This window comes from Amphiura filiformis, chromosome 20 (assembly GCF_039555335.1).
Source record: "Amphiura filiformis chromosome 20, Afil_fr2py, whole genome shotgun sequence".
Classification (NCBI taxonomy): Eukaryota; Metazoa; Echinodermata; class Ophiuroidea; order Amphilepidida; family Amphiuridae; genus Amphiura; species Amphiura filiformis.
In genome coordinates this window covers 31961941-32034029 of record NC_092647.1, presented here as the reverse complement: position 1 = coordinate 32034029, position 72089 = coordinate 31961941, and the positions used below count along the sequence as shown (strand labels likewise).

The 72089-nt window shown below is 35.5% G+C and overlaps 2 protein-coding genes and 1 long non-coding RNA gene across 5 annotated transcripts in view; all 3 read right to left on the bottom strand.

Moving 5' to 3' along the window:
* Window positions 1–31263: 31263 nt before the first annotated feature.
* Window positions 31264–33913, bottom strand: LOC140142584 (uncharacterized). The gene is made up of 2 exons (XR_011857541.1): window positions 33835–33913; window positions 31264–33413 (listed from the first exon to the last, which is right to left on the bottom strand). It is a non-coding gene; the product is annotated as an uncharacterized lncRNA (long non-coding RNA).
* Window positions 33914–33979: 66 nt separating this feature from the next.
* Window positions 33980–56774, bottom strand: LOC140141790 (uncharacterized). Of its 2 annotated transcripts, none has more exons than XM_072163653.1 (5): window positions 56672–56774; window positions 43006–43198; window positions 41039–41101; window positions 36205–36411; window positions 33980–35354 (listed from the first exon to the last, which is right to left on the bottom strand). In XM_072163653.1, the coding sequence occupies exons 1-5, from the start codon at window positions 56680–56682 to the stop codon at window positions 34089–34091; spliced, it is 1740 nt and encodes a 579-aa protein (XP_072019754.1). In that variant the 5' UTR covers window positions 56683–56774; the 3' UTR covers window positions 33980–34088. The 2 variants fall into 2 exon arrangements, with proteins under 2 accessions (XP_072019754.1, XP_072019755.1); XM_072163654.1 differs by having other exon boundaries at window positions 43015–43198.
* Window positions 56775–66590: 9816 nt separating this feature from the next.
* The window catches only part of LOC140142582 (putative methyltransferase DDB_G0268948), a 17224-nt gene continuing 11725 nt past the window's right edge, over window positions 66591–72089 (bottom strand). For both annotated transcript variants that reach the window (XM_072164577.1, XM_072164576.1), the window contains exons 6-7: window positions 71591–71719; window positions 66591–69465 (exon numbers count right to left, since the gene is read on the bottom strand). In XM_072164577.1, the coding sequence (XP_072020678.1) occupies window positions 69327–69465; window positions 71591–71719 (268 nt within the window). In that variant the 3' untranslated portion in view covers window positions 66591–69326. The remainder of the gene's footprint in view (window positions 69466–71590; window positions 71720–72089) is intronic.

The following is a 72089-nucleotide window of genomic DNA, read 5'->3' as shown; positions in this document are numbered from 1 at the left end:
CATAATTCTAAATTAAAAGTCTGCACGGTATATATATCTGTTTATGTTTTCACTTACATTTTAATACAATGAAAAATCACCCCTTTCGCCCTTTTTTCGACACAAAAACTTGTTCATTCTGGTTGTAGAAAGAACATAACCTGCACGGTACTTTTATGCTTCATGTTCATAACCTGTACGGTACATTAATGCTTCAAGTTCTAGTTTTCACCACGTTTCTCCATTTGGATTCTTCCAATAGAGGCTGTAAGTTTCCCTGATGACCTGTTGAGGCAGAGTTATGACATCACATTTTGGATAAACCACTGGTATGGAAGTAAATAAACCAAAAGAAACAAAAATAAAAGAAAGAGAGAGAAAAAAAAAAAAAGAAAGAAAGAAAGAAAGAAAGAAAGAAAGAAAGAAAGAAAGAAAGAAAGAAAGAAAGAAAGAAAGAAAGAAAGAAAGAAAGAAAGAAAGAAAGAAAGAAAGAAAGAAAGAAAGAAAGAAAGAAAGAAAGAAAGAAAGAAAGAAAGAAAGAAAGAAAGAAAGAAAGAAAGGAAGAAAGAAAGAAAGAAAGAAAGAAAGAAAGAAAGAAAGAAAGAAAGAAAGAAAGAAAGAAAGAAAGACAGAAAGAAGAGAGAAAGAAAGAAAAAAGAAAGAAAAAAAAAAAGAAAAAAGAAAAAAAGAAAGAAAGAAAGAAAGAAAGAAAGCGAGCGAGCTCTATAAGGCTCAATTTTGGTTTTTCAAGTTCGACGTTTCACAACGTCTCTCCATTTGGATTCTCCCCATGGAACCCATAAGTTTCCATATAAACGAGGCAGACTCATCACATTTTGGATAAATTACTGGTACTGAAATCACGTTGTAAGCTCGTAATCGTCGTATACTCTTTCACTTTATCAGGATAAAATTTGTTCACTTTATCAGGATAAGTTTGCGAAAAATTTTGGTTTCTAGTGGGTCTTCTTTAATGTTAAACAGCCATATTGGGTGGTGCGTTTTATCTGCTGCTGGTTGTGTAAGTTTTCCCGATAGCTGTGGAGGCACTGACCATATTCCTGGTGCTGTATTAAAAATAAAAGACAAACATCATTAATCTAATTTAAATCTAAATCTCCACACATAATGCTCAGTACAATCAGTGTACTAACTCTGAGACCTGAAACTGCTTTATTTCCTGAGAAACGATCCGCCATTGGTTTTAAAGGGACTGATTTAAATCGTAGGGATTAATGACGTCATTTTTCGTTTTTGCCCGTTTTTGAAGTGTGTCAACACCTCCAAAGTTTCATTTATGGATTTTCAGATTCCGAGTACGAAACCCTTTTTTTTCATCCAATAAGCAAGATTTTCAAAGGTTTCACTGGGTTTCATTTGTTTGTACTGCGCTCTCTGTCGTTGCTATCAGCTGGCAGAGGACAAAAGGCTATTCACGGTACAATATTAATAATAATAATAATAATGTTTATTTCTTTTATAGCGCAATTACATCAAAAGAACTCAAGGCGCTTTACGAAACATGGTATTAAGGTTATTAATTATTTTAAACTGTTGTGATTTGGTAGTTCACAGCATCTTACGAATGGTAGTGAGCTTTGTCGAAAACTGCATTGCTCAATTCATAGCGAGTGTGTAGAAGAATTAAAATATCCCAGATATACTTTGATAGGTGCTGCGGTTCTTTAGTTACGTTGTAAAGGGGGCTGAAACAACAACACCTTTGTAAAACGTACATAACTCATTAACAACAATAAATTTAGCAAGTTTGCAATCTATACGATTTGTAGAATGAACTTTTGCAAAACATCAAGGTGTTATTTTTCGATATCATATTGATCTAGATAATGAAAATCGATTTTTAGGTTGCTTCGACCAACAATACCTCGTCTATCCTTAAAAGCACATACATTTGTAAAATATGAGAACAATATTTGAATTTACCATTTTAAAACATACAAAAAAGTTCGAGGAAACCCCTTCGATATAAGCAAGCAAACAATTTACTGTGAAATATACATTATAAAACACGCAAAATAGCAAACAATGCACACAATACATATTACACAACATAAATGCAACAGTATTTCGAGATCAAAAAAGCAAGAAGACCAAATTTTCAGCCAAACCAGATCATTGAGAAGTGTTTGGACCAACAGCTACCCTGCCTCATTAATTTCATTGACTGCAAGGCTGCTTTGACTCAGTGCACAGGCCCTCCCTGTGGGAAATTCTCCGCATCTATGGAATACCTCCCAAGATAATTAACATCATAAGGAGTTCATATCAGGACACAACATGTGCAGTGAAAGCAGAAGGGACCCTTTCTAGCTGGTTCAAGATCATCACCGGAGTCAGACAGGGTGACATCTGGTCTCCATTACTCTTTGGCTTAGCCATTGACTTCATCATAAAGAGGGCTGTTGATGAAAACAACAGAGGATTATTCCTATTGCCAAGGAGGAGTTCAAGATATCCAGAAGAAAAGTTAGCTGATCTGGATTATGCTGATGATATAGCTCTCCTTGAAGAGACTGATGTCAAGATGGCAGACACAACAGAAGCCATCCGTATTACTGCCGGTAAACTAGGACTCCAGATGAGCTATAAGAAGACAGAGATCATGTCCATCAGCCGATCCAATGTTACAAAACCAGCTGTCCACCTAGGCAATGAAGGTCTCATCAAAGTAGTTGACCATTTCAAGTAACTTGGTGCCTACTGCAGTGCTGACGGGTCTAATGTCAAAGAACTGAACAACAGAATTGGTAAAGCCACAGGAGCCTTCAGAGAGCTGGACAATGTGTGGAAGGATCGTAACATCAACCTGGAGACCAAGCTGAACTCTCCACACTCCTTTATGCCGCTGAGTGCTGGACACTCACTGAGAGGGACGAGGCTAGACTTGATGCCTTTGACATGCGCTGCCAACGCAAAATTCTTCGAGTGATATGGTCACAACATATATCAAATAACTGTATTCGATCGAAGACCAAACAGCCCCAACTCACATCAGTTATCAGAAAGCGCCGCCTACAGTGGTTTGGCCATCTGCAACGAATGGATGAAGACCGCACCCCCAAGAGGCTCTATCTTTGGAAGCCAACCCATGGGAAACGCAAACCTGGTCGTCCAAAGACTTCATGGAGAGACGTCATCCACAGAGACATCTCAAGGCTGGACTTAGGGTGGACTGTAAAGGAAGCTGAGGTTGCAGCTTTGGACCGTAGGACTTGGAAGCATCTCTTGAGCCAGGCAGCATGTGCAGAAATGCATGAAGCTGACTGGTAGGTAGGTAGGTAGACTATATAATTTCTGAATTTCATATGGCTAAACATACTGTATATGCCACAAAAAGTACTGCTATCGTACAGGTAAATAAACTTTAGTTTCAAGGCAAATCTGTAGTCCAACATTGGCCAACATTTTTGTACTGCTACAAAACTAACCACATCTACTGTGATTCAAGAGTCAAAAATACAGGCGATGGATTTTGATTGACCTCATTTGACCAAATCGGACAAAGTTCAACATTTGGCTCCATCGACCTTTGACGACCTCAAGTTGATTTTTGTTCATGATACTCGCATATAAAGGGTTATTTGTACTAAGATGTTTAAAAGATACGATACACGATTTACCGACAAGTGACTCATTTCGGAATGCGATCATGAATTTTGAAGAAAAAAAATCCCGCCGTGTTCGATGGGACTCGAACCAGCGATTCGAAACTTCCTTTGATTACGCGTCTAGCGCTTTACCGCTCGGCCACGGTTGCAGTTAAGCGTAGGAGTGTAATAATAAAACATAAATATGATAATGCCATCTTTAGCCTTTTGTTTACTAAACAATGACGCGTTTTGTAAAGATAGCTTGGCCGTTTTATGCATAAATAGCACGAACGTTTGGGAAAGGTTCCAAACAAATAATAAAGACACTGATATGATGATGAAATTGCGCAAGTCGGGAAATATCTGCGTCGCAATGTTTTGGTTTTGGTTTTAGGAAGATATTTCAACAGTATATTGCCCGATTCTTTTGCTAGAGTGCTTTGTACATGCATGTGAAATAGCTCCAACAATGGATATCTGCATAACGGGTAAAAACAGCCTTGACCCAAAAAAATGGGCGAGAGGTGCCATATTTAAGGATTCAGGCTAAATTTAAAATTGGTATAAAACGTTTGTTTTTTGATCGATTACAAAAATGTATTTCTGTCATAAACAGAAACTGTGTCTGACGTGAATGACACTGCAGTTTTTATTCCTTGGGGTAGTCCGTTCCTGAGTCTTCGCCACCGGCTCTTCTTGTCTCCAAGCTGAGCAAAAACATCCTGTTGTTAAGCATGCATTCGATGAGCCCCATCAGGTGGATATCTTTGGTTAGTTCCAGGAGGCATCTATGATTGACGGTATCGTAAGCTGCTGAGAGGTCGACGAAAACAACTCCGGTTTCCAATCCTTCCTCAAATCCATCCTCGATGTGCTGGGTAAGGTTGGGACATTGGCTTGTTGTTGACTTGCCAGGACGGACACCTGCTTGTTCTGGAATGAGTTGTTCATCTACCACAGGTGCCAGTCTGTTGAGCATGATGCGTTCGAATAGCTTGTATGTATGGCTGAGAAGTGATATTGGTCGATAACTCTTTGGGATGGATGGATCTTTCCCTGGCTTCAGCAGACCGATGATATGAGACTTCTTCCCGATCTTAGGGAGTCTGTGGCTGCGACGACAGGTGTTGTAGAGCTGTAAGAGCCATTTCTTTGCCTCTGGACCAAAGTTCTTTAGCTGCTCAGTTGCGATGTTGTCAAGGACAATTGCTTTCCCTGGTTGGAGTTTGGCGATTCCTGCTTCCAGCTCTTGCATAGTAAAGGGCTTGGTGAAGCCAAGGTCTCCGCTGTATTTCTTGCGGTCTAATTTGGTCTTCATATGGTTCTTGCCACTTCCTCCATTCAGGAGCAGTTGGTGGGCAACCTGGTTGGGTGTTACTTTGGGCTGCTGTGGGGTTGTTGTAGGATCACCTTGAAGTTTGCGGATGGTGGACAATGCTTTCTTGCTGTTACGGGTCATGTCAGTTGACTCTATGAGGGTATGCCAGGTCTTACTACGCTCATCATGGGAGATGGATTCCATAACTGTCTCACCCTTTGCTGTTGTTTCCTCGGCGAAGGGGTCAGCTTCAAACTTGGTTACATAGTCTTGGTATTCTTCTGCACATTCCTTGGAAAGACCTGTATTTTATGTATTCCATCCTGCAGCCTCTTGGTTTATATATCTACGAGCAGTCTTGGAAACTAGTTGGGCAAAGGTGTCATTGTTGTCTGGAGTTGGAGGAATCCTCTTCACCTTCTGGTCTAGCTGAATCCGTTCCAATCTGCTTTCTTGTAATTGAAGCGCCGCTGAAAAGGCACTATGTTTGGTGAGATTACGGTGTTAACATGAATACCAATTGGCCGGTGTTGTGTTTGGGGAACTGGATCCAGTACAATCATGTCAAAGATGTTGTTGGTGACAATAGCTAGATCAGGGTTGTATACCTTATGCTAAAATAATTATATTTATGTTTTATAAAGCTTTGTTTATGTCTTTATATTATTTTAAACTGGTAAGAAGTCAGTATATACAGTACATGAGAAAATTACGGGTATTTTTTTAAAATTAATTATAATAGTTTTCTAGCCACACTTATTATAAATCTGACATATTTCTAGCGAGTTTTACATATTTTTAATTTTTTTGATTTAATTTTTAATGCTATACAGCAATGATACTGTTATATAAACCGTTACAATTTGTTACAAAGATCTGACTCAATATTTACGTGCGTGCCTTTTGACAATAAATAACACACAACATATGTTGATCATTAATTTTGTTTAAATGATGCTGTATAGACAACAAAGATCATTTCAAACAACTGTTACAATTAAATAAATACTCAGTTGATAATGTCTATTTTATGGATAAATTTGATATCTAAAGTAAGATCCGTGTTGTTGAGTGTGTATTGTCGACTATGCTTACAATGTAAAGTTCATTTTGCAGCTGATTTGAAGCAAAAGGGTCATTTTCATACACTTGTTCGTAAAATTGAAAAATGGCGCGCTTTATTCACCAATCACAAGTATAAACCATCGTAGTTTCATTAATCAATTCAATTAATTTACGAATCCCAGTTTCATTATCTCGTTTGGCGCACATTACATTAGATGACATAAATTATACGATGCATACAACCGCAGGTGCCGTGCCATCATAAAGGGGTATGCCTATAATTATTAGAAATATTGTTCGCGTTTAAGGGAAGTGGAATGTACCCATCCGCCGGTAGATTCCAGAGGGAGGTTCTTTTAAAAGGTACATCCACAAAAAAATATGAACCAAAAATGAGCTTGTTATCATTGCAAATAATACATGGTTAATTATTTAGAATTAGCCCGAGGTGGGACTCGAACCCATAAACTTCTGATGCAGGATTCTTCATTACACCACTACACCTTAATCATGGTGTGATACACGTAACCATGGCAAAATAAACCAATACTGCTCTATGAAATAATACCAGCTATATACCATGCCAAATTAAATAGAAGTACCGTATGATAATAAATATTAACTATTGTGCACATAAATTATGATTATAATTTACGAAGTAAAATATCATAAGTAATAAATGAAAAAATGCAGATGAGGACAGCAGACAAATGCATGTTCATAGATCTCACTCGATCGCCAATGACACCCATCCCTAACGACGGCGGCTGTAGGTGCAGAACATGGAGATTTTTGGCCAGATGACCGAAGTTACTAGAAGAGATACCCTTCAACGCGCACATGTCTGAAAAGAAAGACTCGAACGTTTGCGTAATTCCCAAAATTGTAGCAGTTTCGACTTCACTACGCGCACTGCGAAGTTGGTGGTCTGACATATTAGTTTGCAGACTTGTACCCGAGTCCAGCTTGTCCGAGTCCGAGCCGAGCCGAGTCCATTTGTATCCGAGTCCGTGCCAAGTCCGAGTCCTTTTGTGTCCGAGTCCGGACTCGAGTCCAAGTCCCGGGGTGCCGAGTCCGAGCCAAGTCCGAGTCCAACAAAAATAAGACTCAAGTCCGGACTCGAGTCCGGCTCGAGTCCGGACTCGGTCAGAGTCCATGACCGGAGGTGGGGTGGGGGGGGGGGTCATTCAACTTGAATGTGACATGTATTTGCCTACTGGCATTGCTTAGTAGGAATTTGTACACAAATGGGTCATTGGGTATAACAAAATGAAAAAGCTAGGGTAATTGGGTATAACATTTTGAAAGAACGTGGTCATTTTGTATAAAAATAAAAAAAATGGGTCATTATTCCAAATAATGGAGCAAAATTTTATATTTTGTTTCTAATTTGAAAATTTACAATACAAATTTGCTGAAAAAAGACAATTTCAAAGTTTCCGCATAATTTTAAGGCATTTTGATGATAAAATTGCAGAAAGAGAAGGTCATTGGTCAAAGGTCACTCACTACACCACACCACACACCGCTCTCCCTATACACACCCACCCACCCTACCAAACCCCACCCCACCCCACACAGTTGACATTTCAAAGACTCAACCCAGGTCAACCAACCAACCAACCGTACACATGGTACACACAATACTTCAAAGACCCATACCCATGAGCAGCTACATGTAACTCCTGAAGGTAAAAACTACATGTATCAGACCACCTGTATCAGACAGCAGTCTTGTGGGGGTATTTGTGTGTGTGTGGCACACTACATGTAAACTCAGGACTAGAGAAATGTCACTAGGCTGTGTGAAGCATAAAGATGTGTAAATGAATTGCAATGTATTCAAATACATTTTAGAGGAGGCTCCATATTATTGTAAACATTGTTATCCATTTTGACACCCAAATTTGGCAACCTCCCTATTTCTGGCAAATTTTGTGCCCTTGAAGTTGCATGTAATTTTGAAAGTCTCCCTATTTTTTGTTTGAATCATCTCTATTTTCTGGATGTTAATGTTGGCATCTCTGCATCATCATCGTCATCATCTTTATCATCATCATCATAATAATAATCATACTAACAGAAATTCACCTTTAATTCTAAACATCTTTTCAAAATTGTCCCACACAAATGTGCTGTGAGTAGTGAGCACACACAAACTACAGACACCGTAGCCCTGTCATGGACCTACCAATTTACTGAGTGGGAGCTGAGATGTAGGGTCCAGTGCATGTGCATGTTTCTCTCTTAAATTTTAATGGATTGGAAAGTTCCATGAAAAAACTCTTAGATATTTTTATAGTCCAAATATTCAAATTATGCATTTAATTAATTATCAATTATTTCATTACTAAATTAATGATAACAATAATAATTATGATTCTGCTAAGTGACAGATAAATCTAAATAATTTGCTGGATATGTAGGATATATGACAGATCACAGATTTGACAGCCCCCAATTAATTTGGAAAATGTTCAAATAAGTAAAATCAACAAATTTGATATCTATTTTGACATTTTTAGATTTATCATTTCACATTTTACATGGATTTAATTGGACTGGACTCGGACCGGACTCGGCTTCGAGTCCGAGTCCTTTTGTGTCCGAGTCAGAGCCTAGCCGAGTCTTTTCGTGTCCGAGTCCGAGCCAAGTCCGAGTCCAACAAAAAGTGGACTCGAGTCCGGACTCGAGTCCGAGTCCGGACTCGAACGATACATCTCTGTTAGTTTGTTTATTTATTTAAAGAGAGCTCGTCACTAATTCCAGGTCATAGCCAGCACACCATTCAACTTGAATGTGACATGTATTTGCCTACTGGCATTGCTTAGTAGGAATTTGTACACAAATGGGTCATTGGGTATAACAAAATGAAAAAGCTAGGGTAATTGGGTATAACATTTTGAAAGAACGTGGTCATTTTGTATAAAATTTGAAAAAATGGGTCATTATTCCAAATAATGGAGCAAAATTTTATATTTTGTTTCTAATTTGAAAATTTACAATACAAATTTGCTGAAAAAAAGACAATTTCAAAGTTTCCGCATAATTTTAAGGCATTTTGATGATAAAATTGCAGAAAGAGAAGGTCATTGGTCAAAGGTCACTCACTACACCACACACACACCGCTCTCCCTATACACACCCACCCACCCTACCAAACCCCACCCCACCCCACACAGTTGACATTTCAAAGACTCAACCCAGGTCAACCAACCAACCAACCGTACACATGGTACACACAATACTTCAAAGACCCATACCCATGAGCAGCTACATGTAACTCCTGAAGGTAAAAACTACATGTATCAGACCACCTGTATCAGACAGCAGTCTTGTGGGGGTATTTGTGTGTGTATGTGGCACACTACATGTAAACTCAGGACTAGAGAAATGTCACTAGGCTGTGTGAAGCATAAAGATGTGTAAATGAATTGCAATGTATTCAAATACATTTTAGAGGGAGACTCCCTATTATTGTAAACATTTTTATCCATTTTGACACCCAAATTTGGCAACCTCCCTATTTCTGGCAAATTTTGTGCCCTTGAAGTTGCATGTAATTTTGAAAGTCTCCCTATTTTTTGTTTGAATCATCTCTATTTTCTGGATGTTAATGTTGGCATCTCTGCATCATCATCGTCATCATCTTTATCATCATCATCATAATAATAATCATACTAACAGAAATTCACCTTTAATTCTAAACATCTTTTCAAAATTGTCCCACACAAATGTGCTGTGAGTAGTGAGCACACACAAACTACAGACACCGTAGCCCTGTCATGGACCTACCAATTTACTGAGTGGGAGCTGAGATGTAGGGTCCAGTGCATGTGCATGTTTCTCTCTTAAATTTTAATGGATTGGAAAGTTCCATGAAAAAACTCTTAGATATTTTTATAGTCCAAATATTCAAATTATGCATTTAATTAATTATCAATTATTTCATTACTAAATTAATGATAACAATAATAATTATGATTCTGCTAAGTGACAGATAAATCTAAATAATTTGCTGGATATGTAGGATATATGACAGATCACAGATTTGACAGCCCCCAATTAATTTGGAAAATGTTCAAATAAGTAAAAATCAACAAATTTGAGATCTATTTTGACATTTTTAGATTTATCATTTCACATTTTACATGGATTTAATTGGACTGGACTCGGACCGGACTCGGCTTCGAGTCCGAGTCCTTTTGTGTCCGAGTCAGAGCCTAGCCGAGTCTTTTCGTGTCCGAGTCCGAGCCAAGTCCGAGTCCAACAAAAGTGGACTCGAGTCGGACTCGAGTCCGAGTCCGGACTCGAACGATACATCTCTGTTAGTTTGTTTATTTATTTAAAGAGAGCTCGTCACTAATTCCAGGTCATAGCCAGCACACCATCAAATCCTTCCGCGAAAAAATAGCACATATGCGAAATATAATTGATCAGCGCCTGAATGAATGTTTTGACCAAAACGATCATAGAATAGACGCCCAACGTACAAATCTGTTCAGAAAATGTTCCGAATCGAATATGCATGGGCGATAGGCTCTCGGAACAATATCATTGCCGGATCCGGTAAAGAGGTGCGAGTGTCGGCTGAAATTCGGAATGCCGCTATTCAGGAGCTCGTATCTTAACAGTTAGTCTCAACTTGTTTCAAAAAAACAGTTTTAAATTAGATTTTAATCTTTATTGAATACACTGATGCCACCAAATAAGAGATGGCAGAGACACGTGAGCATTTCCTTCAACAATTAATAAAGAGGTTCTGTGTACTTTTATGGAATTACCAAAAATGACAATTCAATTGAAAAGAATGACATTTTAAATGAAACCTACCCTTCTAAGTAAATCAAAAGGATTTTTTATTATTATTACATTTTACAGATATTAATTTCGTGCAATTGTAGGCATCTGTGTGCATTTTATGCATTTTGCAGAGTTTGTATTCGTTTTTTGCATATCAATACCATCAATACCATAAACTTAATGACATTAATGATCCTAGTGTGTACTTTCATGGAGCTGTAGGTAATTAAGAATAATGACAAGTCAATTTAACCAATTAGTGAAATACATTATTGAACGAAACATGTATCAATTTTCAACTTTAAAGGTCCGTAACCCGATCAACAGCATCATCCCCCCCCCCCGATTTTCCCATTGTTGACGAGTTTTTGATATCATAAAATGAGTCGTATTTTCTCATTAGGGACCATCCCGCAATTTGACGCTTCAAATCGATGTATTTCCGACGGAATTAATCTTGAAAAAAACTACCTAGTTAGAGGCAACCACTTGATCGATATTTTACACGACATGAGAGTTTTGGGTAGTCATAGAATGAAATCGGAATAGATTCGGAAGACTTCACCCTAGTAGTAATTCGTCCGCAAAAAAACCATCAAATAGGCCCCCAATGTCAAACTATAGATGGCGCTTTAATAATATAAAACAAAAAAACAAAAATAAAGAAATACATAAGGGGCGAAATAAATAAGACAACATGACCTATATTGTCAAGCATGTTACGAGGAATATGAAAAAAATTATGAGAGCACCCCCCACCCCCACCCCCACCCCATTAAATAAATTAGTTAAAAAATATAACAAAGACAAATCATAAATATCTGAAAATGTGCATGATATAGCTAAAAATAAAGAAATAATTAAACGAAATAAATACAGCATGGCTATCTTGTCAAGAATGATAATGAGCGCAATGGTTTTTTTTTTAGATTAATCAGTATGAATGAAGGTATAAAAGTGTACAGAGGCGAGCCGGTTTTCAGTACCACGGCGAACACTTCCTGTTTCCACCGGGACATGCACTCGGTCGTTGTTTCAGGGTGCCTGACCAGAATGCAATTCACACGTACGTGTATTGGCTTGGTAATTCTGAAATTGTTCCCGTTTTCTCACATAGATGCATAAAGGGGACGATATTTGACATTGTATGTAAGTTTGAAGAGAATCAATATCCTAAACCGATAGGGTCCCCCCCCCCCTTTAAGTGCATATCATTAGATTGATAAACTTTACTTCGAGGACTGTTCAATGTCAAAAATATAATTTTTTTTATAATTTGTCATAAAATTTGTATTATGAGTAGTGAGCACACACAAACTACAGACACCGTAGCCCTGTCATGGACCTACCAATTTACTGAGTGGGAGCTGAGATGTAGGGTCCAGTGCATGTGCATGTGTCTCTCTTAAATTTTAATGGATTGGAAAGTTCCATGAAAAAACTCTTAGATATTTTTATAGTCCAAATATTCAAATTATGCATTTAATTAATTATCAATTATTTCATTACTAAATTAATGATAACAATAATAATTATGATTCTGCTAAGTGACAGATAAATCTAAATAATTTGCTGGATATGTAGGATATATGACAGATCACAGATTTGACAAAATAATTTTTTTTATAATTTGTCATAAAATTTGTATTATATCGCAAATTTCACAAATTCAAAATTATTTGATATCAGTTAAGGCTACTCCTCGTACTCAGAATGCAATTTGTTATGTCTGAGTGATGTGCTATCAGCTCTCGGCCTTTAACGTCAAAACTGGGTCAGTGAAATGTGTTATTTTTGTCTTGTAATGTAATGGGATTATCATTCACCTATGACGTAGATGAAATTTTTGCATTACATTAATTACACGCCTATGGTGAAAATGGTGGGCCCTAATCATATCATTCCACCATAAATGTTTGTGGCCGAACTGAAAAGCTGACAAATAAAAAAGCAAATTACCGAACGGACTACTCATGCTGAACTGTTATAACCCATTTTAAACATGTTATAACTTTTAACAACATTTCAAAGTCAGGTTATACAAAATTCATGAGAACATTTTAAGAATATTATATATGAAAAAATACCACCACATTTTTTTATACACGTCAAAATGTTATTGCAAAATATTTGTTGGCAAAAACTTTATTAAAATATTTTTTCACCACTTAAATAACACTATGTTTTCAAAAATGTTTTCTGAAAGTTTTCTGAGTGTTATTAAAACATTTTATGCTACCTTTATATGACATGTAAGCGTAATTATTGAAAACATTCTATATATGTTTGCTGAGTTAGGAAATGCTGTGCAATGGCTAAGGAAGGAGAAATGAGGTACTGAACAATGACATTTTTAAAAGCCATAATAAGAATTGAATTTTTCCTTATTTTTAAATAAGCTTGGTTCAGTGATAAGAACAATAATTGGAGTCATACAATAAGCAGAGAGAAGAATTCTTGCAAGTTTATTGTGATTTGATTGATATTTAGAGTAAGATGGTTTCTTTCAGACCGCTGACAATGACTTAGCAATCTCATTTAAGTAACTATTAATTCATGAATCAAATGAACTACATAAAAGTATGATGTCATTAGCATAAATAACAGATTTACCTGTTACACAATCAAGACAATTAACATTAACCCTAGAACTATGAAGGCGTGTATCCGCCAGTCATAAAAAAAGCGTTTGTTTACGCCCAAACGACCTAAACTTATCGTAGATCCATCCTTTGCGCTCATTTAAGGGTATACGATGTATTGTTGGTCGAAGCAGCAACAAAAAGAATGTAGTTCACAGCATCTTGCGAATGGTAGTGAGCTTTAGCAAAAAATTGCTAAGGGTTATTTTGTAAAGACGGCTGAAACAACAACACTTTTGTAAAACGTACATAACAACAATAAATTAAGCAAGTTTTCAAAGTATATGATTTGTAGAATGAACTTTTGCAAAATACCAAAGTGTTATTTTTCAATAATATATTGATTCAAATAATGAAAATCGTTTTTTTTTTTTTTTGGCTGCTTCGACCAACAATGGGCTCTTCCAGAAAATAAGTGCACACCCCCTATAGAGGAGTGAATTTGAAATGAGAGAAAAACTCGGATTTCCAAGCTTATCACTGTACAAAAGTCTGGATTTCCGGTCACAAATAATCAAAGAAAAAACCCGGATTTCCATATTCTTCATTAAAAAGTGAAAATAACCCGGAAATTTTAACCACTTTCATGTTGAAGTTTCGGAATTCCAACTTCATATTGTACAGAAGGGTATAGAGGAGTGGCATTAAATATGAGGAAAAATCCGGATTTTTTAGTGACAAGTGGGTAAAAGTCCGGATTTCCAAGGGGTATAGAGGAGTGACATCAAATATGTTGAAAAAATCCGGATTTCCAAGGGGTATAGAGGAGTGACATCAAATATGTTGAAAAAATCCGGATTTTTAAGGGCAAATGTAAAAAAGTCCGGATTTCCAAGGGGTATAGAGGAATGACATTAAATATGTTGAAAAAGTCCGGATTTTTTAATGACAAATGTCAAAAATTCCGGATTTCCAAGGAGTATAATGGATGGCCTTAGATACGATGAAATGTCCTGATTTTTTAGCGACAAGTAGGAAATGTTCAGATTTCCAAGGGTTGTAGAGGAGTGGCATTCAATTTGATCAATAGTCTATTAGAAAAAAAATATTTTGAGGTGATAGACATTAATTATGATAAAAGCAACAAAAATTAAAAAATTAAAAAATTTTGACTGTGAGTGTATCTGTGTATGGGGGGAACAATTTGAATACAGTATTTGTATTTTTTAGCCACAGCCTACATGGTTGATTTTTTACTGGTTTAAAAGTTTAGGACTTATAATTTCTCTTTTATATTTTTACATATTAAATAAATGTCATTTTTATTTTTGACATGATTGTGAATTTAATTTACAGCTGTACAAATGTGTATGTTGTTTATTATTGAAGTTAATGGGCTACTAAAGTACTATTGAAAACTTTTGAAATTCCTTTCTTTTCAAGACAAATAAACCAACTGCATGATTTTTGAATCACACTGCTGATAGTAATCTGATATGCGTGTATCAGACTATGCTTTATCACAGACACAGGCAGAGCAGGGTTCAGGGTCGGATCCAGGAATTTTTGATAAAGGGGGCGCCTTTTGGTCGACGACGAAAAAAATGTGTTAAAGGGGGTTACCCCCTCGAAAACTCGACGGTTTTGGCCCATTGTTTGCTGTTAATGGCCGAATTTGTTCCTTTTTTTAATTTCTTACAATTTTGTATTTTTAAGTTACCGGCGCCCTTTGCTAGTCAAAAATAGAGGGGCGCGCCGGCTGCGCCCCCTAAATCCGCCCCTGGGGTTGTATATCTGATCTTTAACCTTGAGCCAACCACTATTTAACCTCTAGCTCTTTGATACTGTATGTAGCGGGGAAATTTGATTTTTTAAGGTGGAGTATTTGCACTGACATACAAATTGCATGTATACTAAGTATACTAGTACATGTACTTTCTATGGCATTGGCATTAAATGCTTTTGGCATTTTGCATATATATAATACTTATTTACACCTATTAAATATGTCATATAATTAAATACACAAATTTGTTTGTAACAATTTCCATGAGGAGGTTTTTTTTGCAAAAAGGGGTTTATGGAAGTTCCCGAGGGAAGTTTATTGCTTGAAGGATAGGAGTCATAGGACTACTTCCAATTCCAGAATTTGGGATCATATTATCCTGTTTTGCCAACTTGCTAGTAACACAAACTATTATACTGAAAAGTCATATTTAATGTTTTATTGGTTATAGGTCTATATACCAAAAACATGTTTTATAGGGTGTTTTTGTATGCTGTGACAATCAACACTATAGTAAATTGTACATATTCAGTAAATACCAGTCTATCATGAATCAGGATATCAATATGTGACCCGCACTGACAAAACCAGGAACAAGTCGCATTTTTGACATTTCATAATTTGAATAAAAATGTAAACACAAGACAATAAGCTTTAAAATGATACCAAAATTATAAAATAGCATCAATACTTTTCAAGATGAATAATTTTGTAAATGATACCTTGATATTTTTGTCAAATTGCTATTCTGAGTAATGGGCCAATTAGTTTCATAGCATCAATACTTTTCAAGATATGGATAATTTTGTAAATGATACCTTGATATTTTTGCCAAATTGCAATTCTGAGTAATGGGCTAATTAGTTTTCTGCCTATTGAATAGGGATTATCATATTTCAACTGTTATTTATTGATTAAATAAACCTCTTTTTAATAAGTACTTTCAATGATTTGAAAGTCCACTTAGTCCCACAGGTTTATACCATGAAATTAAAAATTCCACAATTTAATTTCTTTATGGGAATGTAATCTTTAAAGGCCTATAACTCAAAAAAACATGTCTGGCGACTTGTTCCGGGTTTTGTTGGAGCTGGTCACATATGCAAAGGAGTGTTCAGAAATGGGGGTTTGAAAATAATATTTTGTAATGAGTCGAAATGGAACGTAATGGAAATGGGTCCAACTATTTACCAATAATGGAAATAGGTCCAAAATGACCCAAAATAATAATATTAATAATAATTATGATGATGATGATGATTAAGTTTTGTAACCTTAGGCCAAGTAAAATTGTTCATTTGTGGTAGGTAGGCCCCTCTAATGATCACAAAACCTTCCAAAAGTGTTTCTTATATAAAGCATTTCAACTTCCTAGACATCTTTCAAAAAATGTTATAACTCAATTTCAAAAAACTTTGAAATTGAAGTTACCTAAAAAAAGGAAGCGGTAGGGGATGAGAAACATGTTTTTTTTACTTGGCCTTATACCGGTACTGACTGGTATAAAATGAACATTTTATTTTAAAAGTTGATTAGTTGAATATGAACCGACCACAGAGAAAAGGTCCATTGTCTACCCCGGGTGTTCCGGGGAGAGGAGGCACTCCCACTTTTGAGGTGACTTTTTGCATGCTTTGCGTGCATTTTGGACTATTTTCATATTTTTAGCTTAAAGTTATTTTTCAGGGTCACTGACAGCCAATTTTTTGCACATGTGCATAATGAACCCAATTTTCTTGATGCCCTCTTTTTTCGACAAAAACTGCCATAGACCCCTAGTGTTGTAAGGCACAGGTCACTTTCATATTCGAGTCCCCCCGGCTAAATCCTAATCCTTTAGTTAGTTTTAACTGGCAATAAAAGTCAAATTTCAATAGTTTTGCAATTTGAGGAAAATTGGCTAAAAACATGCAATTTTGCATGATTTATTACAATTGCAGTCACAATATTCAAAGCTCAATTCTATGTATTCAAAATTTTGAGTATAGGCTATGAGTTTGTTCATAAATTTAATATTTTATGTTAATTTTGAAAATTGAGAATAAAAGATATAATTTTTATTTAGAAATTGTGTTTTCTGAAAATTAGAATCCATAACCTGAAATTGGTTTTAGTACAAGGCTGGTCTTGATTGTCACGGCCAGGATTTAGCTAAGCCTATATTTCATTTGCCAAAACAGGATAATATTTATTTTATTACAAAAATTAGTATTGTATTTTTCTGGAGCCGGTGTAGTGTGAGCATCGGTATTATTGGGATTTTAGATGCAAAAATTTAACATGGACTGCGAAAAAGGTCTAGTGTATGGCAATTAAAGCCACAAGACGTTCTGAGAATTACTTGGGCAAAAAATGCAAATTTAAATGAATATAAACAGACTTATAGTATTGGGACTCGCCATAAGTACAGGTACGGGTTTTGGACCATGAGTACGGGTACGGGTCCCAGGCCATGGGTACGGGTATGGGTCCCAGTTCATGAGTACAGATACGGGTCCAAAGTCAAAATAGGGCATGAGTACGGGTACGGGCCCGAAGCCGTGGGTACGAGTACGGGTACGGGTACAGAAATTGGGACTTGAGTATGGGTACGGCTCCCAATATGGGTACGGGTACGGGCCATGGGTAAAGGTGATGTAGCTTTCGAGTGTGGACTCGGACTCAAGATCACTTTTTGCTATCGGTCGGATTCTGCAAAAAAGTACTTGGGTTCGAAGTCGACCCCCGAGTCCGATTCCAGTCCAATCAATCCATGTACAATGTGGAAAAATTATTTATCACAAAACATCAATTGGAATTACATTAATTGTCCACAATTTTCCAAGTAAGTGGAATCATTCATGCAGTTGACATGCACATCTACATCCTCCAGATTATCCATTAGCTTAATCATAATTATTATCATTAATTATGCACATCCAGTTTATTATATCCGTGTTTTATTAATACCGGTATTTAAAACCCCCTATAAATCTCCTATTAACCCCAAATTTCTGTATATACTAAGGACCTCTGTATTCATTGACTCAGATCACAGACCCTCCTTCTAGGGTCTGTGCAAGGGGGTGACACTAAATTCACGGTTGTTCTATTAGCAACGCAAAATCTATGAAAAATTCAGCTGGTTTACTAGCTAGAAAGTGAGGCCAGTTATCGATCCGTTATAGCTCGTTATGAATAATTCATGTTCGACCCCTTGGATCATGTTAATTGAGTTTGGCAAATAACAACGTTGTTAGTTTTGCGAACTTTGCCTGTGGCCTGTTCAATGAGAGTATAGCGCGCCCCCAATACATCTGGGCACAAAACAGGCGAAAACGATCCAGTTTAATGAAATGGCGGACGGGTATTCCCATCAGGCACCAGTGATATGTTTTTTCAAAGAAAGTCTACTAATTTGATATGAAATGACATTTTGCAATAGCAAAGTCAAAATTAGGACTTGCTGTCAATAATATGAAGGAAATATGTGACAGAGGCAAGGTGGGAAATACAAGTAGTATTTAAGTTATAATAACCTTTGATACCCGACCTGACCTTCCATCATGGCGCATTATTCGTCTTTATGTATTTCTATTATGCTCTCAAGTAAAATAAAATACCACTCTGCTCTGAGCAGACAACGTTACTTGGCTCCCAGCATGAATTATTGATTTTATACGGAGTAAAGAAATGCACAGTGTATGTGCATGATGTGCAAGCATACTCCAAATATTTACGGTAAATCTGAATAGTGGTCACATGTTAACATATCATGTGCTCGGGAAATCACGTGGCAACATTTTAAGATTTCAGGCTTGTTTACTAGTTAATTGCCATTTGTACTCTTTATTATTTATCTTTGTTAATTAACATATATTTTAAATGCTGATAAATCGTGGTTGGCTACCCATGATATCTGTTAAATTCAATGTTTTATGAATATAATTCTACCACGCAGAGGGGGTCACGCAGCAGAATTTCACATCACCTGACTTAGCTACATTTCGAAGCTCTGCTCTTCAAATTCATGTAAATTTCAAAGTTTATACATTTAATATATTTAATATGATACTAATTTTTTGTTATAACCAACTGGTACACGAAATATACTAGCTTATTACCTATAGAAAGGTGATTATCAGCCTTCACTCAGCAAATTGACATGCCCGGCATATGCACCCATTCTTCGTCTGGATAACATGACTGTCGCCCTCAATACGTCTGGGCGCAAATTTAAATAACAATACGCTATTTACATATCAATACGGCCTCATGCTAATTAAAGCTGCCCCATCCAGGAGTTCATCTATGGTCTGTGCTCAGATGCACTAGTCCAAGCCTGGGCACAAAAAATACATGTGATGTGGCTAGCTGGCAGAAAATCTCACACCAGTCACATTATCATGTAGTTCCACATGTGTGCAGCATACAAGTAGTGGAGTGTATTTGGATGGGGAATATCAAAATGATTAATAAACATAAAAGCTATATAATAATGATATTTTAACATGATAACTTGAAATTCCCCACAAAAGAACAACTCTTTTTGCTGGTTTTTTTTCTGTATTAATTGATCAGTCATTGTGTGAATGAGACATGTAGCATATATGATACATGAATATGGGTGGCAAATGTGCACAGGCTGTTACAGTGTAGCAGCATTCATGACCATTTTGTGGAGCCAGGGCTGGGTTTATCTTTTTCAGGGCCAGCATGGACCAAGCTTAAATAAAATTATTAAGGGCACTTGCTATAGCTTTCTATCGGGATCCATGTGTTACTCCCCAGTCCCCACCCAACACTGACACTCCTAGTCAGGACTTATGTCTGGCCTTGGAGGAATCTGCCATGGTGTGAATTCACATACATTTGCACCAAAACTACATGATTTGGATGCATTTCTGTGTTATTAAGTTCACAATTACACCCACTTGGCACCACCAAGGGACTAAATTCTGTAATTGTAACTAATTATTATAATCATGATAATGTCAATTTTACCAATACATATACCGTATTCGTTCCAATAAGCGCCCGTGCCCTAATAAGCGCCCACCCAGGAAATTTCCAATTTGCTATTGGGTACCATCAATGTTGAAGTGACAAATAGACGTCGATACGGTGACATGGCTGGAGGACTACAAGTCCTGTGTAAACTTGCAATACATTTTCTACATCAGAAAAGCTACTAGCTAGAACGTCTCAGGACTCTTTTAAAACATACGTAAATTTGTCTCTATTCAACACCTCTTACGAAAAAATTATGTAAACTAGGTAAAAAATAAGCGCCCACCCAAAATGACTTTGTTAAGCGCCCACGCTTATTGGAATGAATACGGTAGGTCCTATTGAAATTCAATTACAAAATTTGACCAAGCTGTATTACATTTCAATACTAGGCCTACATGCAGTAAGTTACACGGCAAATGAAATAAAGTGTCCAGCTTGTCCGAGTCCGAGCCGAGTCCTATTGTGTCCGAGTCTAGACTCGAGTCCAACTCGATCCGGGGGTGCCCCAAGTCCGAGTCCAACAAAAATAAGACCCGAGTCCGGTGGACTCTGTCAGAGTCCATGCCGGGGTTTGGTGTTGGGAGTCATTTAACTTTATGTGACAGGTATCTGTCTACTGGCATTGCTTAGTAGGGGCCTATTTGTATAAAATGATGCTCTAAAAAGGGGTCACAGGGTATAACAAAATGAAAAAGGAGTAATTTGGTATAACATCTTGAAAAAATGGGTCATTTGGTAGAACATTTCCAAACAATGGAGAACAATTCTAGATTTTGCTGAAATAAGAGAATTTGAAAGTTTCCTCTTTATATTTTATGGCATTTTGAAAATTATAGAAAGATAGCCAACCTCAAATGGAGCCTATAGTGACAGACTCATAGTAGGGGAGACCGGGGCAAGTCCGCCCTCGGGGCAAGTCCGCCCACCCCATGTTTCTGATCTCGTGACTGCTGCAGTGGAAAAGTACAATGATGATGTAATAAGCTGGCACACGTCATAGCTAAGTACCCAAGAAAACAAGACAGTCCGACACATTTCGCCAGAGTAATATTATTATTATCGTCAAAAAACATTTTTGAGTCGAGGAAGTTTACATTTTAAAAATTAGTAATATTGCAATAATCTCAAGACCTTACAGAGACGGTTTTGGTTCTTAAATTCAGTTGGAAGGTGAACGTTTTGCCAACATATTATGCAATTAAAAGATCAACATATTGTGTTTAGTCATGTTAGTAGGCGTACACATGGTAAAGAAAAAAAAGTACCGTTGGGGCAAGTCCGCCCTGTATGTGAAGGGGCAAGTCCGACCTGTGTTTTCCGCAGGCGGACTCCCGGGGCGGATTTGCCCCATCGGCGTATTATGCACAATATTGATAATAATACCTTTAAGAACGGTAAAACTACATGCAAGCATATTTTTTTAAGTTAAGTGGTATCAGTATTACTCATACCACCGTTTATGCTCTAAAACCATAAATGTCGAAGTTGTAAATAAAGGTTTGTTCATTTTGGTCCCCTACATTTATTAGCTTACATTATACCCCTCCATTAAATTTAGTAGACTCTTTGGAAGAGAGTGAGCGCCTAATATACCCTTTACTAAACGTTTGCATTAAATTTATAATTGTTTTGCAATATTATTTCTTTTTATCAGGGCAACGGGGGCAAGTCCGCCCTGTCATCATGATTTTTATTTACCCTTCTCCTGCCGTTACTGAAATGTGGTAGTATTTAGCTATAGTGTACAGCTTAAAAATGTAAAAACTATAGCCTTCTAACATGAGAATTGCCCTCTCTAGGCGAGATTGAAGAAAATAGGGCAGACACGCCCCGGTCTCCCCTACCTGTCACTTGTAAAGTTGAGTGCCCCCTGCCAAATCCATGTCGAATATTAAGTTATAATGTTATAATTTTATAGCAAAGATTCCAATAGAGAATTTTGAACAAATTCCATAAATATACATGTACACTGTCACTGTAAACAATAGAGAATTAAGATTAATCAAGCAGCTGCTGCACAGTAATGCTGTGGTCAGACTCTTCTCTGTTCTTTTACAATGAGACAACTATACCACCCCACACCACTTCCCCTATACACACCCACTGTCAAACCCCACCCCACACAAGTGTCACAGTCATTTCCATACCCTAGGTAACTCCGAAGGTAAAAACTACATGTACGGTATCACATGTCAACAGTCCGCTGTGACCAAAGTATTCTAGTGTGACACACACTACATATAAGTGGCCAGGTACTAGAGAAGTGTCACTAGGTTGCATGTGCAGCATACATTGTCATCATCATCATCATCTTCATAATAATATTAATACTTATAGAAATTCACCGTTTCAGAAATATGTTTTGTGTGATATTAATCAATTATTCTAAACATCTTTTTTAAAATTCTTAAATTGGATAAATATCCCAGACAAATGTTCAGTGACTGTCCGTAAGTAGTGAACACAAACACTAGCCCTATGGATGGGGTGTACATGTCTGTGTGCATGTTTTCTCTCTTTCAAGAGTTTAGCTCCATGAAAGAAGTTTTAGATATTTTATACAGTCAAAATGTTTATTAAATTCTGTATAATTATCAATTATTTCATTAAAGATAACAGTATTGATTCTGGGAAGTGACAGATAAATCTAAATAATTTGGTGGATATAGGATATTATGACACAGATCACAGATTTGACAGCCCCAATTAATTAGGAAAATGGGCAAAAGTGAAGTCAACAATTTTGAATCAAATTTGAGATCTATTTTGACATTTTTAGATAATCATTTCACATTTTACATGGATTTAATTGGACATTTTGTGTCCAAGTTTGAGCCGAGCCGAGTCTGTTTTTGTCAGAGTCCAACAAAAAGTGGACTCGAGTCCGGACTTAGAAGTAGATTTCGCAACTCATTCATTTTACACTATTCAATATGCAAGCTACATTATGTTGAGAAAGGACTGGCATAAGGCAAAAAAAAAAATTGTTGTGTTGCTCTCAACCGCCCGACCCTAAATCCTGAAAAATCAGGGTCGGCATTTTTTTTTTTTTGAATGATGATTTTTACAGATTTGTTCAAAAAATCAATGTTTTTCACTTAAAATTAATATTTTATTGAAAGACTAGTCTTTACTTGATGTCTAACAGGGGACGAATGTGGAGATTAATTGATGCGCTTTATGACAATGTTCAAGCTCAAGTTAAATTTGGTAATATTAAAACATTGATTTTTGAACAAATCTGTAAAATCATCATTCAAAAAAAAAATGCCGACCCTGATTTTTCAGGATTTAGGGTCGGGCGGTTGAGAGCAACACAACAATTTTTTTTTTTGCCTTATGCCAGTCCTTTCTTTTGGCAGCCTGGAAGTCGGGGTTAAGGGGACGAATGTGGAGATTAATTGATGCGCTTTATGACAATGTTCAAGCTCAAGTTAAATTTGGTAATATTAAAACTGATTTTTTCGAAGTCTCTGAAGGTGTTAAACAAGGCTGTGTATTGTCACCTGTATTATTCTGTATTTTCATGCATGAATTTACTAAATTGCTTAAAAAACATGAAATTGGTGTAAGGATTTATAACGTATGTGTCGGTAGCCTTTTTTGGGCCGACGATGTAGTGTTATTAGCCGACAATGAACACGAGTTGAACAGAATGTTAAGTTTAGCAGCAGCATTTGCTGATGAATGGAAACTAAGCTTTAATTATGACAAATCTAATGTTTTAATAATAGGCCAACGTACTAATGCAAATAAGTTGTGGAAATTAGGCGATAAATTCATATCAGAAGTAGACTCTTATAAGTATCTAGGTGTTACCATATCTCGTAATCTCTCAGATCATGGTCACGTTCAAGAGGTAACAAAAAAGGTAATAGAATTATTGCATATATCAAGTCTGTAATAGGTAATTTCGACAATTTTAATCGTGTTTATTATGGTGATATATTATGGAGAACGATAGCGCTCCCATCAATTAATTATGCTAGTGCAGTGTGGATTCCCAGTAGTCAATCCGATATTGATAAGCTTGAAAATCTTCAGCTTCAGATGGCACGTCACATTCTCAAAGCCCCCCGCAATACACCACGTGCAGCGCTCTATGGCGATTTGGGATGGGTCCCTATTTCCACGATTCAGAATTCTTTCAGAGTAAAATATTTTGCTCGTGTTATTGATTTGGAATCCCATCGCTGGCCAAAATTGCTTTTGAACACGATGATGAGCTTAAACATCGAGCCTAACAAGCTGCGTTACAAATTCTTAAATAGTGTCCAAAATATCTTAAACGAATGTGATTTAGATGACGTCATCGCCTGCGCAAAGGTCGGAAAACCTCCTCGTAATCCACATTGGGTGAATTCGATTAAAGATAGTATTTATAACATCTCTAATAACAAATGGGAAGAGGACGCTCAAACTAAATCTTCACTCGTTGATTACTTAGCAATTAAAGACGCTCCATATATGGAGACATATCTTTTAGATGCAACTGACTTTCATGGCGCCTCGTTGAAATTCAAAATTCGCTCTAACACTCTCCCGTTAGACAGTAAAATTTGTAAATGGACACCAGACAATGATGGTATTTGTAAATTATGTAATATTGATCGCGAGGATGTAAAACACTTCCTTTTCACATGTCACTCACTTAACACAATCAGGGCTGATGAATACAGTAAACTTGAGAAAGAACTAATTAATTTAAATGGTATAGATATTTGGGAATTATTCATCTCTGGTAACTTAGACGTAAAGTATAATATGACCCTTGGAAGTGTAAAATTGTTTGATAATTTAAGTAAGGCAGAAGATTTCTATCACACATTTGATAAATTCTGCAAATCCTTCGTGAAAAGAGCATGGAAGGCAAGATCCGAATTGAGTTTGAACGCTACTGATATTTAATGTATTTATTTATATGTGATGAATTCTGCGTTGCTAGCTAAACTGTATAATTGAATATTTTTATATTTTGTTTATTTTCATGCTTACAACCCATTTCAAGTCAACTTGGGTTGAGACAGGCAATTTCTTTCTTTTGTTATTATATATCTTATAATTTTGCATGTATATTCAGTTGTGTTTAAAATTCGTTTTTATATGTATATTGTTTCTGAACGCACCGCTGGTTAGGCGTGTGCCACTGATATAAAAGTGTATGTTCCAATAAATAAATAAATAAATAAATAAATATCCAGAAGTCAAAATTGACAAATGTCCCCTAATTGAAGAAGCATTATTTAATATTTGAGGGAATTAAAAAAACACCTCAACACAACATTTTTTTTTTGCCTAACTTCACTGTGTACCCGGGCTGTGCTTCACCCAGTATCAACAGGTATATTGAGAAGTTGATGCATATTTACAATTTAAGAGACTGACAAATTATAAATCAGCCGCTTGATAGCTTGATAGCTCTTGATAAATGAAGAAATTAAACTTATTTGATTTTTTATATTCTGTATGATTTGTTTAAATTACAACCTCTTTACAAAAGAAATTTTGAACTCAATGATTTAAATTCATTAAAAGTAGCATTTCATCCAACCCTAAATTGTCAATCAATTTACAGCCGTTTTAGCCTAATTATATTTAAAAAATTGAATTAATAATTTTGACCCCAAGTTTCCAAACCTGCCAACTTGATGCAAAAAATTGTAACTTGAATCAATATCACATGTGGTTTGTTCAGGGACCTGTGGTATTGAAGTACACATACTAAAGCTGGAGCATCAGAGCTGCTGGGCTGGAGCACAGGGTGGCAGTTTGAACCAAAATCTGTGTACACTGCATGTGAAACAAATAATATTGTATTAAAACAAGTAAAATACCCCGTGTGTGGGGTTCTACCTGGTTGAAGGTATGTGGGGATATGCCATGATTTTGGGGTCCTTTTCAACGATTTTGGTATTCAGTGGAGACCAATATTTGGGGGGGGGGGATGTGCCAAATTAGGGTAAATTTGGGTGCTTTTTGTGAAAACTTGGAATACTCATAGCCGAATGGCGAAAGCAGCAAGAAGTAGGCACAATTTTTCAGCCTGATGTGTCAGCAGGCCCGTACACAGGGGGTATACAAAAAGTATACAAAAAGTCCCAAAATTTCAGAATCTGCGAAAAAAAATCAGGTTTGTTACGCTTTTTTGGTCAAAAGGTCCAAATTTGGGGAAGAAAGTCCACTTTTCACAAAATTGCCCCCCCCCTGTAAAAAAAAGTCCACTTTTTCAAAATCAGCACCCCAAAAAAAAAAATCCTGCGTACGGGCCTGTGTGTCAGTGACGTAATGCGGCTGATCCATGCGTGCATCTATTGCGCGTCTTTAATCACGTGTGTGCGTATGCCAGCACTTTAAGCGTCCACCAGCTACATAAATAAATAAATAAATAAATAAATAAATAAAGCTGTGTAGCTGTGAAGCACATGAAGCTGTGTAATGAAATGCACACCAACATCACTGTTATATCAGGGTGAAAAATGGTTTAGAGAAATGCCTGGCACATCCCTGTAATCAAAATTACACCCCCCTCTGCGGGAATGCCTTTTCTTGTTTCGTTGGCGTTAATGTGTGTGTGTGGGGGGTCATATGATTTTCATGTAGCTCGGAGGGGGGGTCATATGGTTTTTATTATCGGAGAAGGGTGGTCATATAGTTTTCGGCAGTGACTTTCTGTCTGCTCCCCCCCTCCAGTAGAAATAATGAACGGTCCCTAAACTTTGTGAGAAGTTGAAGTGGGATATATCTAGGCAAAATATATATGTATTATGATTATAAATAAATATTCTGTTATTAATTGATAATATTATTACGATTCAACTATTGTGACAGATAAATCTAAATATAGACCCCTTGGCAAATAAGTGAAGCCAACCAATTTAGGATCAAATGATCAAATGACTCGGCTCCAAGTTTGAGTCATATTTTTGGGTGGTGGTGGGGGAGGGGAGGTGGTCATCTCCTATTTCATAAAAAAGGGATACTGACCCTTTTTTTTAATTATTATATTTATGATCTTCTGGCTACTAGAAGATCATGGCCACTGTTTTTATAATCTTCCCTGTTTTGAGACCCACCCCCTGCAGATACCAGACATTTGTACGACCCTTCCAATTCACAGACACAAATACCCAGATATCTGTATTATTTTGTACATGTACATTGATTAAAAATTGTCTTCTTGATGGTAGTAAAAAACAGTGACCCACTGACCCCCTCCCTTTCCGAAGAAAATGACTTCCCCCTTGTGTCCGAGTGTGAGTATAGCCAAGTCTGTTTGTGTCGGAGTCCGAATCCGACAAAAAAAGTCCGAGTCCAGACTCAAAAGATGAAAATCTGGATTTCCGGAGCTTGGATGAATAGAAAAAGTCTGGATATCCGAACTCCTCTATAGGTCAAGCGTATGGCTATGTCTGAAAAGTCCGGATTTCCGGAGCTTGTATGCATAGAAAAAGTCTGGATATCCGAACTCCTCTATAGGTCGAGCGTATGGCTATGAGGGGAAAATGTCTGAAAAGTCCGGATTTCCGGAGCTTGTATGCATAAAAAAGACTGGATATCCGAACTCCTCTATAGGTCGAGCGCGGTACTATGTAGGGAAAATGTTTGAAAAGTCCGGATTTCCGGAGCTTGGATGGATAGAAAAGTCTGGATATCCGAACTCCTCTATATGAAAAGTCCGGATATCCGGAGCTTGGATGGATAGAAAAAGTCCGGATATCCGAACTCCTCTATAGGGGGTGTGCGCTTATTTTCTGGAATAGCCCAATACCTCGTATACCCTTAAGTGATACAATTTTTACCCCCAGCACCTTACTTACCCGAGGGAAGGACCGACTATCCATTATGACCATGGGGGTGAGCCCACGATATTTTCAACTTGTTAGTTATTTTGCAAATGTCATTTTCCTTTATATTTAGAAGAAAATTCGGTGAAAATCGCATGTTCGTAGAATTTGTAGCCTAAAATCAATGTTGCCTTTCGCGCTCACATTTAGACGTCATGGCGACATTTAATATGAGTAAAATATTTGTACTTATGTTGGTATCACTGGATCAATACATTGGTACCAAAATATATAACGGTATATGACGTTTATAATTGAAAATTAGGGAGTGGTTGCAACACCTCCAATCGTTGTCCGTGTTACAAAATACGGCTCAGTAGTTCTAGGGTTTAAAATAAATAACAAAAAAGGGCCCTATTGTAGAGCCCTGTGGAATACTTATGCTAATTTTTAATTTTATCTCATATAGAGAAGTTAACATTTACCACTTGACACCTATATTAACATAAGAAGTGAACCAAGCTAAAGCTTTACAGTTCACACATAAGAATGCAACTTTTTTTATAAAGCTGTTGTGGTGTATACAGGATGTATCAAAATGATATTGTGATATTTATTGTAGAGCCTGCCTCTTCCAAATTCGAGAATGTAGGCCTGTAGTATATGACTTGTTATACAATTTATATTAGTTTAGTTGGAAGAAGGGCCTAGATTGTATCCTCGTAAATCGACTTCCAATCAACGTTTCTAGATCAAAATACATGCGTAAAAATGGTAAGCTATGTTAAAAATGGTCAAATGTTATAATACAGGCTTTAAATTTTAAAATTGCTCAGATTTTGTTTGTCAAAACCCACGACACAATATTCCAATTGTCATAACGATTTAGAAAAAGTATAGTTTGACCTATCTGCGACATACCGTTCTTCAGCTATAAGCAGAAAGGTCAAAATGAGGGGTTGTGGAGTTCGTTTGACATTTATTTGACTTCATTTAACTTGACAAACAATTTGTGACCATTTTCATTGAAATCAGAGTACTTTTAGTTTTTGATCCCTGTGTTGCCAAAAAAAACCGACTGTTCCAAATTTTGACCTTGCTGCTTATAACCCAATGTACGTCGCAGATAGATCAAACTATACTTTTTCTGAACCTTTATAACCAGAGAAATATTTTGGCGTGGCTTTTGACAAAATCTGAGTAATGTTTTAAATTTCAACCCTGGGGTTTTCTGATCTAGCAACTTTGATTAGACGTTGATTACCGAGGGTGCACGCTAGAACCTTCTTCCAACTAAACTAATTATTAAAATCTTGAAAATTTTGAACTTTGATGTCTCAAACTCATCCATTATCAATGGAAAATCATTAAAAATGATAAGTACCAATCATTTTGATATTTCCTACATGTACCATGCCAGGTTTTCTTGATATTTGATAAAATAGCAAATGCCCATTGAACACTGTAAAGTTTTCCAGAGAAGGGTTAAATTAGCATTAATTAACACAGTGATCAATGGGTGTGCTATTATATCAAGAAAACCACACATGGTACATAATAGTAAACTATATATTTGAAATCTTTGCATCGAGAGGAAGAAATGTATGTTGACCCGATCGGTGGATCTTGAATAATTTGACCCCATGCAAAACGTAGTTGACCTTTGACTTGTTTTGGACACATGTCAAAAACTAAACATCTCAAGAGTAATGAAATGATTGACTAAACTTAAACTTGGGTTAAACTTGATCAAAACTTGATCAAAGATGGCATAATACTCTATTAATGACTGTTTTCAAATGTTTAAAGAATGAATATCCATCATACCTATCTTCTCAATTTGATTTTGTTCATGATAACCATAATCATATAACTAGAAATCATACTTCTAATACATTGATTGTACCAAAATTTAAATCAAATTCAGGTCAACGTACTTTTCATGTCAGGGCAGCCTATGCATGGAATTCTTTGCCACCGACAGTAAGAGCTCAGATGGAAAATATGACTTTAGGCCAATTTCAATCAAAAATTAAAGAAATTTAGGCCTGTCTTTATCTATATTTTATTCATTTACTTGCTTGCGTGACCCCCCCCCCCCCCTCAAGTGACCCCTTTGGGTACATTTAAAAGAAAACCCTGTTCTACGGGCCCGAACGACCCAGATTTTGAACAAATTGGGAAAACAATTTTTCATTTTTCCTGTACGAATGAATGCCGACCCAAATTTCGGAAATTTCAGAAACAATTTGTTTTGTGTATTTTCTCAAATTGCAAATTATTAAAAGATTTTGGTGATTTTTTGGGTCATTTCAAAAAATGAAAGGTCCGTCTGCCCGTAGAACAGTATACAAAATACAACATGTTTTGAGGGGAAGTAGTCAAAACTACTGGTCCCGAGGTGTTGGATGATTTGACAACTTCCCGACGCGTCAGCGGAGGGAAGTAGTCAAATCATCCAACACCGAGGGACCAGTAGTTTTGACTACTTCCCCGAAATGAAACATGTTGTATTTGTTTTACTATACCTCATAAATATTTTCACTATCACGGTAAAATCGTAAACAAAAGTCAAAACACACATGTCAACGTGCCGGTCGGCATGGTAAAAGCTTAGGCCTAATATTTTGCTTACCTGATTTTATTGCAGGATTTCTGTTCAATCAATATTTACATGTTGACCTATATTATTCAAATTTTCATAAATAAACATTTTGTTTCATAAAACGTCAAATTCGCGAGTTATTATCCATCGGTAATCTCGGCAAAATAACTGCAGCAGACGCCATTTTCACGAATTCGCATCTGCAGAATCGTCGTTGTCTAGCATAGTGCTACGTCTGAAGGAACGGTGACGCGCGGGGTCGATATACCGTGTGGTAGTAGGGGTGCGGAAGTTTTTACTACTTCCCCGCGTTCGCGTAATTGCACAGGCGCGGGGAAGTAGTCAAAATACCGTACTCGGACGCTGGCGTTATTAACCAATAAGATGTCTGGATTACCTAATAAATATTTATGAGGTATAGTAATTTAAACTAATGCAGCACCCAGTCATATAGTATTGAACGGTTTACAGTAATCTAAGAAAAAATATGTATGTAATTATATTTATTTCTTTTACTCCGATTTCTGTAAACCGTATGTATTTAGTAAAATACTCAAGTACAGATCCTCAGCACGGATTGAACATTCCTGTATGTTAATTGTGTGCGAAAAATAGCAGGAGTAGTGTTTTTTGTGACTGCTCCCTAAATAAACAAGTATATTTTTACAAAATATTACATTGATCATAAAGCCCACATTGTATCCTGTTATTGTGTGAAAAAACAAGTTTTTACAATAATCCGTTCGGGTGTCCAATTTATTAAACTTTACGAAACTTCGTAAGTCTCGAAATCGTTCATAACTTACGACGAGTCGTAAGTTCCATGTCACTAAACTTAAAGTAAAGTTACGCCTATAGTTTGATCAGCTCGTAATTGGCAGGAATTGTTAGGTTTTGACCACTACTCCGAAACGTGGGCCCATGTTAAGATTGATATTGTTGACCTGTCTGGTCTATATTGTTTGTTAAAATTAAAGTATAGACAAAGTATGACTTAAATAATAAATTGTGATACTTCTGGCGAGTTGTTACAAGGCAATTCTCAAAATGAAATATATTGAAATTAATCCGCGATGTTATAAGGCCCGCCGATTACAAGCTGATCAAACTATAGTATCGGGTATTCGTACTTTTAGGAAGGGTGAATTGAGTTATGAATGATTAAGGGTTTAGTGGAATGGGCCCCTTGGGTTATAAGCGAAAAATGAGATGAAGATGCAATATTTATAGGATTTCCCTCAGACAATCAAGGAAATTAATGTTGGCACACTGGCATAATTAATGTAAATCGCCGCCACTATCCTCCAATTCAATGTTGATGAAAGCAATTTTGATATTGGACTGTCCGGTTTCCCCAACATTGGTTGAGGAAGATTGGGGAGAGTGAACGGGATTAGTTATACTTATTATTAGTTATACTTATTTCCCTGAGTGTATAATTTATTGTCAAAGTGTGCCAACTATATTTTTCCTTGATTGTAGGTTAGCTGCATCATCAAATAGATGCCGTTTACTTTACTGACTGGTCTTGGGTAGACCTGACTTACTAAATGACATATCTCAATTAGGCATTTGTGTCTTAGAATGTGTCCTTAACACTCCCTACTACTGGTTGTTCCATAAAAACGTGCTCCATTCCTGGGCTCCATCAGTATTTACATAATATGAAAACCACATTTGTTAGTTATAATTTGCACAAAACCAGAACTTATTGATAAAACTGTTTTGAAGATATGATCCCAGATGTAAAAAATGGCCACATGATAAATTTTATGCTGACTTCAAGTCGCACCGTAAACACGCACAATGGTCAATGCAGGTTATTTAAGACTTAGTTTCGGTTTATGGCTCAATTTGTTCATTTTTTTCTAAAGAATCAAATCCTTTTTGTAAAAAGTGATCCATGGACGGACGTGACAAGAAAATGGCAAACTTAAATAAATAAACTCTGGTTTCCTGCAAATTACAGCTAAAAACAGAAGCTCTGACATATGTAAACACTGAATGGTGACTCGAAACACATTTTTAAACACATTTGTTGAAACCTGCTTTTAATGGGACATCCTGTATTTGTTATAAATAAGCATATCGTTGAAGACCCGTCTTTTCGAGAAGTGTTAACCAAGCAACCTGAGAGATAAAACAATGTCAAAATTGGCGGGAAATTCCATTCCCTTGATATACTGAATACGGCTTTCGTCTACTTGCTTAAAATATTATGAATAAGCATATCGTTGAAGACCCGTCTTTTCGAGAAGTGTTAACCAAGCAACCTGAGAGATAAAACAGTGTCAAAATTGGCGGGAAATTCCATTCGCTTGATATACTGAATACGGCTTTCGTCTACTTGCTTAAAATATTTGTCTGAATTGCACATCGTATTCTAATATCCATTTGTTTAAAGGATCTAGTTGGTAAAACGCAGCAAGGAAATATATTCTCTGATACTGTATGGTTATTGTTTGTTGGTGTGATGTAGCCGAAGATGCAACATTCGATGCGTTAACAATAAAAAGCGAAATCTCGAATGCTCCCTTTGGCTGGTCACAAGATGCTTCTAGAATGACCCCATAGGGTGACCGTCTTTCATAAATAAATACATATTTATCCAGACTAACGAATGATGTTAATGTACCAAACACAACTGGAGGCTGTAGATGCCATTGCCTAGTTGGAGTAGATCGATTGGATGGTGAACAAATGCACAATTTACCCTCGACACCTTTATCACGACATTTATCGTATACAGCATATACAGTTGACCGTTTATGGTGCACGAGTTGCAGTGGCGTAGTATCTTGTGAATTGGAAGGTACTTGTACAACTACAAAGAAAATCTCTTCTCTTGCTGCTGCTATGTGCAGATCCATTTCTATTATCGTAGTATTCTGTTAGGAAAAATATATATATATATATATATATATATATATATATATATATATATATTATATTAATGTTTAGCTAAATATATTATATTTATATCAGACCTGATACAGCTTTTTACCTATCTTGTTGCCACGTCAAGCATCAAGTAATGATTAAGGAGACCTACAAAACTATATCCCATTTCATCTAACCAATTAAAATCGCATAGTTTCAATTTATCGTTTTAGATTAATATATAAATTAATAACAAGTTATGAGCCCAAAAATTTATCTTTGTTATGTCGCTTTCTTAAAATATCCCCAGTATTATCAATTTTTTTCCTAATAAGTGACCAACAAGTAGTGTATGTGCCAATTTATGTTGCTTGTTTCACCTTGGGGTCAATTGGGTCTGTTATCCGTATCATTTATACGTATACTTACTTGATAATAAGATTCTACCACGTTCCCAACCCATTTTCCAACTAGTCGTTCACATGAACCAAATCCAGATGGACTTTCTTTTGTTAACGCCAACACATTCTGCTTGGAGGATGTTGTTGATCTCTCCCAAAGCAAAATCTGCCAGTACTTGCACTCCTGTGTCATTTGACATCTTTATTTTCCTGACATTTTCTTCACAGATGCACATCTTATTTTCTAACACAATACCCAAAGTATTGCAAGATCTCTTTGGATCAATGATATGAAACAGTCCATTGGGATGTGTGTCGTATTTTTTTGTCAATTTTATAAATAGACTTATCATCACCAGGTGCTAAAGTTAGCAGGGTTTGTCTCAAGTCAACGATATCAATCAGCCTCTCCTGGTTTAAACTCAAAGAATCCATTTTTTCTTTTCCTAATTTTTCGTCCAAGTCGTTTGAGGCATGAATGAAACAAGCCGGATGTTGCAATTCATCCTTTACCGTATTTCCATAACCTAATCCATGGTCTCCAAATATGAAAGTAAATGTATTGCTTTGTTTGTTTAGGAAATCAATAAACTTAGCAAAACTTTCATCTAAGGTCTGAAGTCGGCATCCAGTCGGTTCGTGGGCGGTGTTGAATTCTAAATAGTTAAAAAATGGTCTTTTACGTGTAACATTCGTGAATTGATTCTGTAGCGATGCCATATATGAGAGCATGTAGTCTCCTTGATATTTTCCATTGTAGCATATAGCTTGATTTGGTTCATCATGAAAAGGATCTAGACGGTCGCTGTTTTTCAAAATCTCACAATTTGCTGCAGATGATCCTATTTGATCAATGCCTTTTGATTTTAATGTTTTAAGCAGTGTTTTCCAAGACTTGGAAACTGATTTATCTGCCTTATCTATACCAATAAATCTGGACATTCCTGTTTTTCGCCCTGCTTGCATCATAGTTATCCAGCAGAGATCATCTATCCATGTCACGTGGTATCCGCCATTTTGAAACAACTTAAATAGTTTACCGATACCGGGACCGATACCTGTCCAGGGATCTCCGGGAGGTCCTAATGTAAACATCATAGTATTTGCATACGTGCGGCCATACATTGATTGCATCAAATCATAATTAAACACGTGGGCAAGTTTATTTTCCTTAGCATTTCTTAATGCAGTAACTGATTTTGGCAAAGATCTAAAGAAATGACTATGCGATGTTGAATCCATCCAGATGACATTGATGTTTATTGCATCGAAGCAGGCTTTATCTTTACATGTGTTCTGGGTAAAGTATTGTGGTATAAGAAGCAACTGACTGCCAAGTTTCTTGTCTTTAAGCGTACAATTCAGATAGCAGAATCCATAGTTACCGGTACTCGAGTTCTTGGTGAGAAAATCAAGGATGGTGTTTTGCAGGTCATTGATATCGGGAAATATACTCCATGATAGATTCCCTTCCTTCATTACACCTAGCGATATGGGTGTTTCGCAAATGCTGCCATTACATGTAACTCTATGGCCAGTGGTAAAATTCTGTAAGCATTTGAGTAATAATGAAATTAAAATAATATTATATTGATGCATAAAATGATGTTTGTAAAGGGAAAATTCCATAGATCTTGTGGAATGAAAGAAGAAGAAGAAGAAGAAGAAGAAGAAGAAGAAGAAGGAGAAGGAGAAGAAGAAGAAGAAGAAGAAGAAGAAGAAGAATAAGAAAAAGAAAAAGAAAAAGAAAAAGAAAAAGAAAAAGAAAAAAAAAAAAAAAAGAAAAGAAATTATATTAAAATCGGGGAGACATTGCTGACATGTCCCGTGGATGTCAGCTTATTTGTACACACGTCGAGCGCGATGCTCCGTGCAGTTACATATAATACGATCGGCGAGCGTAGTATATGCATTGTAGGCGCTGGAAATCGCAATTTTCTTCGTTATACCTAATACCTCATTTGTTTGGCTCGACATTAAAAGGGGATCATGTGATCAGTGAAAACAAACATTTAAATAGGAATTTATTCTTTATGCAAATCGCACATTATTGCTTTAAATATGTTGACTAGTGTTTCAGGGCAAAAACTAGCTCTAGTATAGAACCTCTCTGTCATTGCCCAATAGCACAAGTAATTTATATGAGGTCTGACTACTACCATACCACAAGCAATCCAAGTTCTGACTGGGCAGGAGGCTCTACGCGCCTCGATGTCGGCGCTACGCGCCTCTTCACGTCTCGGCGCTACACGCCTCTACTTTTGCACATCGCGATCCGAGGAACTGACCAAGTTCTAGGCAAAACTGGAGTAACCGGAAGGGGCGTTAAGACTGGACTAATATATACATGTCATACATGACCCCGAACATCCCATAATATCACTAACGTGATTTTTACCTGAATCTGGCAAAGAATAAACTGCCGTTTGTCAGTGCACAATGGCGTCGGCTTTGAAAAGTACATCTTTTGTGCCTTTTTGCATGAGTCTGGTGGCGGTTGGTTGCGTCTGCAGGTGACATATGGCGGATGTTCTGTCTTAGGGTCAAATCGAGGATATGTGCACTGATCGGAAGAATTTGTGCTCTGTGTGCTGTCTGTGGAATGCTAAACATGACAAAATGACATATAATTAAAGACAGAGATAAAAAGAATTTATCGCGTCTGACGTCATCTGTCAATCAAATTCGAGCACGGTTTGTTTACAAGTGTCGTGATGATGACCTGCTGAACGCGGCGGTATAATCGAGCGCCTTATTGTTAATTTGCACCGTCAAACATGCACACCATCTCAAAAGTTAGGTCTTTACAGTAGGAAACATTCTTTGGCGAAGGCACCATATCAACAATGCCTAGAAAAGTTGCTTTTTGCCTTGTAAGAGTACGTAATTTTTCGCCATTCACTGCTATTCCTTTTCTCCGTTCGGCACCAGCCAGATGAATCGACCTTCCTTATATGCGCTATTAGCCAATCAAGGATCGTAGAGAATTTGATTGACAGTGACGTCAGACGCAAACTAGTCTTTTTATCGTTGTCTTTCATTATAAACATGACAAAAATGACATAGTAAGACAATAATTATTGCGATTTATATTGGCCGCCAAAGTCGTCATGATCTCAATTTAATATCATTGTACCCTCTTTTCGATAAAAAAATATATGACTATGAATCAGCCCGGAGTGATTCAAATAGTAAGAAATAAATATTGGTCTGCCAGGGGCAATATTGGTCTGCCAAATGCTCAAACTTAGGAGTGGGTGTCCTTTGGTGCATAAAAAGGTCTAATGTTTGTAAGATTTCTAAGCGATTTTTTTGAAGGGAAAATAAGACAAAATATGAGATCTTTAGGACTGTATATACAAATATACAAATAGGAGGTCGAGGTGAAAATCTGAACTCCCGTCAAGAAATAGGAGTAGAGAGCGGATACCAAGATGACGACCACCGACAGCCGTCCATTCCGGGCCGGGGTAAAATTAACGTCGGGCTCCTTTTTACGGGCACATTAAGGTAAGTTTTCTTTATTTTTACGGGGTCCTAGGGGCCCGGGGGTAACGCCAGGGGCTATTTTAACGTGCCTCCTGGCACGTTCGTGCAGTGAGAATAGAAATCCGTGCAGTGATAATTAAAAAATCCGTGCTTAAGATATTTCTATACTAGTTTCAGCCCGAAATATGACTAAGAAATTAAAGAAGTTCCCCCACAAAGTAAGACTGATCTAGTCGGGACATCCTATGTCCTATATTGTATAGTTTGTGGTGATCAGTCAAACATTCAATTGGCAGGGGAAGTCAAGCAAATATTGCCTCACAACGCCTCTGGTAACGCCCTTTCCTCCCAATTTTTCGGTCACTCGTGGGGGAAAGCCTCTGGACGAGAAAATCCGAAACAGGTGTGGGGCAGTTCCATCGGACAGAAATTGTCCAGAATTGCCCTGTGCATCTTCTTGTTTAGACCGTTAAACACCTTAATTTGGGGACAAAAATAAATAGTGTAATTACCACAACATATCACCTTTGATTGTGCTAGAATAGTGTAAAATGGAAAGGTTTTGCGTGCTTCGTGCACAATTGTCCCAGTAAAAAGGCCAAAATAATGACCATCGGGAACGTTTTCATCACCGCTCACCGCTGATATGCCACCGGGGACACCAATAAACATGATGAAAAAGCAAGTGCACAGCCTGTATGGCATGCATGTATAATAGTAGCCTAGAATGTTCTTTAATTATTAAAACCAAAAGGAACTCTCTTGGGGTCACTATTTTTGAAAAAAAAAACCATTGTAACGAAAGCTATAGCTTCGGAAATGATCAAAAATGTCATTTTGCCGGATTTAATTAAAAATTCATAATTAGAAAAGTTAATGAGATATTTCAATTTTTCTTTTTGATTTTGAGAGCATTGGTTAAGTTACATAAAGTAGTGCAAACAAACGGGCTCAAATTTGATTGCAAAGGTGGTTTCTAGAAAAGGGGTAGATTTATTTTGTTGCAAAAGCCCTTACATCCACAAAAGGCGCTATATAAAAGAAATAATAAAACAAATAGTAAGGCTTAAAAATTGTACCAAACCTATTCTTTTAGTTTCTATTCATCAACACTTTATCCGAACCCAAATTGAATCAAATCGAACAAAACAAGTTGTTTTTCTCAAAAAGTCAAAAAGTGGATGCAAGGGCTACTTATACAAGACCAGGGCCAATAAAACTTCGGGTGCTCCATTCTACTCCATTCCAATGATGTTAAGAAAATGGTTATACTATTGCACTTTTTTGACTCACCCTGTATATTGCTTGTAGAAAATAAACACCCCGTTTATGGACTGAATATCTTAGTGTTTTAAGTTGAGCACTATAGACATTTAATTCATGCGACAGGTTAAGAAATGGTAGGGACACGTGTGTAATTTCATTCAACATTTAATAAAGAGGTTCTGTGTACTTTTATGGAGTTATCAAAAATGATAATTCAATTAAATGGAATGTCATTTTAAATGAAACCTACCCTTCTCAGTAAATCAAAAGGATTTTTTAAAATTATTATCACATTTTACAGATATTAATTTCGTGCAATTGTAAGCACCTGTGTGTATTTTATGCATTTTTGCAGAGTTTGTATTCATTTTTGCATATTAAGACCATCAATACCATAAACTTAATGACATTAATGATCCTAGTGTGTACTTTCATGGAGCTGCGGGTAATAAAAAATAATGACAAGTCAATCAAATGAATTAGTCAAATACATTAGTGAATACATTAGTGAACTTTAAGTGCATATCATTATAGATTGATAAACTTTACTTCGAGGACTGTTAAATGTCAAAATATCATAAAATTTGTATTATATCGCAAATTTCAAAAATTCAAAATTATTTGATATAAGTTAAGGGAGGTGTAATGAGCGAACCGTGGTTTGGATTCCAGAGGGAGGGTGTCTGTAAGAGGCACATCCATCAGAAAATGAATAACTGAGATCGCGCGCCAAATAAACTTACTGCAGTAATTTTCCAAGTCTTTAAAAAAAAATAGGCATAGGTGGAATTGAACCCGGCACCTTCCGGTTCTGAATCAACAGATAGTATCACTAAGCCAACTTCCTATCTGCACTAAAACCTATGATATTAATTCTTGATAATGCTTAACGGAAAAACCAATACTAATGTACGATGTCAATCAAAAGCAAATAGAAGTCCCACAACTAAAGTAGCAATCGATAAATCTGCTCACTCAATCATCAAATAATCAATCGAAAAATAAATAAATAAATAAATAAATAAATAAATAAATAAATAAATAAATAAATAAATAAATAAATAAATAAATAAATAAATGTGTTCGTTCTCTCGAGCCCCGAAACGTCATTAAATAAATAAATTTAGACGCTCAGAACAGCAACTAAGAAACCACAACGCCTTAGACCGCTCGGCCATAGAATCACACAGTCTATTCAATGTCAAAGAAATAAATTAACCTTTAACGTTACGCAATATTGGCACATGACACGAGCACATGTCTGCGGGTAAAGATACTGCATGATAGAAAGGCGCATAAAGGGTCTATCCCTGAAGTTATTCTAACCAAATGGTTAACCAATTCTTTGTATGCCAGCTACAGTCAACATATAGAAAGAAGTATATTGTTAGGCGTAGACGCAATCATCAATGCGGGAAGTATAAAACCATAGTCGCCACTCGTGCACTTGTTTGAGTCCACGGGTATTCCGAAAACAGCCTTCAACCCTGAATTCAGAGGTCGATTTTGGGTTGTTACATGCAAATACAAACTAATTATATCATGAAAAAAACCACCAAGAGGACTACGATACTTATTCAGAGCCAATCTACATTCTGTTATTTACAAAAGCCGACGATCAAAGTAAAATTATAAAAGGAGCAAGACCAGATATCAACGTTAAATCACGGTAAGCCTAAAATCGCATCGAAAACGCCAAAATGCCGTCACAAAATTTATAATATTACTAAATCACCAAAACGAATTGTAACGTAGGTATGCAGAAAAGAGTTGTATTAGCAATAACAAAGTATGTGCAAAAAAACGCCCCAAAATTTAAAACAAACACGAACCTTCCAAAATAAATATATATTAGCACTCGGCGGCCCAGGCACTACTTGTCGCTGTGATTTGGGGTAACTCGTTGCTTCCCTTCTCCAGATACCTGTACTTCAAGGTCGCTCATACACCATGCCTTAAGGCTATTCCTCGTATTCAGAATGCAATTTGGTATGTCTGATTGATGTGCTCTCAGCACTTAGCGTCAAAAACGAGTCAGTAAAATGCGTGATTTGTACAAGTTTCCGGGACAAGTTTACAGAACTCGGGGGGGACAACCCTCTGCCAGCAACCCCTTCCCTCAAGCTTGTCTCCGCTAGCTGATCTTTTAGATTTACGTTTGCTAACGTGCAGTGACGTTTTTCTTCTAAAATAGCCCCTGGGTAACGCACCCCCCTAGTCGACTGCGCTGACTAAGGGTATTATCTTAAAAAGGCTAGCCGATTGCCGAGCTCCGGTTTGAGATACTTGTGTTGACAAAACTAATGGCAGTGGCAAACTTACGTCCAGGCTGAGGTACGACATATAGTCGTATTTTTCTTCGATACCCCATGGTGTATATAAAGATGAAGACAAGTATAGAGTACATGGAACATACTATCCTTTAGGTAGCTTACATGTTACATGTGTTAATGTATTATTTAACTGCAGAAACTTACCGTTAGCTTAGTGTTTTTGATCTGTTTATCCCCAGTTGCATGAAATATCAGATGAGACCAGGACTGAAATATAAAAGTAAGTATACCTTGAGTACAAAAAGAAATGGTTCGTTTTCGTTCATTTGCTTGCAAAATACCATGTTTGTCTACTTTTGTGATCTTATTATAATGAAAGACAAAGATAAAAAGACTAGTTTGTGTCTGACGTCATCTGTCAATCAAACGGCGAGCACGGTTTGTTTACAAGTGTCGTGATGATATGAGTTGCTGAACACGGCGGTAAAACCGGGCGCCTTATTGTTAATTTTGCACCATCAAACATCCCAGCAAACACAAAACATTTTCGACATCATTCGCAAAAGGTTATAAAAGGTTGTCAGAAAACGTTTAAATGTCGGGTTATATAAAGGGTATATTAAGAGTATAAAACGTTTTCATAACCTTAAAAAACATTTTTGATAATCTACTGCTCAGCAAACAAAAAATGTTTTACAGAAAACGTTTAAATGTCGGGTTATATAAAGGGTATAACAACGTTTTAATAACATTCCAAAAACATTCTTGAAAACTTGATTCAAAACATTCTAAACAGAATGTTATTTTGGAGTTGAAAAAATATTTTGCGAAAAATGTTTGCCCAAAATATTTTCAATAACGTTTTAAAAACGTTTTCATGACATTTGTATAACCCGACATTAAAATGTTATTAAAAGGTTTTGATAAAAACATTTTAAGAACATTTCTGTGTTTGCTGGGTTCAAACATTTTAACATAATGTTATTAAGTATTGACACAATATTTGGCAAAAATGTTTGTAAAAATAGTATACAATAACATTTTTGAAAACATTTAAAAATATTGTTGTAGTGTGTTTTCATTCAAAACGTTTTAAAACGTTATCATGACCTTTATATAACCCGACATTTTAATGTTATTAAAACGTTTTTACCTAAACCAAAAGCCAAAATATAACTTATTTAAAACGTTTTTAAAACGTTTTTGTGTTTGCTGGGATACAAACCATCTCAAAAGTTGGGTCTTAATAGTAGGAAAGTTTCTTAACCGAAGGCACCATGTCCTCAATGCCTAGAAAAGTTACTTTTTGCCTTGTAAGAGTACGTAATTTTAGCCATTCACTGCTATTCCTTTTCTCCGATCGGCACCAGGCAGATGAATCGACCTTCCTTATACGCGCTATTAGCCAATCAAGGATCGTAGAGACTTTGATTGACAGTGACGTCAGACGCAAACTAGTCTTTTTATCTTTGTCTTTAATTATATAGCATAGCAGTATTGCTGATTCCGTTGCTACATTAGTTTTTTCACATACAAGAAGGGGTGGGTGTAATATAGTCCTAACTCTCCCCTTTTTCGGTGCACTTTTACTGGTTTCAAATCAGTTGCAGTGAAAACATATAGATTGGACAACTACATTTTTATAAAAAGTAATCCTTATATTGTACTTATTAAAATAATATGTAATTTTTGCAAAAATATGAACTTATTGGCATGATAACATTACAGAGCTATGTTATGTTCCCCGTTATTCTTCAAAAAAGATTTTCTATGAACAACAATTTTGATCTGGAATCATTGAGAATGTGTTTCTTACATCAACAACGACTAGATTCGATATTTTTTCAAAGAAATGTCCATCTCATAAGTAGTTCTAGAAACTAGTGTGGAATTCTTGGGGCAAAAAGGTCCTAACCCACTAATTTAGAAGTGACCGGTTTGTGTGTCAAAATTGTGCGAATGATTTCAACAAAACAGTTATTCTATTGAAGAAATCCTATACTTTATGGTTGTACACTTTACTTATGGAAATTCCTTGTACTTGGTCAAAAAACAACTTATTGCGAAACCAGTAACATTGTGTTTTAGGTGGGTTAGGAGTTAGGACTTTATTACACCCACCCCTTTTTATCGAGTAATAAACACATAAATATAACAATTCATATCCTTACGTCTCTTACTTGAACATTTTGAAGACTAGCAGGATGTCCGGCAATATACTTTTCGACTCCCCAGATTTGGAACATTACCAAGATGACACATGCAATGCCGAACAGAGTACGTAATCGATATGGTCGTATCTTCGTCTTAGAACCGGTGGAGATATTAGCTGCTGCTGGTATATTGTAAGTTCTAAAAGTATATCTATGATAATTAAATATATATATAAACATTAATAATTCTGATTTTGTCGAGCGATAGATTGCTTTTGAATCGGCACCTGCATATCCTTTTTATCATCTACACAAAAATCTTTAAAATACTTTGCAATATTCAAATCATTCATGATTGTAGGATAAGAGAGATTAAAGGAAGGTGACCTGATATATTTGGAAAATAAAATTCTTTAAAACTTACGTATAACATAAAATGTCATCCCTTTCAAGCACTCATGCAAAAAGAAAATGTAAATTTTTTTTTGTAAATGTGACTAATTCCTAATGGAATTACCGACATTTATACAGTGTTATATTGGTAGTCTACAGTGCTTTTATTAATGATAATCATCATGATCATGTAATATATTGATTTCAAGTGAAAGGCTCTATTTTTCTCATAAACATATTAAATTAGAAGTTCCAACTCAGTGTATTTCCCAAGATATCATCAAAAAACTGCCGAATTAGTCAAAACTATGGTATACCATAGTTTTGACTAATTCGGCAGTTTTTTGATGATTTCTTCGGAAATACACCGCCAAATTTCAATATGTTTATGAGAAAAATATGCATTTTGATGAGGTAAAGTGGGGATGAGATTTTCAATCAGGTTTTTAATATCTTGTTGATTTGTGAACATTTTAATATTGTGCATTTTTACTTTACAAAACACAATCATTACAAAAAGACAACCCGAAAACTAAGCTACACACGGATGCATGGATTCTATGCATCTCCCTGCCGTTAAACTCGCGGTCATTAAACTCACTGGCAAACTATACATAGGTGCTACCAGCACCTGGAATGTTCTATCCAATTTATAGGAGACTTTAAAAGTTGCTAGAAGTTCCAGGTCAATTTTAGGGTCTTCTTTTTGGAAGAGGGTCAGTGTTTGTGGAATAAAATTCGGGGTTTCAAAAATTTAAATAAAAAGGATTTGGATTGTGGATTTTTTTTAATGTAGGAAAACATTTCTTTTATACAATACAAATAACAATCAAGAACAACAAGAAGCAGAAAAAGAAGAAGAAATTTTTATGATGGATACGCAGAGGAATTATCTTGATGTCGCGACAATGACACAGACTGCAGCTAGAGAGGAAGGGTTCCCAGCAGGGGCTATTTTAACGTGCCTCCTGGCACGTTCGTGCAGTGAGAATAGAAATACGTGCAGTGAGAATTAAAATTCCGTGCTTTCAAATATTTCTATACCAGTTTCAAACCAAAAAATGATAAGAAATTAAAGAAGTTCCTCCACAAAGTAAGAATAATCTAGTCGGGAAATCCTATATCCTATATTGTATAGTTTGTGGTGATCAGTCAAACATTCAATTGGTAGGGGAAATCAAGCAAATATTGCCTCACAACGCCTCTGGTAACACCCTTTCCTCTCAATGTTTCGATCACTCGTGGGGGAAGCCTCTGGACGAGAGAATCCGCAACAGGCGTGGGCAGCTCCATCTACCGGTCAGAAATTGTCCAGAATTGCCCTGTGCATCTTCTTTTTAGACCGTTAAACACCTTACGGGTATACGATGTATTGTTGGTCGAAGCAGCAACAAAATGTAGTTCACAGCAATATTTTGATAGGGGGATGGTCCATACATCCCCCAACATCTCCCAATGTTGACGCCTGTATATGGGTTTCTAACCAAAATTAACCCCATATTTAGTCATTTTAAACTAAAAAGTGCCCATTTTTTTGCGCTTCGCACAAACTAATTCTGGTTTTGTATTATATTTCACCAGTTTAGCTTCAATATGGCAAATCTTTATTGCGCGCTTATTTTGTCGGCAAAAGGTGCTGGATTCACTGGAAATTTTCTCCAACCCCAATGTCAAAAAAAATCTATGCCACTGTCACTGTTAATGATATATTTTTGGTTTCTTTTTAGGACATGAAGGGGGATCAACAAATTTTAGACCATAAAAGGGGGGATCAAAAATCCACCCTTTTTAGGGGATCAAGTTTTTTTGACGTCCGAGGTTCAAACTTTTCCAACCCCCCCACCAAAGTATTTATGAACAATCCCTTAAGTTGCAGAAATCTTATCACATTTTGAGAACTTTACGCTACTGTGCGACAGGTTAAGAGATGGTAGTGACACGTGAGCATTTCCTTCAACAATTAATAAAGAGGTTCTGTGTACTTTTATGGAGTTATCAAAAATTACAATACAATTGAAAAGAATGACATTTTAAATGAAACCTACCCTGCTAAGTAAATCAAAAGGATTTTTTTTTTATTATTACATTTTACAGATATTAATTTCGTGCAATTGTAGGCATCTGTGTGCATTTTATGCATTTTTGCAGAGTTTGTATTCGTTTTTGCATATCAATACCATCAATACCATAAACTTAATAACATTAATGATCCTAGTGTGTACTTTCATGGAGCTGTAGGTAATTAAAAATAATGACAAGGCAATTTAATCAATTAGTGAAATACATTAGTGAACCAGACATGTATCAATTTTCAACTTTAAAGGTCCGTAACCCGATCAACAGCATCATCCCCCGATTTGTCCCATTTTTGACGAGTTTTGATATCATAATAGATAAATAAATAAATAAATTTATTTCTCCATTAAGGTTTTCAAATGGCTGCCATTTGACTTAAGGGATGGGGTATGAACGTTTGGACAGTATTTATTGTGGGACATTAGAGCACATCAGACATATCGAATGGCATTCTGAATACGAAGAATGTCCTTCTGATATCAAATAATTTTGATTTTTTGAAATTCGCAATGTAATACACATTTTATGGCAAATGATTAAAAATTGATATTTTTGATATTTAACAAGTGTAGCCTATGTAGGTGGGGTGAAAAGCCGACGATCAATTGAAAATTTTGACCTTTCGTATTGAAGATGTGATTTTTTTCCCCGAAACACCAAAAAAAATTAGGTCTTTGGGGGAAAAAATCCATATCTTTAATATGAAAGGTCAAAATTTTCAATTGATCGTCGGCTTTTCCTCCCAGCTACATACACTTTAAGAATATATCATTAGATTTATAAAATTTACTTCGAGGACTGTTATTATATCAAAAATGTGAAAATATAAATTTTAATCATTTGTCATAAAATTTGTATTATATCGTGATTTTCAAAAATGAAAATTATTTGATATCAGAAAGACATTCTTCGTATTCAGATTGCAATTCGATATGTCTGATGTGCTCTCATGTCCCACAAAAAATACTGTCGAAACGCTCATTCCAGATCCGTTAATGCCTTTTGGAACAAAATTATTTTTTTTCGCACGTGGGAGGTTAACAAGATTTGCAACTATTTTTTAAAGATAACCACAAAATTGTTATAACTATTATAATGTTATTACAGACTTGACATTAACTATGGAATATATTTTCGCAAAATTCCACGACTGGTCTGGACGGAGTCTGCATAAACCGCACGGGCTAAATATTGATTTGGGTGTGTCGGGAGATGGTGTAAAATAATTATTGTTTTATAGAAAACGTGTTTTCCATAAGTTTGAATTACGGTGCTCATAATATAGCGAATTTGTCTAAAATGGCAGATTTGGGGAGGCTGAATTTGAGCTTTGTGGGGACACAATTTCGGACTTTATGCAACATTGTCCTGTTATTATCAAATGTATAGGGTTCTGAGGTGATATTTCCTAAACTTCGTCAGCAAATGGCGTTCATCACAGCTTAAATACACTTGCAAAGTACCAATTTTTTAACATGGGAGGAGCTTAAAATATGGCTCTTAAAAGTGGTACGTACTCAGAAAGTTTGAATGGCCCCCTGGGGTCAAATGTTATAAGTTTATGGTAGAAAAACAACTGCGCGGATTCCTGGTTGTCCAATGAACTCATGATGTTTCTTTGTGTACAGTAAGTTTATAACATTTGGCCCAGGGGGGGGGCATTCAAACTTTCTGAGTGCGTACCACTTTTAAAAACAATATTTTTAAAGCTCCTCCCACTTTCAAAACTTGTATATTTAGATTACAAGTGCATTTCAGTTCTGATGAATACTAATTGGTATTTAGGTTCAGTCAATATCACCTCAAACCTCAATAAATTTGGTAATATCAGAATAAGGTTGTTCAAATTCAGACATCAAAAATCTAATTCAGTCTCCTTAAATCCGCCATTTAAGGCCAATTCACTACATTATGAGCGTCATAATGTAAACTACTAGTAATGAAAAGCACATTTTCTGTCAAGCAATTACTTTACACCATCTCCCAACACACCCCAATTAATATTTAGCCCGTGCGGTTCATGCGAAAAAAAATGCCATATTAAATGTCAAGTCTGTACATTGACAATACTGCTACTTTTAGGAATATCATCAAATAAAAATTCCACAAAGCAGCCTTTGGACTTAATGCCTTTTAGAATCAAACTCTTCAAAGAAATTAATTAATTAATTAATTAATTAATTAATTATTTAATTAATTAATTAATTAATTAATTAATTAATTAATTAATTAAATAATTAATTAATTAATTAATTAATTATTTAAACTAAATAATTAAATACATAAATGGGCCATAAATTACAGTTGTTAGTAGTAGTAGTAGTAGTAGTAGTAGTAGTAGTAGTAGTAGTAGTAGTAGTAGTAGTAGTAGTAGTAGTAGTAGTAGTAGTAGTAGTAGTAGTATAGTAGTAGTAGTAGTAGTAGTAGTAGTAGTAGTAATGGTCCGTAATGTGAATTGTCCGCTAATGCTCAATAGATGTCCTTATACGTCAACATATGTCCTCTGATAGGCAATGTATTGACGTAAGTGGACCTTTTTGCATTGCCTATTAGCGGACATATGTTGACGTAAAGGGACATATATTGGCTATAAGCGGACATTTTCATAGAAACGTCAGTGATCAGAGGACATCTATTGCGCATAAGGGGCCAAAAGTTATGCGTCCTAAAACACCATGCATTTCAATCACAGCGCCCTCTGTTGTCACAACGTGACAAATTGCAAAAACACGGGTTATATTGAGGGGGTGTAGTGTGTGGTTACAGGGGTGTGCGTACGTGTGTATTCGTTGCTTTGGTTGATAGGCGTAGGCTTATTCGTGTGTCGGGGTGTGGGTGAAGTAATACGGTGGGGATAGGTATGAGGTGGGTGTGGATGAGTGTAAATAATGTGATGTGTTGGTGAGGTCAGTGGTAGAGTGTGCTCTTTTGTAAAATTGTTTAATTTTTACGTTTCATAAATAAAAATAAGAGTATTTTGCCCCAATTGGTATGATTTTTTTAATGTGTATTGCACAATCCGATAATACACGTTTAAAAGCAGGCTGGTGAAGAATTGGTGCATTGTTATTTTATTCTTTCCTTTATTTATTTATATATCTATTTATATATTTATATATGTATTTATTTACATATTTATTTACATATTTATTTATTTATTTATTTATTTATTTATTTATTTATTTATTTATTAAAAGAATGATACATCCTATAAAGATGACACATATATTTATTTACTTAATTATTTGTTTATTAATATTAAAAGAACGATAAGATATCTAAATGTAAAATAACAACGCCATGATTGTTTAGTGCTCATCACGGGCAATGATAAAAATGCAATTATAACAAAAGCACATTACACAGTTATTTATTTATTTATTTATTTATTTATTTATTTATTTATTTATTTATTTATTTATTTATTTATTTATTTATTTATTTATTTATTTATTTATTTATCTATCTATTTTTACTAAAAGAACGATACATTCTATAAAGATGAGAAATTTATCTATTTACTTATTTATTCATTAATATTAAAAGAACCATACATCCTATAAAGATGAGACAACTATATGTAAAATAACAACGCCATGATCCTTGCTGGTATATTTAATGCTCATCACATACAATGATAAAAATGCAAGATGTAACATAAAATTATAAAATTTAAAAAACCACATTACACGGCTATTTATTTATTTATTTATTTATTTATTTATTTATTTATTTTTTATTTATATTTCATAGTTTATATAATGATATATTTAACAAGGGTTTTAAACGGTAACTTTGTCTGTATAAAGAAAAATGCACATGTATCAGAAGTAAAATACAAACACACACTTTAAACTTTATGAACTTGGCTACTTAGAAATTAATGTTCTTGAAGAGATTTTTAGAACCAAAAAGAGGGGAGGAGTTAAACATCAATTACATTTGTAAATAAAACAGGTCTGTAAATATGGTAAAAGGTAATTTTCATAGGACTTCATAATCACTTATGGGTGCTTCCCTTAAAATAATTACAGTAAAAGTAAATAACTTCAGCTCATAGGAGTAACTTTGGTAAAACACTTCGCATGATTCAACCTTTCTCACGAACAGGCTCGATTCTACAGTTTCACTAATCACTATTGTGAAATAAAACAAATGGAATCTTCCCCACCCTATAATTACACCTTTGGTTAGGATATTATACCTAACCATGACCTATAGCTGTTTTTGCTAATCAACTCATTTTACAAAATCAAGAATTTGTAAGTTTGCAATTAAAACAACTATTAAATAAGACTAGGTTAGGCCGAAGTTATGGATTCCTAATCTGAACATACGCCCTTCATTGTAATGATATAAGTTCCCGCGAATCCCCCTCCAACAGTAGGCTGCCTTTACATGATAATGAAAATCATATTTTATTCTAACTTTAATTCTTAATTATGTGTATTTGTATTCATGTTTTCATAAGCACGATTTTTCTTTTCCAAAAATTTGCTCCCAACTATAAAAGTGTGCGAAAAATTCACGCGGATACGAAGTAAATAAAACATAGACCTACAAACACAGACCTTCAATTTTGATCATGTCATCGCCCCGGGGTCATCGCATCATCTTTTGCACAGTCCTCACTGCTATTGTGATGTACAGTATCATACTGTACTGTATTATACCCTTTATAATAGACGACAGTCTCATTAGGCATAATACGTAACAATTTTAAATTTAGGCATATTTCAAGAAGAAAAAAACAAAAAAACAGACCTTGTTTTTACTACATTCACGAACCGTTTCTACACATATTGCTATTTTATCCGCCCCCCCCCCCTCTTTAAAAAAAAATTAAACATAAACTCTTTGTGCGCGTACATTTACAGTCATCATCAAAAGTCCTGGCCAAATGAAAGTTACAAGCTATTTCATAACCGATTGGGCCTATAGAATTTAGCCTTTAAAAAGAAATCTCTGCACGCACTTGTTTGCCATTTTTGTTACCAACAACTTGCTTGACGTATCTTACCATTTTTTTTTATGTCTACACAGCTTCAGTATGATAAAACAGGAATTATTATTGCTTTGTCTCTAAATTTTCACTATGAAATAATCATAATTAGGCCTATTATGTACCAGTAGGCTACAGTATATAGTAACTGAACATTCTGTTCTTCAAAATATGTGTAAGGCACTTTAACATGTTTAATATGGGGAACATATACCCCGGCTGGAGTGGATGAGTGGAGCGCCATCATGTGATGATCCCAAAATGTAAATGCATTTAGGAAAAATGTCTAGGATACTACAGTGTAGCTAGCGTAGGCCTTATATTTCGGTCATGCGGATTCTACAAACGCGTTTCTAAAAATACTAATGCGATTTAGGCCTATATCACAAACCTAATATAAAAGCAGGCCTACAGTGGCGTTAACAATTACAAAATCAAAATGCAAACTAATCAGAAACAATTTAAAACCTCCATCATTTGAAATATCATATCTGCATGGATGATATTCAAAGAGAAATTAAAGCCGTAATATCTTATAATGGAATTTACGAAATAAATAAATAAATAAATAAATAAATAAATAAATAAATAAATAAATAAATAAATAAATAAATAAATAAATAAATAAATAAATAAATAAATAAATAAATAAATATAAAATAAAATAAATAAAATGAATAATAATAATAATAATAATAATAATAATAATAATAATAATAATAATAATAATAAAAATAATAAAAACAGGCCTGTATAAAAAGTAGTCCAAATGAAAAAGAAATGACTACTTAAACCTTTGGAAAAGGAGAAGTTTTAAAAATGATTTAAAAACATTGCACATTCCATTGCAAAACACCAATAGACCAAAGTTTCTTTATTTTAATGTTAATGTGCCACACTACACAGTCTTCACCCTAAAACAGAAAATGACTTGTCCCCAAAGGATCGTTTAGTTAATATGGCAATTGTAATGACCTGAATTGTATTTCGATATCTTGTAAATAAGTAGGTGCAGAGCCATTAATACATTTCATGAAATAGATGCCTTTGTATTGGAGTGTCCTGCATATTTTGATACATTTACCAACTAACATCACGTGCGCATCATCTTCTACATGATAATAATTATCATCATGATTATTCGGAATAAAAAAAAACTTTTAAAAAAAAAGTTATCTTTTTCTATGTACAGTGTAGGCCTTAAAGAAACCCACTAGTGACAGTAATGTATATTCATCCCAAAATAATTTCAAGGTTTTATGTTTTTAAAGTATAGGCGTTTTTATAATCATACCTTATGCACGTGGGTGGTGAAAAATCTTAAGCATATACAATTTACAAAAATCCATTTCTGACCAGTAAATAATTCATTTAGTTATCTTAAAGGGGATTTATGTTAGTTAAATAGATTATGGATTTTACTCGAGCTTATGTGAAATATCGCCCCTTTATGCATACAGGTAAAAAACAATAGCATTTTTAGCGTACATGGGATTAATTATCATAGGCCTAATTACAGCAAGGTTTACATACTCCGCCGATCCACTTGGCACCAATTCAGTATCGAAGTTACGTAATGTTACTATGTCAACGGGATCACGCGCTAGAGTAATGAACCACGATCGAAATGATCACCACATAAAGTATATGGCACTCGAAGGCATACCAAAGTAGCGTGATCCGGTAACCAAGAGAATTACGTAACCACTTCGATGCTGACATACTGCAGTTACTGTCCGTTTTCCTATACACAATACACAGTGCTCTCACCATTGACGCGTGACCCCTACAAATGATGTATGTTGGGAGAATGGACACTTGCCTAGTTAACATCACTGTGTGAAAAATAACCAGCCAATATTTTATTTATTCTCCAAAACTTCTAGCAAATATATTTCTCTAACATGACCTAAAATTACAGCTAGGTTAGATGTTCAGAAATGGTCGTACTTTTGTAAAATATGAGTGAGGGCAAGGCATAGCTAGCCAACTCCCCGTGTTATTTGAATGGAGATTTGACCGAAAATATTGGTATCGGACCGCTCACTTCTGAAGGATGCCACAAAAAACCGGTAAAAGCTACATTTAAATTATTCTAAATAGGTTCTAGAAAATAAAGTTTTGTAACATGTCCTAAATTTTTAGCTAATTTAGGTGTTTGGAGAGGGTCGTACTTTTGTGTTTTAGGAAGGACATGTAAACGACAGATAACACCAAAAATATGAAGAAATTATTTCTAAACCGTGTTAAGTCAAAAATCATTATGTTGCTCATTTTCAAGAATGCTGGTTTACAAAAAGCACGACATTGTCTGATTTCGTGAACAAAGCCACACATAACATTGTTTCCTTTCGTTTCCTTTATAATCGGTTACCCAACTGAAGCTATGAATACTAGCTTTATTGCGATATCGCACATGAAAACAGTCACTTGTGCACAACCAGAGAAGATCCGATTTAATCAGTTGAGCTGTTTCAATGAGTGTTATCTTGGTTTAATAGCTTTTAATGGGGTTAAGTCCTGCAAAGGTCGAGATGAATTCTACTGTAGACATGACTGCATCATGAATAGCGTACAGTAATGATTAATTACATATTACTGGTTTCTATAGATAGTAATAATGAATTGAATGATTACTGTCAGTATAATAACAATAATAACATACATACTTCTTCTTCAGTAGATTCAGTATATTCTACAATGACTGTCTTCAATAGATAACGATATCAATAATAATAATTGTCTTCATAGATAGTGACTCCAAATGACGCTGCTCCAAAATAGGACCTCAATTAGTCTGTCTTCAAATTGACCACAAATGACTCCTAACGCCACAGTTACCCTAAAAAATTGTCTTTAACCCCAAATGACCCTTACCCCAGACCCCAAATCCAAAAATGAATACTTACTCCATTCTTGCCCAGAATTAATTAAATAGGGCCTAATTGCCGTCTTCAGTAGATTGCCATATAAATTACTTAATTACTGTCTTCAGTAGATAGCAATAATAAATTGCATAATTTCCGTGACACCAACTGATCCTGCTCCACAAAGTGATCATACTCCGATACAAGTGTGCATAATTACTGTTTTAAACAGTAATGAATAATTTCATAATTGCTGTCAGCAGTAATAACATTAACAAATTTGCATAATTTGCAAGCTAATACGTACTAAAATTCACTCATGGTTTACATGCTCAGCCTGTCCTCTCACTTTACTTAGCACAAATGGCGTAGTGGGGGGAGGTGTGGGGGAAGCTGCCCCTGTGGGATATATTGCCCTTCCCCACGTGCTTGACCCCAGGGTCCGCCGTGATATTTTAGACGTTTAGAACTTGTACTTTTAGCCTATATATAGGTATATTTTAGTCACATTTTCCCTTAACCCAACCCCCATGCCCCTCTCCCTCCCAACAATCCCGGTATCGATATCGCTACTGATCGTAGCTCAGTACTTCCAAAAGCTAATATTTAATTAAGCATGCAATGATGAAAGAGGGTGATACCCCGGGGGCACTTCCATGACAGATATGCATCATGTGCCTCGAGATAGACCCCCTTTTTCAAACCGGCTTGTACCCAATGACCCCCTTTTTTGTGTTATGGTCCTACCTATTACCCAATGACCCCCTTTAAAAAGATTCATGTACTCAATGACCCCCTTTCTATTTCTTGCTATACCCAATGAACCCCTTTTAATTCCCAAATTTAGGTGGTATTTGTGTTATCCTCCAGAAATAATGAGATTTTCACATTTCCAAGGTGGCCAAGCTGTTTTTACGCAGTTTGGCACTTATTTATGTGTACTTAATGATACTCTTTTGGCAATCCTGTACTCAATGACTTCCATTACTTTTTGTTACCCCAATGACCATCCTTTTTCAAAGTTTCATACCGAATGGCCCCATTTTTATTCAGGTTGTGGACTGAATGACCCCATATTTTGTAATTGTACATTTAACCTGAATGCCCCCTACTTTTAACATGGCCGAGGCACATCCCTGCCATTCCAGATAGGGAGTGCCTCCCGGGGTGATACATAATAGGGATTCATTTTAGTGCACAAAATCGCAGTATGGTGGTACAAGATGCATATTTTGCATACATTGACTTATCTTTATTGACCCTATACAAATGGTCATATTTAATGAAAAAAATAAGCATTTTACTTAATGAAGTGTTTTAGCGCCCTCAACGGTGTTTTTTCTTTTTCATTCACTGACGCTTTAGTTCTTTATATTTAATTTTTAAATTACGTGCAATTTGCTTTCATAATGATTTACTAATAAATCATTAGAGTGTTGATCAATTGTATAATTTATTTAAAATAATATTCGACTTTCCCAAAATGGTCTATGTGCATTGACGTAAGCGGGCGTGAACATTGCCCATCAGAGGACACGAGACTCGAAAAACGCAAAATCGATTAAAAGCTCTTTATTCGAATAGTATTTAACCAATCATCTGATATGTGTATTAGGGCGTGTCTGACCTCCTTCCCTGAAAATTTGAGTTTAATTGTGATGGAAATAAAGAAACTATGGTCTATTGGTGTTTTGCAAAATTTCATCAAAATAAACATTTCCTGCATGTTGGGCCTTAATATAAGACAACTTCATTTTTTCGTTAGGTGATTGCATCGGGTCATTTTATAATTAGTAGTAGAGTTATGGTGCTAAAATATCAAAATAACAATTATATTATGTATTTCTGTCTAATTTGTACCTGAATATCATCTATACAGATCAATTAACAGGCCATCACTTTTGGTCCCTAACAGTGTCCACTAATGGCCAATACTTAATAAAAAATAACAAAATTTGCTTATACGATTATCGAAGATCAAATTTAATGTGTTTATAAGAATGACAATTGTTTATTGTGTGTAATTACCTTTTTATTTGATTAAAATCGGTTAATAAATAAAGAAAATAGAACAAATTTAAATTTAAGGACCATTGTAGTAGTAGTAGTAGTAGTAGTAGTAGTAGTAGTAGTAGTAGTAGTAGTAGTAGTAGTAGTAGTAATAGTAATAATAATAATAATAATAATAATAATAATAATAATAATAATAATAATAATAATAACAATAACAATAATAGTGGTCGCATGTCACAAATAGGTCACCCAAAAATGGAGGAGCCGTAACATGAAAATGCTTTCTTCCCACCTCAAGTTTATTTTATTCTAAAAGTATGATACCTATTTTAGAAAGTTTGGTGTCATTTTGTAGATAATTATGTTCTTTGTCAAATACAAAAAAACCCAAGTCAATTGGACAACTACTTTGAGATTTATACTACAATATGTAAGATTTGTCAATGGAGGAGCTGGGGCGGGTGAGCCGGGGCGGGTGAGCCCCATAGGGTTGTACACAAAATTGTGAAAATATGGCAAACTTCAAACCGTTGTATCTTAAAAAATACAACTAAGCATGGACACCAAATTGCACATATGTCATCCTGGATTGTTAATCTACCTCATAGTAGATCAACTGTAACAAAAGATGTAGCTAATTAATTGCCTAATTAAATGCTAATTAAGACAGTTTTCCCTATATGTTACTGTACAAAGTGTGCACGTAATGTTCCGACACTTCTAAATGGCCTATCTCTTACCTGAGTCACCCTGTTTATTCAAAAGTACACATATTTTTAAGGAAATTTGATGAGGAATTCAATTATGCTATTAGTTTTAGTGCCAGACATGGAGGAAAAAAGTTTTGATTGATAATGTCATACAAATTGTAAAATTATTTTACAATTTTTGACCACCCTGTATGTTTAACGCAAGGGATACCAAACTCTTTCTTCCTAATTTGTTGGAAGGGCCCATGCAATGTCTTTCTGAATCCATATTTATTTTGAGCTACATAGCTTTCAGAAAAAGAAAATATGGGGTTTACCATGACACGAAAGATGTTAATTTTGTTGATGTTCCACCCTGTATATTTCTTACCCACCCTGTATTATGATATTTTACTTTGTTGATTTGGCATCCTTGTAATATAAGCTCTCCAGAAATGTATACTTTTAATGGTCTAAAATGTATTCATTAAAAGTTGTGTTGAAGTGAATCAAAATTGGTGATATTTTTACCATAAAACATTATGTTACACAAAAGATGACCAATTCATGACATGCGACCTAATAACAATAATAATAATATCAAAAAACACTTATGATAATGATACAATACTTTATATTCTTACCTCTTATCCATGGTACGATATTATGTCCTCGATCTGGTTAGGCAGTCAGTGTGGTTGTATTTAGCTCCATTCAAGGCTGAATGAAAATAACATAATAATAGTTTTGATCGTCATGTCAGAAATATTTGTATGACAAAATTCCACTCCACACAAATAATGCGTTACCTTTGATAACCCTGAAGTTATTAATTGACGAAACATCATTAGCACTGTACATATCATTAGTACTTACCATACGGTTCATTATCATTTACCCAGGAGTACACCGCAAATGCTTGTACCCCGGTTTCTACTCTCTCGGTTTTCAGTGCCTTGTATATACTTTTCTATTATGATCGTATGATGTTATTCTAATAATATTTGTTATATTTTTACCGATATACTTCTTTGTAATTAGATATTTTTTTGTCTTTTATTTATCATTTATTTATAGAAGGCCATTAGGTCTACACGTTGGAAATAAGTCGGAGCAGCTTGCAGTATCACAAGTCCAATATAATTATATTGTCATTTATGACATGTTTAGTATGCAAATTGTACGAACTGCAAACTGCTGTACACACTTAGCAATATGGCTGATTAAAACTGGTAGATATTTATTTTAACCTATATACATATAGTTGTATACATAACAGCTTGCTGCCTTGTGCCCTAACACATGTTCAAAATAATCTGAAGCTTTAATTTGTTTAGCATTAATAATAAAAGTTAGCTTAAACAATTAAACTATGTATTTCTGTCTAATTTGTACCTGAACATCATCTATAAAGATCAATTAACAGGCCATCACTTTTGGTCCCTAACAGTGTCCACTAATGGCCAATACTTAATAAAAAATAACAAATTTTGCTTATACGATTATCGAAGATCAAATTTAATGTGTTTATAAGAATGGCAATTGTGTATTGTGTATAATTACCTTTTTATTTGATTAAAATCGGTTAATAAATAAAGAAAATAGCACAAATGTAAATTTAAGGACCATTGTAGTAGTAGTAGTAGTAGTAGTAGTAGTAGTAGTAGTAGTAGTAGTAGTAGTAGTAGTAGTAGTAGTAGTAGTAGTAGTAGTAGTAGTAGTAGTAGTAGTAGTAGTAGTAGTAGTAGTAGTAGTAGTAGTAGTAGTAGTATAGTAGTAGTAGTAGTAGTAGTAGTAGTAGTAGTAGTAGTAGTAGTAGTAGTAGTAGTAGTAGTAGTAGTAGTAGTAGTAATAGTAATATAATAATAATAATAATAATAATAATAATAATAATAATAATAATAATAACAATAACAATAATAGTGGTCGCATGTCACAAATAGGTCACCCAAAAATGGAGGAGCCGTAACATGAAAATGCTTTCTTCCCACCTCAAGTTTATTTTATTCTAAAAGTATGATACCTATTTTAGAAAGTTTGGTGTCATTTTGTAGATAATTATGTTCTTTGTCAAATACAAAAAAACCCAAGTCAATTGGACAACTACTTTGAGATTTATACTTCAATATGTAAGATTTGTCAATGGAGGAGCTGGGGCGGGTGAGCCGGGGCGGGTGAGCCCCATAGGGTTGTACACAAAATTGTGAAAATATGGCAAACTTCAAACCGTTGTATCTTAAAAAATACAACTAAGCATGGACACCAAATTGCACATATGTCATCCTGGATTGTTAATCTACCTCATAGTAGATCAACTGTAACAAAAGATGTAGCTAATTAATTGCCTAATTAAATGCTAATTAAGACAGTTTTCCCTATATGTTACTGTACAAAGTGTGCACGTACTGTTCCGACACTTCTAAATGGCCTATCTCTTACCCGAGTCACCCTGTTTATTCAAAAGTACACATATTTTTAAGGAAATTTGATGAGGAATTCAATTATGCTATTAGTTTTAGTGCCAGACATGGAGGAAAAAAAGTTTTGATTGATAATGTCATACAAATTGTAAAATTATTTTACAATTTTTGACCACCCTGTATGTTTAACGCAAGGGATACCAAACTCTTTCTTCCTAATTTGTTGGAAGGGCCCATGCAATGTCTTTCTGAATCCATATTTATTTTGAGCTACATAGCTTTCAGAAAAAGAAAATATGGGGTTTACCATGACACGAAAGATGTTAATTTTGTTGATGTTCCACCCTGTATATTTCTTACCCACCCTGTATTATGATATTTTACTTTGTTGATTTGGCATCCTTGTAATATAAGCTCTCCAGAAATGTATACTTTTAATGGTCTAAAATGTATTCATTAAAAGTTGTGTTGAAGTGAATCAAAATTGGTGATATTTTTACCATAAAACATTATGTTACACAAAAGATGACCAATTCATGACATGCGACCTAATAACAATAATAATAATATCAAAAAATACTTATGATAATGATACAATACTTTATATTCTTACCTCTTATCCATGGTACGATATTATGTCCTCGATCTGGTTAGGCAGTCAGTGTGGTTGTATTTAGCTCCATTCAAGGCTGAATGAAAATAACATAATAATAGTTTTGATCGTCATGTCAGAAATATTTGTATGACAAAATTCCACTCCACACAAATAATGCGTTACCTTTGATAACCCTGAAGTTATTAATTGACGAAACATCATTAGCACTGTACATATCATTAGTACTTACCATACGGTTCATTATCATTTACCCAGGAGTACACCGCAAATGCTTGTACCCCGGTTTCTACTCTCTCGGTTTTCAGTGCCTTGTATATACTTTTCTATTATGATCGTATGATGTTATTCTAATAATATTTGTTATATTTTTACCGATATACTTCTTTGTAATTAGATATTTTTTTGTCTTTTATTTATCATTTATTTATAGAAGGCCATTAGGTCTACACGTTGGAAATAAGTCGGAGCAGCTTGCAGTATCACAAGTCCAATATAATTATATTGTCATTTATGCTGTCAAACTGCTGTACACACTTAGCAATATGGCTGATTAAAACTGGTAGATATTTATTTTAACCTATATACATATAGTTGTATACATAACAGCTTGCTGCCTTGTGCCCTAACACATGTTCAAAATAATCTGAAGCTTTAATTTGTTTAGCATTAATAATAAAAGTTAGCTTACTAGAACGTTATGGAAGTATATAGTACTTACATGTTCATCGGAGTGTGCATTAAACAATCCGTGGTTTGTCAGCTTATGCATGTAAATACAAAAAGCTGCAAAATCTACTAAAAACATGTTCAGATAATTTCAGGTGACGTGGTCATTTTCAAGGTTGTATTACCTTTGTCAAGAAGACAATGAATGCCAATGCCAGCATGGCATTAAGGCAAGTGGGATAGCAGGAACAATATTCGTCCAGTTTTGACCATTTAAGGGGTGTTAGATGGGTGTGAGGGTGTCTGTTAGACATAGCCAACTAACTCAGATCGCGCGAAATATTCCCCCCAGACTTGAATAACATTTGGTAGAGCTGGGAATCGAACCTGGAACCTTAAGGTTATGAAACACAGCTAAAATCCAGGAAAAAGAAAAGTTTGGCACACTTTGCTTGTCTTTGCTGCCCCCGCTCCCCCAATTCAATGTTAGACCAAGTAATGTTGTCAACAGGTCAGTGAGACCCTCAAACATTGAAAGATGGGGAGTGGGGAAGGGTGAGATATAGGGGAGGAATCTGTAGTTCACATAATTATATCGCATGCATGTTTTTTCACTCCAGTTTTGATACGGCACGCATTTCAAGTAATTTAGTAATGTGTCAACTATTTTTGCCAGGATTGTAGGTCATACTCCCCTCCGTCACGCCTTAAGCCAAATTGCCAAATAAGCCATGTGTCCATTGAAGCAGGAAATGTACAGGTATATATTCGTATCGGGTCAGTACATATCAATCGGTATACGATATACTCACTCTTAAGGGGGTACTACACCCATTGCATTTTTTTTACATTTTTTTGCATTTTGTGAAGAAATGAGAAAATAAAATTGGACAAAGTAGTATGCAAAATGAAGGGGCAAATCTTCTCCTTCTATTGGTGGCATCGGTATCAATGTATATAGCTTACATGCTTTTACAGGTAGAAGCCAAACGGTGGTACATCACCGATGTTTTAAATTCACTTCATTTTGGAAAGCTTACTATAAACGGATTTCGTTAAAATTTTGGATACATGTTGCTAACGCATTAGAGAAATAATGTTGATATGTAAAATGGAACAGATATGCATCATGTGCCTCGGGATAGACCCCCTTTTTCAAACCGGCTTGTACCCAATGACCCCCTTTTTGTGTTATGGTCCTACCTATTACCCAATGACCCCCTTTAAAAAAATTCATGTACTCAATGACCCCCTTTTTCTATTTCCTGCTATACCCAATGACCCCCCTTTTAATTCCCAAATGTAGGTGGTATTTGTGTTCTCCTCCAGAAATAATGAGATTTTTCACATTTCCAAGGTGGCCAAGTTGTTTTTACGCAGTTTGGCACTTATTTATGTGTACTTAATGATACTCTTTTGGCAATCCTGTACTCAATGACTCCCATTTTACTTTTTGTTACCCCAATGACCATCCTTTTTCAAAGTTTCATACCGAATGACCCCATTTTTTCAGGTTGTGTACTGAATGACCCCATATTTTTGTAATTGTACATTTGACCTGAATGCCCCCTACTTTTAACATGGCCGAGGCACATCCCTGCCATTTCAGATAGGGAGTGCCCCCCCCCGGGGTTCTTGATGACTTCATGAACTTGGTGATTTTTAGTGCTCCACACCTATCAACAAACGAACTGGTTAAAATGCTTCTATTTTCAATGTTAAGCTATATTTTGTATTTTTAACTAGCGACATTATTTCACTGAAACCTAATTAAGCCATAGGTAAAAAGTTTCCACAACCACAGTTACGTTGAAAAAAATTGCATTTCTCTTCACCTATACCATCAGATTAGGTAGTTTTTCGTAAGCTTAATTTTTGTGATTTGGGTACCAAAAATGGATTGGTTTGTCCAATCCATTTCAACTAGACAATCTAAATTGTATACTCACCATTTACATCCATTCCCAAGAAATGTTATTCTGTCCATCATAGCATTATATATCCAGTAAAAAGACAAACTAGACCAAATATCAAAATTGATGCCTCATTACAGCTATGTTGATATATCACATGTATTTCAAAATGGATGCCTAAATTTGACCCCAACCAGGTGATTATAACCTGACCTATGATGACCTATAACCTTATAGAAATCTCTTTTCCAAACAACACATGATAGAGGCTATATAGTATTAAATTTGCTATACCATTCATTGAGGAAGAGATATAGCATGCCTAGTTGATCACAGTCTGAAGATGGTATAACAAAGGATATAATTTATTCTATTCAAGTACTACTTGAATAGAATAAATTATGTTTTGTTATGAGTGATGCACACATACTGAGTTCCTATAATCCCATAATAACAGGTAAACAAAAAAGTATATAGGGCAAAAATGATATACTAAAATAGTTTAAAAACACTTTGTAGGTACAGATATTTTATTAGTTCAGGACATGAGATGATGAACATATAAATGTACTTCATAAATTTGCAAAAAAAAAAAGAAGAGGGGTACTGATAAAAATCAGGGTATTATACACCCTTAAAGGAGTGTTTCGTGATCCTAGCATCCTTTTTTTATGACATTTTTCAGTAGATATATACGAAATAAGCCTATTCCCAAAATGTCAGTTGATTCTGATTTTGCGTTTGCGAGTTATGCATGATTGTGTGTATTACACTGCTCCATAGACAATGCGTTGTAATTTCGTTCTGGTGCACCAGAACGAAATTCAAATTTCACGATATCTTTGCAAAACGAATTAATCTGCAAGAAATATTTTGTACATAAACATTATGTAGCCAGAGGTTTCCAGTGATATAAAAATCTCAACTTTTTTGAGAAAAGTGGGGGATGAGGCTGTGGATCACGAAATGCCCTTTAAATTGTCCGATTGAATATTCAATCAAAAAGATTGAATTTTTAATCTCGCCGTCCCGAATTTAGGGACAAATCGTTTTCAGTCGGGTGATTTGAATTTTTCAAACTTTTTTTTCAATCAAAAGGAGTGATTCTCAATCTTCTACAATCTTTTAGTGATTTAAGTTTAGGGGCAAATATTTTTCAATTGAATTCTCAGTAGAAAGGATTGATTTTCATTGTTGTTCAATCTTTTGCCGTCCCAAATTAGGGACAAGTTCTTTCCAGTTGAAAAAATATTGAAAATGTTCACTCTAAATCAGTTTGAAATCTCATTCCAAACATATGCAACACAATATCATTTGGCAGTACATTAGAAGTAACACTTGATTAGATACGGTAGTGATGTGAAAGCAGTCTACAAAGAGATTTAGAGTGAAAACAAAAAAACATTTCAATCTATTTTTCAATCTATTTAGATTGATTCCTATCATCAATAGTTAAAAGATTGACATATTTCAATCGGCCAATTTAAGAGAGCTCTTAAACATATATTTCAGTATAATAATGTATACAACCCGAAGGTCAAAATGCATGATAATTTTACATAAAAATAAAATCGAAATTTCACATAATTTACATTTTCATACACACATACCTGTGACACATAACCATAAAAGAGAAAATAAAATAAATTTCTGCTAAATGTCTCTGTGATTTGAAGTACATGTATGTACAATTTTATAGCTTTCAGTGTTATTGTCAATTGATTTGTGAGGGCGGTGCAAAAATTATGTGTGCCATTTGGTGGTGAATTATAGGGGCAACGATTGTTCGGCAGTCCAAACGAGGGCAATCATTTTTCGTATATCATGTATATACGCCCTTAAAAATGTAGGAAAACGTTAGGAATACTTTCAAAATTGCAAAATGTCCTATGGTAAAATACATCGACCAAATTCTTCTATACAGTTGACAGTTTGTTGAGTAAACACTATCTGGTTGTTGTTGTAATAGCTGCCCTACACCGACATCGCCCGGTTAATAATTACATTATACAACCAGAGACACTGAAATGAATACACGGGATCGATACACGTAAATGTGCTATGCACGATTGATATTCAGACGATAAATGTTTGGATACCGGGGTGGAAAATGATGAATATCTCCCGTAAATGATTTCGTATAAAGAAACCAGATGTGGTTCCTTGCACTTGAATATATATTTTGAACAGATATGATAGTCGTTAGTTTGCGCTTTGAGAGAGTAGCTTGCGTCTTGAGCTGAAAAAGTGACCAAAATTCAAGATTTTAAATAGCGCAGCGTAGACCCTCGTGGAGGTAGTCTCGGGCCAGACTGTATGTGGCTATCACAAACATACAGGATCGACGAGTGTCAGACCGACTGACACAAACTGGCTGTGTAGGAGACTATCGAAGAGGCAGTCTATAAGCAGATGACAATGGCGAATGTATGCTCGCTGACCGTACAGAGGTCAGTCACAGGCTAATGTCATTAGCCTTAGTCGGATGTCCTTCATTAAAAAAACTATTAAACAGGTGGGAATACAATGGCCATGCGTGGCTGTGGATTCAACCTACCATGGCATTTTCTGCCATGAAGATATCGGGGCGATGACACTGTGTGCCCTATATGTTCGTATCTTTCAATAAATCGCAATCTTGGTTATTTACATAAGACACGTGTCTTTATTCTGGCTAATAATGAATGGGAAAGTTTCTTATTTGTGATGTGATCAAGCAAGATCAGTCGGAACTCGGAAATATTGATTTTGAGATACAGCCAAACAAAGGAAATATTTCCTTTTGTTTCCTGTTGTTTTGGAAACTCTTTAATTGCTCATATCAATCTTTGGAACTGGTTGTTCAATTTCAGTGGGGTTTTCTGCAAAATCCAGCTTTGGAAATGCTTTTTAATATCCTGTAGAAACTGAAAATTAAATATTTCCGAGTTGCGCCTGATTTTGCTTGATCGTATCCCATTTGTGAGTTATAAAGTACATTGAAGAGATTGGACTGTTGGTGTATATGGGGCCGTGTGGGGTGTGTTTGTATCACAATTGCGTGCCGATGGGACCGTTTTCAATATGATTGTCTTAAAGGAGATAAGTTTAAGTGACCGCTTATGATGGGTTCGAATTTCAACCAGCCTAATCATGAAGCTCAGTCCCGTGGCCCAGTGGTTAAGGCACAGGTCTCGTAAACCTGAGGTCCTGGGTTCGATTCCCAGGCGTTATTACTTTTTCTACTTGTCTCCTTTATTATTTGCGACGGCGAACCTGGTGAAAAATTATGTTTATTTAAGATTGTCTTTGTTGGTTTGGTTTATTTGCAATGTTTATAAATGTCACAGCTAACACCTGGAATGTACCAAATTGGTTGCATTTGTAGGAAACAGATATTTTGTAATTAATGTTGCAATTGCAACATTAAAATCATCATGTAGAGCTTCATTATTATAACCTGATTGACAGCCTCATCCCCCACTTTACCCCCATCAAAATGCAGATGTTGGTATCAGGTGAAAGCTCATAAATTTTTTTCTCATAAACATATTGAAATTATGCCAAATATTCCAAAATTCCAAATTCGGTATATTTCAGTAGAAAAAAATCTGTTGAATTAATTAGTCTTGTTGTATATTACGTTTGAGACTAATTCGACAGTTATTTAATATCAATTTATTACAGAGCTCTTGGTAACACTTGTTTTTGTAAGATTTGTGCCAATTGACAAGACAAGATAACTTCATACCCAATTTGTACCACTGCGTTTGTGCGAGCACATCTCTGGACTGTACTGAGTGAGATGCCTTAGACAGCTGACCTCAATGATGTTATTCCAATAAAAATCAATAAAATCGTGACCTTGGTAAGACATAATGAACGAATGTGGTGTTTTAATTTTCTTTTTAATTTGGCTTAAAATGAGCATAAACACTTCTTGACAATGAATGTCATTAATGATATTGTTTCTTCATATTTGGTAAATCAAGATAATAACAAAATTGAAATTAAAATCGAACATTATAGCTTTACTTATTAATGTAACTATTTTACTGGTGATATTCATTTCTTTTAATGTACTTTTATTTTGATACAAGGAGTATAGCATTTGAGATTGTTCATTAGGTGGTAAAGTTGCTTCTGAAAGCATCACAAGTCCCACTACCCTCAAATTTGAAGCCGTATAGTGTTATTGTTGAATGATGAAAGGCAGCTATTATATTATTGCTCACCCCATTCACAAAAACACCCCTACACCCTCTCTGCTACTACTTTTCAATGAAATATAACTCGCCAGTAAGAAACTCAAAAAATCATTTTGTATTCTTACATGTCAAATACTAAATCATGTAACTCGTCATGCATTGTTTTAGCATTGGTTTCGGTTTTTGTCAGTGGTTTCTTATTTTCCTACCTAAATTCTTGACGAATGTTATTATCGATATCTTTGTCTGTACCCTTTGTGACAAACTGAAATCTTGTAGAAAGCTAGATGGTGCGGATGCGATATCGTCATTTTGACGTCGCCATTGGATTAACACATAATCATGAAATCTTCACAAACAATTCTAAATGTGTTATGTGGTGTCCCAGCAAAATTATGTTATTCTAAAACCGTTCGGGTACGACAATGTACCCCACTGTAAGTATGTTAATTTTCCATTTGTAATTGCTAACCGTCTATTTTGAATGGGGCTGTCAGCCCTGTATCTTCGTCAGCCTTTTACCCTTAGGCTAAAATTATATTGCAATCAGTTTTTTTGAATAAAATAATCATACTATCTGTGGTTATCATGTGACTCGCTACATTTTGGTCATCGAAAATTTTATGAACCCCCTAGTTTTCTTTCCAAAAATTTATGGCCCACCCCGGTATATTTGGGACCCCCCCCCCCCTCCGAAGAAAATGATAGCCCCCTTAGACTGGAATATCACTTATCCGTTATCTCTGCTGTTTATAGTGGCGACCAATAATAGCCAGGAGGTAAAATGAACGGGAAAGGGAATGGCTAACACGAAATGAACCAGATGAAACAGAATTACGTTTATAAAATTTATTGTGATTTTACAACGCAATATTAGAAATGTTTGGATTAATAAACCTTACCAGACACTATTTATATACTATACCAGCCAAAATTTTATAATACCCAATGTTTTAATTAAATACCCTGTGAAAAATTGATTGGAAGCTTTATTCACACTATTATTGATTGAGTTGCTAAAGGGTATCGTATTACATAGTAACTCAAAGTAAACAACTCATACAATCATGTAGCCTATATACTATCATGGACAAGGCTTAATTGACCTGCAACACATCTTGCTTACTTGTTTGCTTAAGTCGAGTTTTGTCCTCAAACTGTGATGGCCCTCCATATCTTCCTGTCTTGCATTGCTGTTAGCTGCTGTTGCTATGTCCAGTAGATTCAGGTCCGGTGTCTCGGTCTTGCCTTAAAATGTCGACATATGTTAGGGCAGGTCTTCCTTGTTTTCTTTTCCCACGCTTCGGAAACCAGTGCACCAATTTAGATACAGGTTCTGTCATGCTTCTGTGGCAGTGACCAGCAAACCGTGTCCTTCTTTCCCTGATCTTGTCTGATAACTTTGGGAGGTCACCATACAACTCTTTGTTTGTCATAATTGTGTTGTTTCCAGTGGACATTACGCATTGCCCTCAACAGTCTGGTGTAACGGCCATCCAGCTCTTTTAGTGTCAGTTTGGAAGTGACTGTCCATGCCTCACGCCATGATAGAGCAGTACTGATTCAACTGTTGCTGTAAATAAGTGTTGCTTGAAACTTGTTGAGAAAAATTACTTCCAGATCTTAGCCATTCCATTACAAGCTCTCCAGGCTGCTGCTTTTCGAATTTTTACATCCTTTTCTGAACTCTGCATCCATGCCCCAGGTACTTGAAATCTGTGACCTCCTCAACACATCTTATAAACACAACATTAACCACAACAACATACTCTTCCATATCATCAGCCTGTTAACCTAATTGCCAAAGTACTAAATATGGTTGATGCATGCATTTAAACATATTTATTCACCAATCTTTACACAAGAACATAATGATGATACAAATGAAAGGGAATATACCGATATAACTAGGTTGATTACGTAATGGATGCATGTTTGAACTATAATTTGTACTTTATTCTCAACATTACAAAAAATGACTTATAGCAATTAGCGTAGCAGGCTGAAGATTATGTTTGCCCTCACATAATTCCTATGATGTATCTTGCTCCATCAACTCGTAAAGAAAACATACTTTAAACAATATCCAAAACCAGGAAAGTTAAATAGTCATATATTTTGGTAAAGCCGTGGTAAACGATCTTATTTTATACACTGAACACACACCAGTTATCACCTTAAAGCCTTAATGTACAAATTCCTTAAAATTTTAGATTGGTTATTTTATATTCAAAATGCTGAAATAATACTAGTAATAATTGTCGGGAAGAGTTTCTGTCCATTTTGAGCTGAAATAACACGGGAAAGTGAAAGAAAGCCTACTGGTTATTTTGGTCGTTTAACAAGCAGTTCTAGGAGGACATACAGTCATAATTTCTTGAATATTATGACTTCGCTCTGTTGACCTACAAACACAACAAATTTGGCTGATTTGGGTGCAAGTTGGGACAAGTGTAAACATTACAAATATACCAAAAAATCAGGTTTGAAAAAAAAAAACCAACTTCATATTATAAGATCGTACATTATGGCTTTAACCGCGGTATTAGAAATAGTGTAGCTTTGTAAACTAATTGTGTAGCTTTTGTTCTCAATCGATCAAGATCCCAGTGGTAAATATATTTGGCACTCCATGTTCATTTAAGTCAAGTACTCAACACGTGAATACTATATTGATAGGGCTATGGACATGAAGACGAACCGATATTGAATACAATTAAGTGTAATATCATCGAACCAGGATTTAACAGATAAAATTATATAATAAATACTGACCCATAACAATGACCTCTACGTTAAAGTTTAAACTACAGCTTAGCCTGAATTAGAATAAATTTCAAGTCCCATTAGGTGGAAATACACCGTTTTCGGGACATATAATGTCTCGAAAATGTCACTATGCTTGTAAGAAAAGTGTCTACATGGTCTAGGCATGTTTTTAAGCAAATAAAACCTGTCTAAGCTGTAAAATATACCTTCTTATTGCCCAACAATCAAACCAATAATTATATTTTAAATGGGTCAATTCTAAAATGCTGGGGGGGGGGATGATATTCATGATTATGACCAATTCTTCTCGTACATACAGTCATACATTCTGATTAGCCAACTCTAAAATTGCATTCGGAAGCATGATGTATAACTATTCCAAATTTGCTCGCACCTTTGACGCAACTTGTGTTTGCACTTAGACCTCTTTTTGTAATAATTGTCCAAATTGCAGGCAAACGTAACTTAACCTGCATTTTCCCCCTCTAATTTATTTGTCCCTTCCCTTCTTTTTTGGATTTGGTGGGGCGGTATTAGAGGTGCTTGGCACCTGTTCGCTCCAGCCATTCACTGGACTTTATAAGACAAATTTTGTTCCTTTCATTATATTGTGTAATTTTTGATGCAACTTATGTGCAATATTATATTGTTTTTTGTAATTCTGTGCCAGTGATAATGATAAAGTGTAATAAATAAATAATAAATAAATAAATAACTCCGTTAATTTATTAATTTTCCTCCCAGACGAAATGGAAACGCTTAATTTCTTCCTCATCGGGTTTACGTCCCATCAACAAATATAATGGGCAACCTGCTGTTACGACGGTCTTGTCTGGTTCTGTGTTTACCTTCAATGCTCGCAAAAATCTGGAAAAAAACAGAAATCCAATCAATATCTTTCCATCTAGTCAAAATCCTATTGTTGACGGGGACAATCAACATGATCAAGCTTGGAAGTCTCTAGAATTGACAGCTTCAGTGACATTACAATAAGAGCACATTCACACAGTTGAAATAAACAATTTGAAATGACCGCGACACTTGAGATCATTTTATTCCTAGCTATTCGCGTAGAACTGATGATGTAACAGGATTAACTACCATAGCAATATGTTTAAACAATTTTTGAATATATCACCCTGCACTACAAGCAGGTTGCACTCTTCACCTGAGTATGTCTGCAATCATAGATTAAATACAATACAGCTCTTTTCAAAGATACTAATCTACTTACAGGTGCGAGTGATCAATAGGATATGAATATTCTATAGAATTACGATCCAGGTCTTTATCTCTGTTCTTTCTGTGCGATATATTCAAAAGTTGTATTCACCTATTGCTATAGTAGTTAATCCTGTTACATCATCACTTCTACGGCGGTGAAAAATATGTGATGGATTAGGTTTTCACGGATTTTTCAACCGATCACAGATTTTCGTCTCTACAGTGTGGTGCAAAAACAACTTGACCCAGTTTTAAAGGTTGATTTCTCACAGTTGAACATCTTTCTAAGAGCATTTGGTGAAAAAAAATATTAATAAGTCAAAAGGTTAAAATTAAGTTTCAAAATTAAGTTTTACCCACATGTAATCCTATGGGATATAGGCCTATCATCATTGAAGCAAATTCAAACTTGGCATGAATCAAAATTGATTCTCGCCAATTCATCTTGCATGGAATTTAGAAACATCAATTTTGATTCTAGCAAAACTAATTTTAGGAGAGTCGTTGCCAAAATCAATTCTCTGTCTCGCCGCAATGTGTAACCCTACCATGCCTATTTCAGTCTTAAAATTACCAACAATATAAACTCCTCAAAAAAAAGTTTGGAAACTTTCAAAACGACTGTATATCAGATATTTTTGAACTCTATCTCCATATTGTTTCATATCAGTGAAAACATTTTTCTTTCCTGTCAACAATGACACCTCATTTGTGACGATAACTTATTCCACGGCTGAGTAACTATCTTTGTAAGACAGAGAGGTCTCAAAGACAATGTGCCAAACTGACCATTATCTGCACTCATCTCATTGCTTTGAATGAATGAATAAATAAGTGCGTTAATGCATGAATAAAAGAATGAATGAAAAGTTGTTTGCAGTTTGAATGAAAATGGCTAGGATGGGATTAACAGTTCTTCATAGGTGTCATTTGCAAAGAAAGTTCTAACCAACCATGGTTCGATTATCAGATCTGGATAAGGTTCAAGCTAATGGTCAGCTTGTAGCTGGCATACGAGAATCAAGTTGCGACAACTTTTGGAGTTTCCCGCAGTATGATCTCCAAGCTAAAAGCCAAGTTTCGTCAAACCGGTGATGTCAAAGACAGACCCTGAAGCGGCCACCCAAGAAAAACAACGGCTGCAGAAGACGGTACATCAGGCTGCCAGCACTTCGAAACCGTAGACTAATAAAACAGTGTGATATTCCTTACTCATGTTTACTGATGCAAATGGCGCAGATTTGGCACATTTTGTTTAAGACCTCTCTGTCTTTCAAAGACAGTTACTCAACCGTGGAATAAGTTATGGTCACAAATTTGGTGTCATTTTTGACAGGAAAGAACAATGTTTGTATTGATATGAAACAATATGGAAATATATTTCAAATATTTCTGATATATTGCCGTTTTGGAAATTTCCAAACTTGTTTTGAAGAGTTTATTTCGTTAGGCCTACATGCATGTGTAAATCATTTTAATTCATTCTTTTAAGTTATTTTTATGATGTTACCTAAATTTGGTGGTTTTATTTTGCTGTAAATTTATTTTAAGTGTAAATTTTACTAATACCTGCTAATCATCATTGTATTTGGGCATAAAACATGCATTATTATAAATTTAAAAAATAGCGTTATAAAATAGATTGTGCCCAAAATATAGAAAATATTGGGAATATCAGTAATTTGCAGTGAGTGCTATAAGTTAGGTAGCACAGCAAACTCTTTGTGTATGATGAGTCGCGACATTCTTGCACTTAAACCTGTTTTACCTTGCATAAAGCGGTGTAAATATATCCTCATCTGGGTTTTCTTTACGAAATCTTTGGTAGGCTGTGAAGGAACTAATAAATCCTGTCAGCTCTGTCAGAGTCATGTCCATCTTCGACTGTATCCTTGTCCTACAGAAACAATGAAAACAAAATCATTGCAGCCAATCAAACACGCAAGTTATTATCGATCAATCGATCAATCAAATATACCTCTATTGATTTGTTATCAAACCCGTGTGCATTTTGTTTGATGCCAACAATTTCAACTACGACTACGTCAACTGCGCGGACATATAAATCAAGAACTATATGCAAGTGCGTCAATGTTCTGATTAAAACGAAGCATTCACTCATGCATGATATCCACTGCGAAATTTCAACTGCGTCAACGCTAACGTGACTGAGTCAACATGGATGCCATTGAAAATGGACCATGCAACGGGACCGTATACGCATTGGAATAATGGAACATGAAAAAAGACATGACCGCACCCCGGTG

Excerpts from the sequence above, each read along its gene's own strand:
- LOC140141790 (XM_072163653.1), bottom strand. Across the intron at positions 36,412-41,038 it reads TCAAAAACACTAAGCTAACG|CATTCCACAGACAGCACACA; the intron begins GTAAGTTTCTGC and ends TGTCATGTTTAG. Across the intron at positions 35,355-36,204 it reads TTATTCTTTGCCAGATTCAG|AATTTTACCACTGGCCATAG; the intron begins GTAAAAATCACG and ends AAATGCTTACAG.